At 48.5% G+C, this 70,504-nt stretch overlaps 3 protein-coding genes across 3 annotated transcripts in view; 1 reads left to right on the plus strand and 2 right to left on the minus strand.

The window, feature by feature from the left end:
• LOC119942329 (RING finger protein 112-like) overlaps nt 1–10,053 on the minus strand; it is a 12,026-nt gene extending 1,973 nt beyond the window's left edge. Inside the window, exons 1-13 of the mRNA XM_038763062.1 lie at nt 9,938–10,053; nt 9,636–9,676; nt 7,110–7,429; nt 6,635–6,841; nt 5,651–5,788; nt 5,301–5,405; nt 4,033–4,083; nt 2,388–2,444; nt 2,197–2,283; nt 1,693–1,810; nt 1,357–1,484; nt 942–995; nt 345–398 (exon numbers count right to left, since the gene is read on the minus strand). Of these exons, the coding sequence (XP_038618990.1) occupies nt 345–398; nt 942–995; nt 1,357–1,484; nt 1,693–1,810; nt 2,197–2,283; nt 2,388–2,444; nt 4,033–4,083; nt 5,301–5,405; nt 5,651–5,788; nt 6,635–6,841; nt 7,110–7,379 (1,269 nt within the window). The 5' untranslated portion in view covers nt 7,380–7,429; nt 9,636–9,676; nt 9,938–10,053. The remainder of the gene's footprint in view (nt 1–344; nt 399–941; nt 996–1,356; nt 1,485–1,692; nt 1,811–2,196; nt 2,284–2,387; nt 2,445–4,032; nt 4,084–5,300; nt 5,406–5,650; nt 5,789–6,634; nt 6,842–7,109; nt 7,430–9,635; nt 9,677–9,937) is intronic.
• A 26,036-nt stretch (nt 10,054–36,089) lies between these two features.
• Nucleotides 36,090–47,157, minus strand: LOC119942330 (RING finger protein 112-like). The gene is made up of 14 exons (XM_038763064.1): nt 47,056–47,157; nt 46,754–46,794; nt 44,229–44,549; nt 43,754–43,960; nt 42,763–42,900; nt 42,453–42,557; nt 41,183–41,233; nt 39,537–39,593; nt 39,345–39,431; nt 38,841–38,958; nt 38,505–38,632; nt 38,090–38,143; nt 37,374–37,448; nt 36,090–37,242 (listed from the first exon to the last, which is right to left on the minus strand). Exons 3-14 carry the CDS (start codon nt 44,496–44,498, stop codon nt 36,760–36,762), a joined length of 1,773 nt encoding a protein of 590 aa, XP_038618992.1. The 5' UTR covers nt 44,499–44,549; nt 46,754–46,794; nt 47,056–47,157; the 3' UTR covers nt 36,090–36,759.
• A 22,114-nt stretch (nt 47,158–69,271) lies between these two features.
• LOC119942862 (serine protease 33-like) overlaps nt 69,272–70,504 on the plus strand; it is a 4,014-nt gene continuing 2,781 nt past the window's right edge. The window contains exons 1-3 of the mRNA XM_038763875.1: nt 69,272–69,320; nt 69,877–69,978; nt 70,174–70,336. Of these exons, the coding sequence (XP_038619803.1) occupies nt 69,272–69,320; nt 69,877–69,978; nt 70,174–70,336 (314 nt within the window). The remainder of the gene's footprint in view (nt 69,321–69,876; nt 69,979–70,173; nt 70,337–70,504) is intronic.

Here is a 70,504-nt window from a genome sequence, read left to right on the forward strand (position 1 = left end):
CATATATATATATATATATGTATATATATATATAGGTGTGGTGGGGAGGCGAAGGAGGTAAGGCGGGGGATGGGGAGGGGGAGGAAGGGGAGAGGAAGGAGGGGGCTCAGTCTGGAAAGCCCTCCTGGAGGAGGTGAGCTCTCAGTAGGGCTTTGATGCCGTTTCCCTCAGGCATCTGACCCCAAGCCCTCCAGCTTCTCTTCCACTCCCAATCCCGGTCCTTTTCCCCTCAGAATGGAGGAAGCATCTAACCCCCGATCCCTGGCTCGCTCCCTCCACTCTCCCTCCTCACCTCCCCAGACCCTGTCTCCCTATTCGAGCCCAAGCTTCTTCTCCTCACCTACCTCAACAGGGGAGGAGAACCCAAACTCCTCATGCCTCATTAGGTTGGAGAGATCCTGCAAGAAAAGGGAGATGGGAAGACCAGGAGCCCTGTGGTGCTGAGGCAGGGAGGGTGGTTCTCCGAACCAAGGTCCCCCGAACCAACCCTCTAGACGGCAAACTCTCTGTGGGCAGGCAATGTGCCTACCAACTCTGGTAAAATAAATAGAATAAATATGTACAAGTAAAATAAATAAATAAATAGAGTAATAAATATGTACAGATATATATATATATATACATATGTGTGTGTGGTGGGGAGGGGAAGGAGGTAAGGCGGGGGGGATGGGGAGGGGGAGGAAGGGGAGAGGAAGGAGGGGGCTCAGTCTGGGAAGCCCTCCTGGAGGAGGTGAGCTCTCAGTAGGGCTTTGATGCCTTTTCCCTCAGGCATCTGACCCCAAGCCCTCCAGCTCCTCTTCCACTCCCAATCCCGGTCCTTTTCCCCTCAAAATGGAGGAAGCATCTAACCCCCCATCCCTGGCTCACTCCCTCCTCTCTCCCTCCTCACCTCCCCAGACCCTGTCTCCCTATTCGAGCTCAAGCTTCTTCTCCTCACCTACCTCAACAGAGGAGGAGAACCCAAACTTCTCTCGCCTCATTAGGTTGGACAGTTTCTGCAAGAAAAGGGAGATGGGAAGACCAGGAGTCCTGTGGCGCTGAGGCAGGGAGGGTGGTTCCCCGAACCAAGGTCCCCCGAACCAACCCTCTAGACGGTAAACTCTCTGTGGGCAGGCAATGTGCCTACCAACTCTGGTGTACTGTACTCTCCCAAGTGCTTAGTACAGTGCTCTGTACACAGGGCACTCAATAAATACCATTGAGGATAATGAGAATGATGATGATGAAGGTCTGAAAGTGAGAGAGGAAGAGCAGGGACAAGCAACTGACTTCGAAGAGGGGTGAGCAGCACTGGCAGGGGACACTGCAGAGATCTGGGGTTGGGAGTGTGGGATTCTGGGTGGGGAAATTTCACACCTCAATCGCATCAGCTAACTGGCTTCCAGTGAACAGGCCTTTCTGGTGACTCTTCACCTGACTGGTGACCGATGACAGCACATCTCCGATGTAGGCCTGCAGATGCCTATGGAACTCGTCATCCATATCTGGAGGAGAGAGACGTGTGAGGACCTGGAGAGCTGTGCTGGATCCAGGCAGAGAGAGCAGGTTCTCTCGAGGCAGGATGTGTTGGCTTCTGAGGAGAAACTGGGAGCTGGTGTGGGTGTGGGGTGCGATTGGAGAATGGTGGGGTGGAAGGATGGGTTAGGATTTGGGTCAGGATTCCTTGGCATCTGGGCCCTGGGAGGGTGTTACCAGCAGTGTTTCCCCCAGCTTTGGTCACCATCTTCTTCCCCGGGAAGGGCAGGAGATAGCAATGGGTCCGGCCTCTCTGCATCATCTCCTGGACCTTGGGATAACTGTCAAACTGTTTCTGGGGAGAAGGAATGGACGGACAACATATAATAATAACAATAATTCTGGTATTTGGTAAGTGCGTACTATTTGCCAGGCACCGTACTAAGTGCTGGGGTGGATACCCTGTCCCACCTAGGGCTCACAGTCTCAACCCCCATTTTACAAGCGAGGTACTGAGGCACAGAGAAGTGAAGTGACTTTCCCAAGGTCACACAGCAGACACGTGGCAGTGCCAGAACGAGAACCCATGACCTTCTGACTCCCAAGCCCGTGCTCTATCCATTATGCCATGCTGCTTCATGGCGATGCATCCTCCTCATCATTTGGGGTGACCGTCCCTTTCCCCACAGGCTCCTCTGCTCCAGCCCTACCCAGGTGTCTTATTCCTTGGCACTAACTCACGTGGATGACATCAGTCATGTGTGCCTTCCCTGGCTCCCATCCAAACTCCGTTGCGAAAAAACAGTCACGAACTAAGAGATCTAAGTGCTGGGGGAGAAGAGGGGGCAGTGAGAGGGGCAGAGCACCTGATGGGTGGTGGGGATTCCAAAGTTTATGGAAAATGGCAGAGAGAGGGGTGGGGGGCATCTCACCTGAACTACTTCCATCTCATAGCAGTTTCCCATTGTCTCAGCAGCGCGGAGAGACATCTGGGAAGCAAAGATCTATTTTACAACTGTCTGCATTCCAGGATCCAAGCTTTCATTCGTTCATTCATTCAATCATATTTATTGAGCGCTTACTGTGTGCAGAGCACCGTACTAAGTGCTTGGGAAGTACAAGTTGGCAACATATAGAGACAGTCCCTACCCAAAAGCAGGCTCACAGTCTAGAAGGCGGAGACAGACAACAAAACAAAACACGTTAACAAAATAAAATGAACAGAATAAATATGTACAAGTAAAATAAATAAATAAATAGAGTAATAAAAATGTACAACATATATACATATATACAGGTGCTGTGGGGAGGGGAAGGAGGTAAGACGGGGGAGTGGGGAGGGGGAGAGGAAGGAGGGGGCTCAGTCTGGGAAGGCCTCCTGGAGGAGGTGAGCTCTCAGTAGGGCTTTGAAGGGAGGAAGAGAGCTAGCTTGGTGGATGTGCGGAGGGAGGGCATTCCGGGCCGGGGGAGGACGTGGGCCAGGGGTCGACGGCGGGACAGGTGAGAATGAGGCACAGTGAGGAGAGTGGCAGAGGAGCGGAGGGTGTGGGCTGGGCTGGAGAAGGAGAGAAGGGAGGTGAGGTAGGAGGGGGTGAGGTGATGGACAGCCTTGAAGCCGAGGGTGAGGAGCTTTTGCCTGATGCATAGGTTGATCGGTAGCCACTGGAGATTTTTGAGGAGGGAAGTAACATGTCCAGAGCGTTTCTGCACAAAGACGATCCGGGCAGCGGCGTGAAGTATGGATTGAAGTGGGGAGAGACAGGAGGATGGGAGATCAGAGAGGAGGCTGATGTAGTAATCCAGTTGGGATAGGATGAGAGATTGAACGATCAGGGTAGTGGTTTGGATGGAGAGGAAAGGGCGGATCTTGGCGATGTTGCGGAGGTGAGACCGGCAGGTTTTGGTGACGGATCGGATGTGAGGGGTAAACGAGAGAGCGGAGTCGAGGATGACACCAAGGTTGCGGGCTTGTGAGATGGGAAGGTTGGTAGTGCCATCAACAGTGATGGGAAATTCAGAGAGAGGGCAGGGTTTGGGAGGGAAGATAAGGAGTTCAGTCTTGGACATGTTGAATTTTAGATGGCGGGCAGACATCCAGACGGAGAGGCCCTGAAGGCAGGAGGAGATACGAGCCTGGAGGGAGGGAGAGAGAGCAGGGGCAGAGATGTAGATTTGGGTGTCGTCAGCGTAGAGATGATAGTTGAAGCCATGGGAGCGACTGTGTTCACCAAGGGAGTGGGTGTGGATAGAGAACAGAAGGGGACCAAGAACTGACCCTTGAGAAACCCCGACAGTAAGGGGATGGGAGGGGGAGGAGAAGCCCGCAAAAGAGACTGAGAATGAACGGCCGGACAGATAAAAGGAGAACCAGGAGAGGACAGAGTCTGTGAAGCCAAGGTTGGATAGCGTGTTTCCCAGATCAAAACCAGGCTTCCAGGCCCCCTGGTGTTTAGCTCCTGGCTCTCCCCTGAACCCAGTACTATTCTCTTCTAAGCCCAGGAATCCTGCTCTCCAACACATACAGAACCCATTCATCCTCTAGAGCCCAGGCAGCTTATCCCAGAGGCCTCTGCTCACCTCTAGATATTCCAGGTCTGTCTCTTTCAGCTGTCTGGAGACATTGAGGATCTGGGAAATAGAGAAAGAGCATTAGAGTGGGTCAGATTTGGAAGGAAGGTGAAGGGCTGAAAGTTAGGCCCCCTGGGATCTGAGTAGCTGAAGCAGCACAGCCTAGTTAAAGCAGTATGGCCTGGTGGATAGTGCACAGGCCAGGGAATCAGAAGCACCTGGGTCTTAATCCCGGGTCCGCTATTTGTCTGCTCCCAGACCTTAGACAAGTCACTTAATTTCTCTGTGCCTCAGTTTCCACATGTGTCTTGCTGTGCTGGGCCCCCTCCCATCAGGCAGGACTTTCCTAATTCAGCAGCACAGACAGGTCGGGGGAGGGGGTCCTTCCTTTAAACTGTCCCTTCCCCCACTCCAGGAAAGACAATTCCATAACCTCCAACCTCTCCCTGCAAGTTCGCTGAATGGTCTTCCCTCTCAGGTAGACCTTCCCATGAAGGCTGTCCTCGCCTTCAAACCTCCAGGCTGGCTTCATTCTTCTTCCAGGGCCATGATGAGTGGGAGGAGGGAGTAGCTACCAATCAACCTATGCATCAGGCAAAAACTCCTCACCCTCGGCTTCAAGGCTGTCCATCCCCTCGCCCCCTCCTACCTCACCTCCCTTCTCTCCTTCTCCGGCCCAGCCCACACCCTCCACTCCTCTGCCGCTAATCTCCTCACTGGGCCTCATTCTCGCCTGTCCTGCTGTCGACCCCTGGCCCACATCATCCCCCTGGCCCGGAATGCCCTCCCTCCCCACAGCCGCCAAGCTAGCTCTCTTCCTCCCTTCAAGGCCCTACTGAGAGCTCACCTCCTCCAGGAGGCCTTCCCAGACTGAGCCCCCTCCTTCCTCTCGCCCTCCTCCCCCTCGCCATCCCCCCGCCTTACCTCCTTTCCCTCCCCACAGCACCTGTATATATGGATATATGTTTGTATGACTTTATTTCTCTCTTTATTGTATTTGTGCATATTTATTCTATTTATTTTATTTTGTTGATATGTTTTGTTTTGTTCTCTGTCTCCCCCTTCTAGGCTGTGAGCCCACTGTTGGGTAGGGACCGTCTCTAAATGTTGCCAACTTGTACTTCCCAAACGCTTAGTACAGTGTTCTGCACACAATAAGCGCTCAATAAATACGACTGAATGAATGAAAGAATGAATGAATGGAGACGGGAGGTAGGTGGTGGTGGGAGGACAGGGCTGGGAGATGGACCACTGATCGTCTGTCTCCAGGGACTCACCTGGTAGGAGCTAAACAGCATGCTGAGAGCCGACAGCTTGACACTTGTCTCCTTGTTTTGGCCCGGGGCCATGGTTCCCTCTGTGTCCAGCAGAAACACAGCCACCTGGAGGGTCACCGTGGAGGATGGGGTCTGAACTGCTCTCTCCCACCTTCCTGATCAAATCCCGCCCCCCCCGCCCCTTCTTTCTCCTTCTTACTCTCTCCAGGCCTTCTCTCTTCTTTCCCTGCTCATTTTCCTCTGCCTCCCTTTCTCCCACCTGCCCCGCTTCTTTCCCTGGCCCCTTGCTGCTGCCCACATTTTCTCCCTCTCCCTCTTCCTCTTCCATCCCCTTCCGTCCACGTTCTCACCTTCCCTGCATTCGTGTCCAGCAGAAATGGATGACTCCATATCCACACACCCTTTGTGATGGTGTCGCTTCCTCCGCCCCACTGGAAGCCCTGCCGATATTCCCTTCCTTGTGGCCTCCAGTTGCCCTGGCCAGATTCCTGCAGGGAAGAGTCTCAGTCACCACACCCCTAACCCCAAATCCTAACCCTCCCAAACACATTCATTCATTTCATTCAATCGCATTTATTGAGCACTTACTGTGTGCAGAGCACTGTACTAAGCGCTTGGGAAGTACAAGTTGGCAACATATAGAGATGGTCCCTACCCAACAGAGGGCTCACAGTCTAGAAAGGGGAGACAGAGAACAAAACAAAACATATTAACAAAATAAAATCAATAGAATAAACATGCACAAATAAACTAGAGTAATACATTTGTACAAACATATATACAGGGGAGGGGAAGGAGGCAAGGTGGGGAGGATGGGGAGGGGGAGGTAGCCCCATAACCTCCCTCTTTCCCAGACATCTTGCTCCCGCACAATAATTCTCCCCAGACCGCCCACTCCCCAAACCTCTTTCCCCAAGACAATCTGTCCCCTGCACTGGTTCACCTAAGGCAACCTGCCCTCAGCACTGGTTCACCCAAGACAAACTGCCCCCACCCCCACACTTAAGCCACCAGACATTCTGCCTGTCCCCCGCACACTATTTCTCCTCAGACCACCTGCCGCTCACATTATTCCCTCATACATCCTGCCCCTCACACTAGTTGTGCCCAGACAATCCTGCCCCTAACAGTAAGTTCCCCAGACAAAGAAACCCCTCCATGAATTCTCCCCATGCTACCTGCACTCCATGAATTCTCCTCACATTGCCTGCCCCTCACACTAATTCTCCCAGACACCCTGTGCCCCATACTAATTTTCCCCACTCAGAGGTACTCTCTCACTCCCACTTCTCCCATTCTGTTGCCTCCATTCTCCCATTGCTCCCAGGTCTCACCATTGCCTCGAGCGCCAGGAGTATCTGGTTGAGTAGGAAGGACTTCCCTGTGCGCTGCTCCCCCAGGATGGTGATGAGGCAGACATGGGTATCTACAACCTTGGGGTTCATCAGGCAGTAATTCAGTGAGTAAATGTCCAGTTTGGGGCCCTCTGAGGGGCAACACTTCACCAACTGCAGTGCCCTGGGCTCCTTCTCCAGGTCATCCTGTGAGGGGAAAAGCGAGGACAATTTCCCCCAGTGGCCTGGATTCCTGGCCAGCCTGGCTCAACTCTCGATCCCCACTCTCTTCCCGCTCTCTTGGAACAGCCCCAGGAGTCTTCTCCCTGGAGGTCCCACCCAGGATTTCCCATTCACCTCCCTGACCCTAGTCCGGCATGAGCCATTCCCTTCCTCAGGGATTGGACTCAGACGCCCAGTCCCCCTGCCCATCATGGGGCCCAGTGGGGAGCTCCCCCACGCCCCTGATCTTTACCTTCTGGGAAAGCATCTCCAGGTCCTGGTGGGACGTCAGCTTCCTCAACAGACTCTGGAGCCGAGTGTCCCGGACACATGGGTCCCACTGGCACGGCCTCCAGCACTCGGGACAGTGGAGCTGTGCCGAACGTGGGGTGTCCTGCTTCACCGTGGTCCACTGAGCAGTGATGCAGGTGGAACAGAAGTTGTGACTACACTCAAGGGTGATGGGGTTCTTAAGGAGATCCAGGCAGATGGAACAAGTCAGCTCCTCCTCCAGGTCCATCATGGAGACGATTGAGGGGGAATCGCTCCAAAGCTCCGGGAGATGATTGGACTCTGTGGTGGCATGAGAGGGGGTTGCAGGGAAGATTGCTGGGGCTCAGGGAGTGGAGGAGCTCATTCATTCACTCATTCATTCAATTGTATTAATTGAGCGCTTATTGAGCGCAGAGCACTGAACTAAGTGCTTGGAAGAGTAAAAGATAACAATAAACAGACACAGTCCCACAATGAACTTACAGTCTAAAGGGGAAACAGACATTAATCTAAATAAATAAATTACAGAACTGCACATAAGTGCTATGGGGCTGAGGGAGGGGTGAATAAAGGGAATAAGTTATTCATTCAATCGAAATGATTGAGCATTTACTGTGCGCAGAGCACTGAACTAAGTGCCTGGGAAATTACAATGCAGCAATAAACAGTGACACTCCCTGCCCACAGTGAGCTTACAGTCTAGAAATGGGGGAGACAGGCATCAATACAAACAAATTAAAATGAAAGCCGTGTATGTAAGTGCTGTGGGGCTGGGAAGGGGGAAGAGCAAAGGGAGCCAGTCAGGGTGATGCAGGAGGGAGTGGGAGATGAGGAACAGTGGGACTTAATCTGGGAAGGCCTCTTGGAGGAGGTGTGCCTTCCATAAGGCTTTGAAGCAGGGGAGAGTAGCTGTCTGTCAGATTAAAGGAGAAAGGAGGTTCCAGGCCAGAGGCAGGACGTGTGCTAGGGGTCGGCGGGAAGACAGGTGAGATCGAGGCACAGTGAGAAGGTTAGCACGAGAGGAGTGAAATGTGTGGGCTGGGTTGTAGAAGGAGAGTAGTGCTCTATCCACTACACCATGCTGCTTTCCCGAGAGAGAGGACATGGGCTTATGAGTTAGGAAGGATGGTGGTGCCATCTACAGTGATGGGAAAGTTGGGGGAAGGACAGGGTTTGGGAGGGAAGATAAGAAGTTCAGTTTTAGCCATATTCAGTTTGAAGTGACAAGAGGACATTCGAGTGGAGATGTCTAGGCAAGAGGAAATGCTAGGCTGCAGAGAGGGAGAGAGGTCAGGCTGGTGATGTAGATTTGGGTATTGTTTCCTTAGACGTGGTAATTGAAGCTATGTGAGGGAATGAGTTCTCCAACGGAGTGGTGCAGATGGAGAATTAGGGAGGAACTCAGGACTGAATCTTGAGAGACCTCCAAAGTTAGGGGGTGGGAGGCAGAGGTGGAGCCCGCAAAATAGCCTGAGAATGAGTGGCCAGAGAAGTAGGAGGGAAACCAGGAGAGGACAGTGTCAGTGAAGCCGAGGTTGGGTAATATTTCCAGGAGAAACTGGGGTCGACTGTGTTGAAGGCAGATGAGAGGTCAAAGCAGGATTAGGATGGAGTAGTAGAGGCCATTTGATTTGGCAAGAATGAGATCAATTGTAACCTTTGAAAGTGTGGAGTGAAGCCAGATTGGAGGGCATCCAGGAGACAACTGGAGGCGAGGAACTTGAGGCAGTGGGTGTAGACACCCCTCGCTCAAGGAGTTTGAAGAGGAATGGTAGGAGGGAGATGGGGCTATCATTTGGAGGGAACTGTGGGGTCACAGAAGGGTTTTTTATGATGGGAAGACACGGCCTGTTTGAAAGCAGTGGGTAAGGGTTGGGAGAGTGGGGAGGTAAAGGGCTATAACTATGGTAAGGGACTGGGATCCAGGGTTAAGGTATGAATGAACTTACAGAGTGCTTACTCTACTGCAGATCACTGTACTGAGGGCCTGGGAGAGTACAACAGACTTAGTAGACCCAATCCTTGGCCCCAAGGAGCTTGCAATCCAGTAGGAAAGATGGGCATTAAATTAATTTCCAGGAAGGGGAAGTGACCAAAGTTAAAAGAGGAGGAGGAGGAGGAGGAAGTGTGAGCTGAGAAGGGCTTTGAGAATGGGGCAGTAGCATTCTGCAAGATGTGATGGGGAGGGGGCTCCAGGGGCATGAAGAAGGGGCATGAACAATATGGATGGCGAGACTATAGACATGTCGCAGGGCTCCTAGTCAGTGGACAGAGAGTCTGAGGAAGCAGAAAGGATTTCACTCCTAGTTCCCAATTTGGGTTTCAATTTCCTTACGAGCCAATCTTCTGCCTCGAGTCTACGGTGACTAGGGCAGCTGTTAGTGACCTCCTTAAAAACTGAATTGCATATTGCTCCCCAGTACACTAGGGTGAGGTGGAGGAAATAGGGGGAGGGGTGAGGAAGGTAAGCCGGAGAGGCAGTGGGGCAGCTGCCTTAATTACTTACTGTCGTCGGTGTTTCCAATCAGATCCGGCTCCCGAACCCTTCTGCGAAACAAAATAGGGAGATGACGGTGACTGACGATTGATCTCCCCCTTCCCCCCTTCTCTAAGTTCCTGCTGCTCCTTGGGGCCCCCTTTCCTCCAGACCCAGGCACCCTCCCAGGCCTGAACCACCCGGGGGAAGGAAAGAGGGAGAAGAAGAGGTCCCCCAGGGTTATAAGAGAGGGTGGGCAATGATAAGAGAAGGGGAGGAAGGAGATGAGCTCCTCTGGACCAGTGGGAAAGGCAGGCTCAGGGACAGAGTACCTGCGTCCATCAATTTCCTGCCCTCCGGCCCAGCTGCTGTCTGGAAAACCTGGAAGTCGGGGAGCAGAGGGACTTTCTGAGTTTCTCTGGTTTGGCTGCCTGAGCAGGAATCGAACGTGAAAGTCGGGTTGTTGTTTTACATGCCCAATAGGCCGGAAGAAAGGAGGAGTAGAAAAGAGGAAGTGAAAGCACTCCACCCAGCCAATCACGGACTTCAGTCTTCCCTCCACCTTGCTGCTCAGCTCACCTTCTAGGAATGTACACATCTTCCTCTCTCCCAAAACCTCCAATGGCTGCCCAGCTTCCTCCACATGAAGCAGGGACTTCTGGCCTTTGGCTTCAAAGCTTTCCACCAGCTTTCTCCACCTCTTTCCCTTCCACTCCCCAGTCCATGCCCCACTCTTGATTATCCCACCTCCAAAGCCCTGCTAATGCTCTTCCCCTGGGCAGGAACACCCTCTTCTCCCCCATATCAATCTATTGGTAGTACTTATTGTATGCTTACTCTGTGCAGAGCCTGCAACTAAGAGCTTGGGAGAGGACAGTGGAGTCAGCAGGCACAATCCCTGTCCTAAAGGGGCTTACAGTCTAGCCGGTGGACACCGACACTAAAATAAATTTTAGGTACGGCAAGTAATCGAGTAATAAAGGTTGTACTGCAGTGTTGTGAGGAGAGGGATCAATCCCAAAATGCTTAGTGGGAAAAGGACACAGGTATATAGGTGATTCAGCCGGGAGGGAATAGGGTGGGAAGATGACAGATTAGGTAGGGGAGCCTTCTTTGAGGAGGCATGAGTTTCCGTAGGGCTTTGATGATGCGCAGAATGGTGGTTTGCCGGATGTGAAGAAGGAGGGAGAGAGGGAGGTTCAGACAAGATGGAAGAAGTGAGCAAGGGAGAGATGGCAAGAGAGACATTACCAAGTGTAGTGAATAGTTGGGAATTAGAGGAACAAAGATTGTGGGCTGGGTTGATGTGGGAAATTAGTGTGGTAAGGTCTGGAGGGAGAGCTGGTTGAGTGCCTTAAAGCAGATGGGAATCAGTCAATCATATTTATTGAGTGCTTACTTTGTACAGGGCATTGTAGTAAGTGTTTGGGTGAGTACAAAAAACCCAGACATAGTCCCTGCCCATTTTTGCTTGAGACTGAGAGGGATGGACAACTATTGGAGGTTTTCGAGGTGTGGGGAGGTGTGCAGGGAACAATGTTTTGGAAAATTTGATATGGGCAACAGAGTGAAATGTGGACAAGGGAGGGGAAAGATTCGAGGCAGGGAAGTCAAGGAGGAGCTGATCCAGCAGTCGAGAATGGATGTCATAGTGTTTGGATCAGCATGGTGGCAGTTTGGATGGAGAGAAAAGGACGGATTCTGGAGAAGTGAAGATAGAAGCGACAGGATTTGACGACTCACTGAAAAGGCAGGTTGGCAAAGAGATATGCTTCAAGGAGAATGTCGAGGTTGTGGGCTTGCAGTACATGGGGAGGGGAGTGGTAGTGTCTACAGTGATGGGAAAGCTGGGGGAAGGAGAGTGTTTGGGTGGGAAAATGAGGAGGTCAGTGTTGGACATGTTAAGTTGGAGGTATTGAGCCCCCTGAGCCCCCTCCTCCCAGACTGAGCCCCCTCCTTCTTCTCCCCCACCTCCCCTTCCCCATCCCCCCACCTTACCTCCTTCCCCTCACCACAGCACCTGTATATATGTTTGTACATATTTATTCCTCTCTTTCACTTGTCCATATTTACTATTCTATTTCTTTTATTTTGTTAATATGTATTGTTTTGTTGTCTGTCTCCCCCTTCTAGACTGTGAGCCTGCTGTTGGGTAGGGACCGTCTCTATATGTTGCCAACTTGGACTTCCCAAGCGCTTAGTACAGTGCTCTGCACACAGTAAGTGCTTAGTAAATACGATTGAATGAATGAATGAATGAAAGGTATTGGTAAGACATGCCAGTAAGAGTTGTCCTAGAGACGGGAGCTTGTTGCGGGCAAGGAATGTGACTGTTTATTGTTATATTGTAATTTCCCAAGCGCTTAGTACAGTGCTTTGCACACAGTAGGTGTTCAATAAATGCAATTGAATGAATGAATGAAGGAATGAAGGAATGAGCAAATTCAAGCTAGTCTAGAAGCTGAGAGAGGTCAGGGTTAGAAAGGGACATTTGGGAGTCATCTGCCTAAAGGCCTTCCCCTCCTATGCCTTTCTTCACTCTTCTCCCACTCCCTTCTGCATCACCCTGACTTGCTCCTTCTTAGGCATCCCCTCTCCCAGCTCTACAGCACTTAAGTACATATTTGTAATTTCTTTATATTCGCTTCTGTCTCGCTCTCTAGACTGTCAGCTCATTGTGGGTTCTAATTGTGTTTTAGCCACTTGTCCGCTGTGTGATCTTGGGCAAGTCACTTCACTTCTCTGGGACACAGTCATCTCATCTACTAAAATTGGGATTAAGACTGTGAACTCCTTGTTGGATATGGGCTGTGTCCAACCTGTTTAGCTAGTACATACCCCACGGACTAAAAGGCTGCTTGGCACATAGCAAGCACTTAAGATCAACCATTCCTGGCCCGGCCTGCCAAAAAAACCCAAAACAAAAACATGCAAATAAACCTGCTCTCCTTACTGCCCCTTTTTCCCTTCCTCCTTCCCTCCCTCTCTTGCTTTTTCTACCCCATTTGCATTCTACCTCACCTGTGAAATGGAGATTAAGACTGCGAGCCTCATGTGGGACAGGGTCTGTGTCCAACCTAATTAGCTTGTATCTACCCCAGTGCTTAGTACAGCATCAGGCACATAGTAAGTGCTTAACAAATAAGTGTAAAATAAAAAGGCAGAGGGACTCCGTCATCAACTCAATCATCATCCTGGAACTCCCTCCCTTACCAAATCTTTCCAACCTCAGCTCTTTCCTGAGCTTTCTTAAAATTCCACCTCCTCCAGGAAGTCTTCTCCGATTCATCAACAACACCCTCATTGCCTCGACCCTAACAGTCACTCTTAGGCTGATACCTGTAGTTGAGGAGCTAACCATGGGAGCTCCTGGACATTTTTTCAAACCTAAACAAGAGTTTTGTCTGGGTTTGTCTATTCTGTTAAAGCATGGGGGGGCCGGGGGAGAGAGAAATTCTTTGCTGTGATAGTAACTGGTAAGAGATAAGTAGCTGTAAAAGGTTCTGTAGTAGTAGCTGCAGCTGGTTGAAGACTGAGTTTGGGAAATGGTTTTTAGTTTGAATTTAATGGAAAAATTTTAGGGGCATTATAAAACCCACCCAGACAGGAGCATTTATAAAACTCACCGAAAATACAAACATCAGCAAATGAATTACTGTAATGAGAAGAGAATAAATGAAAAATAAATCAGGAAAAAGTTTTAAAAAGCTCTGGCATATGAAAAATTCACCCAATTAAGAATTCCAAGTAAAAATATCAGGTTCCTGTGTCAGCAATTTCTCAGCTGTTAAAGAAAAAGTCCGTCTTCAGTATCCTTATGGTTTCAGGACATGGTTATAGATGTGGTTTATTATCCATAGCCATTCAGACCAGCAGCATGGTGTAGTGGATAGAGCAGCCTGGGAGTCAGAAGGTCATGGGTTCTGATCCTGCCTCTGCCACTTAATAGTAATAATAAGGGCATTTATTAAGCGCTTGGTATGTGCAAAGCACCGTTCTCAGCACTGGGGAGGTTCCAAGGTGATCAGGTTGTCCCACGGGGGGCTCACAGTCTTAGTCCCCATTTTACAGATGAGGGAACTGAGGCCCAGAGAAGGGAAGTGACTTGCCCAGCGACACACAGCTGACGATTGGCGGAGCCGGGATTTGAACCCATGAACTCTGACTCCAAAGCCCGTGCCCTTTCCACTGAGCCACGCTGCTTCCCCACTTGTCTGCCACTTGAGCCACAGAGCCACTTGGCTCTGTGACCTTGGGCAAGTCACTTAACTTATCTGGGCCTCAGTTACCTCACCTGTAAAATGGGGATTGTGTCTCTGAGTCCCACGTGGGACAGGGACTGCGTCCAACCCGATTTGCTTATAGCCACCCCAAGCGCTTAGTACAGTGCCTGGCACATAGTAAGCGCTTAACAAATGCCACAGTTATTATCATTATTATGTGTATGTTGTTATTTAAAGGTGTCAGAGGCATAGAATAATGGCATTCTATTATCGCAGTGCATTGTACCATAATGAAATTAAAATATTAAAATTTAGAGAAGCAGCAAGTGTTGTGGCTAGCGCATGGGCCTGGGAGGTTCCAATCCTGCCACATGTCTGCTGTGTGACCTTGGGCAAGTCACTTCACTTCTCTGTGCCTCCCTTACCTCATCTGTAAAATGGGAATTGAGACTGGGAGTCCCATGTGGGTGTCGAGTCCCCAAAAATTTGAGTCGCAGCAACATGGCATACGGGTTTTTTTAATTGCAGTATTTAATACAGATCTGTAGGGATAAGGACACACAAGGTCCGTTGCCCTAAAAGCGAGCTCAACCTCATCGTGGAAAGGTGGGAGAGAAGGTATTTCTAGAGAAGCAGCATGGCTAGAGAAGCAGCGTAGCTCACTGGAAAGAGCACCCTCTAGAATCAGAGGTAGTGAATTCAAATCCTGGCTTGGCCACTTGGCAGCTCTGTGACTTTGGGCAAGTCACTTCCCTTCTCTGGACCTCAGTTACCTCATCTGTAAAATGGGGATTAAGACTGTGAGCCCCCCATGGGACAATCTGATCATTTTATAACCTCCCCAGTGCTTAGAACAGTGCTTTGCACATAGTAAGAGCTTAATAAATGCCATTATTATTATTATTATTATTATTATAGTTCGTGGGGGGACGTGATGTTCTTTCACAACAACAACAGAATGCAATTAAGTACGGTTTTAGTTTTCTTAACGGACAACAGGGTGTGGCTCAAATTGATGACAGGAAGGCTGTGGTTGAAGCATGATTTACGGGAACAAGGTCGATTACTGCAAAATGGAAACTCAAAACAAAATGGAGTAAGGCTGATTAACAGTTGGTTTCCACACTGGACAGGAACTATATGAAAAACGATTTGTTTGTATCCACCCCAGTGCTTAGTAAAGTGCCTGGCACAAAGTGCTTCACAAATACCATAATTATTGTTATTATTCTTATTCAAAGAGGGCACAACATGTATTCCTCTATTGAAAATTCATCTAAAATCTACTAGCAAAGTGACTGTTCTCCTTAAACAGCTCATCCAAAACTTATCTGGAAGCAGTGTGGCCTAGTGGAAAGCACATGGGCCTGACTGTCAGAGGACCTGTGTTCTAATCCCAGTTCCACCACTTTTCTGCTCTGGGTCCTTGGGTAAATCACTTCACTTCTCTGTGCTTTAGTCCTTCACCCATCCTCCCTCCTACTTAGCCTGTGACCCCCGTTTGGGAGAGGAATGTTGTCTGACCTGATTATCTCCTCCAATGCTAAGCACATAATTAGTGCTTAACAAATACCGTTATTTGCTTTTCTGAGGCAATGCTTAACACCCTGCAAGTGCTTAGTAAGTACTATCATGTTCATCATCATCAACATAATTATCATCTTCATTACTGTTGTAGTTGACTGCAAGCTCATTGTGGCCAGAAAATGTGTCTGTTATATTAGAGAAGCAGCGTGGCTCAGCGGAAAGAGCACGGGCTTGGGAGTCAGAGGCCATGGGTTCAAATTCCGGCTCCGCCACTTGTCAGCTGGGTGACTTTGGGCAAGTCACCTAAGTTCTCTGTGCCTCAGTTACCTCAACTGTAAAATGGGGATGAAGACTGTGAGCCCCCTGTGGGACAAACTGTTCACCTTGTAACCTCTCCAGCGCTTAGAACAGTGCTTGGCACATAGTAAGCGCTTAATAAATGCCATAATTATTATTATTATTAATCATTCATTCAATCGTATTTATTGAGCAATTACGGTGAGCAGAGCACTGTACTAAGCACTTGGAAAGTACAACTCAGCAATAGAGATGATCCTTGCGCACACAGGGCTTACAGTCTAGAAGGGGGGAAACAGACATCAAAACAAGTAAACGGGCATCAATATAAATAAATAGAATTATAGATATATACCCATCAAAACAAGTAAACAGGCATCAATTCACACAGGAAGCACTCAATTAATGCGATGGACTGATAGATTTCTTGTTATTATTACCATCAGGAAGTGGAGGGCAGAAAAAAAGACAATTCAGCCAGTTGCAAATCGAATTTGGGATTTAATTACCACAAGTTTCATCTGGAATGCAAACAGCAGTCGGCTACGTGTTGAGGTTTCCAAGCAGCATGGCCTAGTGGACAGAGCGTGGGCCTGGCAGGGACCTGAGTTCTAATCCTAGCTCTGCCACTTGTCTGCTCTGTGACCTGGGGCAAGTCTCTTATCTTTTCTGTGCCTCATCTGTAAAATGGGGGTTAAAACTGTGAATCCCATTTGGGATAGGGACTGTGTCCAACCTGAGTAGTTTGTATCTACCCCAGTGCTTAGAACAGTGCCTGACACATAGTAGACACTTTAACAAATACCATCATCATCGTCATCATCATCAAGCTGTAGTTGTCCGCTCACCCTGGAGGGTTCAGATCATCGGCCTCCCAACTTCTCCCGGAGAAGCAGTGTGGCTCAGTGGAAAGAGCACGGGCTTTGGAGTGAATCAAAGCTCACTGGCACAGTGCATTTATTCATTCGATCAATCGTATTTATTGAGTGCTTACTTTGTGCAGAGCACTGTACTAAGCGCTTGGGAAGTACAAGTCGGCAACATATAGAGACGGTCCCTACCCAATAAGGGGCTCTTTGTTCTCTTCCCTCTCCTGTTCCTCCTTCCCATTGCGCTGGCCCACTCCAAACCCCACCCTGGCCCCCAGCCCAGCCCCTAGGACCCCTGCCATTGGAGCACGGCAGCCCCCACCTCCCCCTCTACCAGGGCCAAAACCCAGCCCCTGAAATCCCACCCCCGGCAGCCACAGAAACGTTTGCGATAGGCCTTCAAGAACTTTCCTCCTTGGCCTTGAAGGCCTCCTTTGAGGTCTCTGTGGCCCCGTGCTTGTCCTGGCCTTTATAGGTCTCAGAGAAGGAGTCCAAGATGCTGTCTCTCACTTTGGCTACGCAGGCCTGCATGGTCTTTACTTTGACATGGTGGGCAGAGATCAGTGGCTTTGTAGCCTCATTCTGAGGTGGGGACAAAGGAAGGGAGACTTATTGTCGGAGAGCTTGGGAAACCTGTCCCCCCAGTCCATGGTTTTCACCACTCAGACCTGAGTCCTTCCCTGACCCCAGATGTCCTGCCTTCCAGCCCCCATCCCAGACTGCAAGTCCTCTCCCTGCTTCTTCAGAAACTCCTCCAATCCCTCGTTATTCTCCTTCTTCAGTTTCCACTTGTGGAAATAAGGGGCCATCTGTTTGAGCCGAAGGAGTAAAACTTGGGATGGAAGCCCTGCCCTCCACCTTCCTCCTCCATCTTCCTTCTCTTTCTCCCTCAGGCATCCAGCCCCAAGACTTCCAGCTCCTCTTTGACTCCAAAATCAGCTCTTCTCCCCTCAGAATGGAGGAAGCATTTTGCCCCTGTCCCTGGTTCATCCCCTCCCTCTCTCCCTACCCCACTTCCCCAGACCCTGCCTCCCTATTCGCACCCAAGCTTCTTCTCCTCACCTACCCCAACAGGAGAGGAGAACCCAAACTTCTCACGCTTCATAGGTTGGAGGGTTCCTGCAAGGAAAGGGAGATGGGAAGACCAGGTGTCCAGAGGAGCTGGGACAGGGAGGATGGTGCCCTGAGCCAAGGTGTCTCTCCCCGTAAGCTCACTGTGGGCAGGGAATATATCTACCAACTCGCTCTGATGTATTCTACTCTCCCAAGCACTTAGATCAGTGTTTGGAAGCACTCAATAGATACAATTGATGATGATGATGGTGACAAAAGTGATGAGGGTATGGGGGTGAAAGGGGGAGAGCAGGACAGCAGGACTTTTTGCCTGACTAAAGAGGGGTGAGCAGCACTGGCAGAGGGGTACCACAAGATGCTGGGGCCTGGAGAGTGGGATTTGGGGTGGGGAAGTTTCTCACCTCCATCATAATAGCAAACTGGCTTCTGGTGAGCAGGGTTTTTTGGGTTCTCTTCCATACCTGATGGGCCAATCGTCTGCCTGGAGTCTATAGTGGCTAGGGCACTAGATGGTGACCTCTTTCAGACTGATATGCATAATTACTCCCCAATTACTCCCCAGTAGAATGGTGGGGGGGAGATGTAACTAGAGGAATAGGCAGTTGAGGAAGGGGAGCAGTGAGGCAGCCGCATTACTTCCTGTTATTGGTGTTCCCGATCAGATCCTGCTTCTGAACCTTGCTGTGAAACTCAATAGGGATATGAAGGTGACTGAGAACTGATCTCCCTCCTTCCCCCTTGAAGCCCCCTACCCCTCAGGCCCAGGCACCCCCTCTCCCCCCCTGCCCAGGCCTGAACGAACTGGGGGAAGGGTCCGGGTACTGGTGGCAGGAGTGAACGAAGGATGGAAGGAGAGGGAAAGAAAGGTCCCCAGGGTCACAAGTGCAGGTGGGCGATGCTAAGAGAAGGGGAGGAAGGAAACAAGCTCCTCTGGAGGGGTGGGAAAGGCAGGTTCAGGGACAGAGTACTTAGGTCCATCAATTTCCTACCCTTTGGTCCCGTTGCCTTCTGGAAAACCCAGAGGTCAGGGAGCAAGAGGGTCTCTTTCAGTTTTTCTGTCTTGACTGTGTGAGCAGGAACTGAAAGTCATGTTGTTGTTGTAAATGTCCAGTGGGCTGGAAAGGACAAGAAGCATTACAGGAAAGGGAAGCACTCCACCCAGCCGGTCAGGGGCTCCATTCCTCCTACCACACTGCTGCTCAGCTCACCCTCCAGAAATACACACATCTTCCTCTCTCCCAGAATTTCCAATGGCTGCCCATCTCCCTCCACATAAACCAGGAATTTCTGACCTTTGGCTTCAAGGCTTTCCACCAGCTTTTTCTACCCCTTTCCCTTCCACTCCCCAGTGCACACTCTTTACTCCCCCCAGGAAGAAGTGCAGTCTAGTGAAAAGGGCCCGGGCATGGGAGACAGAGGATTTAGGTTCTGATCCTGACTCTGCCATTTACCTAACAATAATAATAATAATAATAATCATGGTATTTGTAAAGGGCTTACTATGTCCCAGGCACTGTACTAAGCACTAAAGTGGATACAAGCCAGTTGGGTTGGACACAGTCCCTGTCCCACTTAGGGCTCAAAATCTTAATCCCCATTTTACAGATGAGGTGACTGGGGCACAGAGAAGTGAAGTGACTTGCCTAAGACCACACAGCAGACAAGTGGCAGAGCCAGGATTAAAACCCATGACTTTCTGATTCCCAGGCCCATGCTCTATCCACTACGCCATGCAGCATCCCTGTTACCTGACCTCGGGCAAGTCAGTGAACTTCTCTGTGCCTCAGTTCCCTCACCTGCAAAATGGGGATTAAGATTGTGAGCCCCACGTGGGACAACCTGATCAACCTTCTATCCCCTCAGTGCTTAGAACAGTGCTTTGCACAGAGTAAGTGCTTAAAAAATACTATTATTATTGTTATTATTATTATTATCTTTCTAACTGTACCCCACACTTGATTATCCCACCTCCAGCCCTCTGCTAACTCTCTTCCCCTGGGCAGGAACACCCTCTTCCCTGAAATCAATCCTTCAGTAGTATTTATTGCATGCTTACTCTGTGCAGAGCCTGGAGCTAAGGGCTTGGGAGAGGACAATAAAGTTGGTAGACATAATCCCTGTCCTCAAGGGGCTTACAATTCAGTGGGGGAGACCGACACTAAAATTAATTTTAGGTAAGGGAAGCAATGGAGTAGAAAGGGTTGTACTGCAGTGTGGTGGGGAGCGGGTTGAGTACCTAAAGTGCTTAGTAGGAAAGGGACTCAGATGATACAGTAAGGAGGGACTAGGGTGGGATGATGAGAAATTAGGTAGGGAAGGCTTCTTTGAGGAGGCATGCTTTTAGTAGGGCTTTGAAGACATGGGGAGCAGTAGTTTGTCAGTTGTGAAGGAGGAGGGAGATCCAGACAAGATGAAAATGTGAGCAAGGGGATGACAGCAAGAGATACCTAAACTTGTATGCACCCCAGACCTCAGGACAGTGCCTGGCTCATGGTACGAGACTAACAGATATGGTAAAAATAATAATAATAATCATAAATCCCACAGAGGGTTGCTGGAAAAGATGGCTAATGCAGACCGCAGACCTAACGTATTGGCCAACGGAGTCACAGACTCTGTTTCTCTCCCAGGCCCCATGTCCCCTGACCCCATGTCTTCTGCCTCAGGCCAGGGCCTCTTCTCTTGCCTTCTCCTCCTCCCTCAGGGCTGACCTAGGCTCCCAAAGCTACCATTTAATCAGGGAATGAGTAGACTTCAAGGTTCTGATCTCTGGAGCCTCAGGGTTGGGGGAGTGAAGGCATGAGATGAGACAGTAGCTCTGATCCAGGGAGATGACAGAACGGACCACTAGACCCCAACTGGGTGCCGTACTGGGAACTGTACATAGCCCTGGTCTCTTTTAGTGCCTGTCTCCCCCACTAGACTCTTTGCGTGCAGAGAATATATCTAAGCTCTAAGCTTTGGGTGGGTAGAGAAGATGTCTACCAATTCTGTGGTACTGTTCTCTCCCAAGCGCACTTACTGCAGTGCTCTGCACGCAGTAAGTGCTCAGTAATTACCATTGATTGAGTGATTGATTGTAGGGGATGATCTGCCTCTGCTCTGTGGATGCTTCCTTTCCTAGGTTAGGAGGAGGCCCTGCTGGGACAGGGATTATCTGGTGTGATCCTACTGTCTCTAACACTGCTGAACCCTGTGCTCAGCACGTGGTAAACCCTTGATAAGTCACTAGCCAATAAGGGTCATAGGGGCAAAGTTGCCAGAGATTCTGGAGGTCAGTCGTGAAGGGGCCTCTTGGATAATAATAATAATAATAATAATAATAATGGCATTTGTTAAGCGCTTACTAGGTGCCAAGCACTGTTCTAAGTGCTGGGGAGGATTCAAGGTGATCAGGTTGTCCCACGTGGGGCTGACAGTCTTAATTGCCATTTTACAGATGAGGGAACTGAGGCCCAGAGAAGTTAAGTGACTTGCCCAGCGTCACACAGCTGACAATTGATGGAGCTGGGATTTGAACCCATGACCTCTGACTCCCAAGCCCATGCTCTTTCCATTGAGCCACGCTGCTTCTCTATGATGTCATTGTTGGAGATCCAGGGGAGATAGGGGATGTGGAGCCTGGGCTGTGTTTGGCTATTTTGTTTCTCCTGAAGAGTTTCCTTCCAACCAAGAGAAAAATTGTTGCCTAGTGGATAGACCCAAGTACAGAGCCTTCCTGAACTCCCTTTCAGCCTCAGCCCCTTGATATCTAGGGGACCTACGGCCTCCGCCCCCCGGAAACAGAAGTCCTGGCCCCCCTCTCCCCGGTGACCCCTTCCTTCCCCTCCCTCCCCCTGCTCTTACTCCATGGCTTTTCCCCTCACCTGCCACTTCTGTTCCCTGTCAATAAAGACACACACTGTTACTAACAGCCTGTTTCTGCTTGATCAATCAATCAAATTTATTGAGCAATTGTAGGCAGAGCACTGTACTAAGTGCTTGGGAGAGAACAATATAACAGAGTTGCTAGACATTTTCCCTACCCACTGTTTCTTCTCTCCCAGGACTCTCAGGGCTGTAATCAATCAATCAGTGATATTTATTGAGAACTTACTATGTGCAGAGCACTGTACTAAGCATTTAAGTGCTTACTATCAATCAATCAATCAGTCATATTTATTGAGCGCTTACTGTGTGCAGAGCACTGTACTAAGCGCTTGGGAAGTACAAGTTGGCAACATATAGAGACAGTCCCTACCCAACAGTGGGCTCCCAGTCTCCCAGTCAAGCACTGTTCTAAGCGCTTAGGTAAATAAAAGGTAATCATTTTAATTACATAATTAATTAACTATAATTTAATAATTATATAAATAATATATGTGTATATATGCATGTATATATAGATAGATATAAATGCAAATTATTAATTGAAAGGACACAGTACCTGTCCCACGTGGGACTCACAGTCTTTATCCCCAGTTTTACAGATAATAATAATAACGATGGTATTTGTGCCAAGCACCGTTCTAAGCGCCGGGGAGGAATACAAGGTAGTCATGGTTGTCCCATGTGGGGCTCACAGTCTTAATCCCCATTTTACAGCTGAGGTAGCTGAGGCACAGAGAAGTTAAGTGGCTCACCCGAGGTCACACAGCTGACAAGTGGCAGAGCCAGGATTCGAACCTATGACCTCTGACTCCCAAGATCCAGCTCTTTCCACTGAGTCACGCTGACTCCCAGACTTGTGTTCTGTCCACCAGGCCTCGCTGCTTCTCAACGTGGAGTTGTAGCCCCAGGTACCCCACGGCGACACACAGAGAGTGGAGGTTGTGATGGGGAGGTGGGCTCGGGGGAAAGGTGGTCCCCTGGGAGGCTGAATGGAGCATTGGTCATGGATCCCATTCCCTGACTTTGGAACCGGAAGTCACCATCTCCACGTTCTTCCTGAAGGGACCCAGGAGTTCTACCCCAGCACTCCCCAGGCAGAGTCAAAAAAATATTCCCCAAACCTCTATTTCTTCTAAGCTGATCCTTGGTTCCAGTCCCTCAGTGCGCCATGAAGAGCCATCTTCCTTGTTAGAAACAAATCCACAAGAGAACCCAGCAACACCAATCTCTGCCCGATTTCCAGCTGGCATATTTTCTTCCAAAGCTCAGTATAGTGCTCTGTACACAGTAAGCACTTAATAAATACTGCTACTACAACTCTGCCAGGTCTAAAGAAATAACAAGGGGAGATGGATGAAAGGAGTGGAAAAAGAGGGAGGGTATAAAAGAGACGGGGGGAAAAAAAGAGGAAAGAGACCCGTGGAGAAGGGAGAGAAATGGAGGGAGACAGGGAGGAAAGCAACGTGGCCTAGTGGATAGAGAACAGGCCTGGAACTCTGCTGTGTGACCTTGGGCAAGTCATTTAACTTCTCTGTGCCTCAGTTACCTCATCTGTAAAATGGAGATTGAGACTGTGAGCCCTATGTGGGGCCTGGACTGTGTCCAACCTGATTAGGTTGTAATAATAATGTCGGTATTTGTTAAGCGCTTACTATGTGCCAAGCACTTTTCTAAGCACTGGGGGAGATACAAGGTGAACAGGTTGTGCCACGTGGGGCTCACAGCCTTCATCCCCATTCTACCGATGAGGGAACTGAGGCCCAGAGAAGTGAAGTGACTTGCCCAAAGTCACACAGTTGACAAGTGGGAGAGGCGGGATTAGAACCCATGACCTCTGACTCCCAAGCCCGGGCTCTCTCCACTGAGCCACGCTGCTTCTCTACCCCAGTGCTTAGTACAGTGCCTGGCAAATAGTAAGCGATACAATAGTGAGGTGCAGTGAGCCCCGCAAGAAGCTGTCACATGTGCCACTTGGCACTGGGAGCAGAAGTTTTTCCCACATGGAAGTTGAGCTCCCTCTCCTGGGTTTTCCCGGAATGATTTAGCAGTGAGAATTCATTTCCACTGACCCTCATTGCTGCCCAGCCCAGGCTCAAATGAATCAATCAATCAATCAATCAATCAGTCAATCAATCAATCGCATTTATTGAGCGCTTACTGTGTGCCGAGCACTGTACTAAGCGCTTGGGAAGTACAAGTTGGCAACATATAGAGACAGTCCCTACCCAACAGTGGGCGCACAGTCTAAAAGGGGGAGACAGAGAACAAAACCAAACATACTAACAAAATAAAATAAATAGAATAGATATGTACAGGTAAAATCAATCAATCAATCAATAAATAGAGTAATAAATATGTACAAACATATATACAGGTGCTGTGGGGAAGGGAAGGAGGTAAGATGGGGGGATGGAGAGGGGGACGAGGGGGAGAGGAAGGAAGGGGCTCAGCCTGGGAAGGCCTCCTGGAGGAGGTGAGCTCTCAGTAGGGCCTTGAAGGGAGGAAGAGAGCTAGCTTGGCGGATGTTGGGAGGGAGGGCATTCCAGGCCCGGGGGATGACGTGGGCCGGGGGTCGATGGCGGGACAGGCGAGAACGAGGTACGGGGAGGAGATTAGCGGCAGAGGAGCAGAGGGTGCGGGCTGGGCTGGAGAAGGAGAGAAGGGAGGTGAGGTAGGAGGGGGCCAGGTGACGGACAGCCTTAGAAGCCCAGGGTGAGGAGTTTCTACCTGATACACGGATTGATTGGTAGCCACTGGAGATTTTTGAGGAGGGGGGAACATGCCCAGAGCGTTTCTGGACAAAGACAATCTGGGCAGCAGCATGAAGTATGGATTGAAGTGGGGAGAGACACGAGGATGGGAGATCAGAGAGAAGGTTGATGCAGTTGCCAACTGGACAGAGGTGCCACCTTGTTTTGAAAAATTGCATTTGTGAAGTGCACACTGTGTGCCAGACACTGTACCAAGCGCTGAGGTAGATTCCAGATAATCAGGTTGGACACAGTCCCTGTCCCACAGGGAACTCACAGTCTTAATCCCCATTTTACAGATCAATCAATCAATCAATCAATCAATCGTATTTATTGAGCGCTTACTGTGTGCAGAGCACTGTACTAAGCTCTTGGGAAGTACAAGTTGGCAACATCTAGAGATGGTCCCTACCCAACAGTGAGCTCGCAGTCTAGAAGGGGGAGACAGAGAACAAAACCAAACATATTAACAAAATATAATAAATAGAATAGATATGTACAAGTAAAATAAATAAATAGAGTAATAAATACGTACAAACATATACATATATACAGATGAGGTGACTGAGGCACAGAGAAGATAATAATAATAATAATAATAATGATAATTATGATAATAATAATAATAATAATGGCATTTATTAAGCGCTTACTATGAGCAAAGCACTGTTCTAAGCACTGGGGAGGTTACAAGGTGATCAGGTTGTCCCACCGGGGGCTCACAGTCTTAATCTCCATTTTACAGATGAGGTAACATAGGCCCAGAGAAATGAAGTGACTAGCCCAAAGTCACACAGCTGACAATTGGCAGATCTGGGATTTGAACCCATGACCTCTGACTCCAAAGCCAGTGCTTTTTCCACTGAGCCACGATAAGTGATTGTCCAAAGTTATACAACAGACCAGTGGCAGAGCCAGGATTAGAACCCATGTCCTCCGGACAAGACTGAACTCCTTGTCTTTCCTCCCAAACCCTGCCCTCTCCCTGACTTTCCCATCTCTGTTAACGGCACTACTATCCTTCCCGTCTCACAAGCCCACAACCTTGGTGTCATACTCGACTCCACTCTCTTGTTCACCCCTCACATCCGAGCCGTCACCAAAACCTGCCGGTCTCAGCTCCGCAACATTGCCAAGATCCGCCCTTTCCTCTCCATCCAAACCGCTACCCTGCTCGTTCAAGCTCTCATCCTATCCCTTCTGGACTACTGCATCAGCCTTCTCTCTGATCTCCCATCCCTCATGTCTCTCCTCACGTCAATCCATACTTCATGCTGCTGCCCGGATTGTCTTTGTCCAGAAACGCTCTGGGCATGTTACTCCCCTCCTCAAAAATCTCCAGTGGCTACCAATCAATCTGCGCATCAGGCAGAAACTCCTCACTCTGGGCTTCTACGGCTCTCCATCACCTCACCCCCTCCTACCTCACCTCACTTTTTTCCTTCTCCAGCCCAGCCCGCACCCTCCGCTCCTCCGCCGTTAATCTCCTCACCGTACCTCGTTCTCGCCTGTCCCGCCATCGACTCCCGGCCCACGTCATCCCCCGGGCCTGGAATGCCCTCCCTCCCCACATCTGCCAAGCTAGCTCTCTTCCTCCCTTCAAGGCCCTACTGCGAGCTCACCTCCTCCGGTAGGCCTTCCCAGACTGAGCCCCTTCCTTCCTCTCCCTCTCGTCCCCCTCTCCATCCCCCCATCTTACCTCCTTCCCTTCCCCACAGCACCTGTATATATGTATATATGTTTGTACAGATTTCTTACCCTATGTATTTATTTATTTATTTTACTTGTACATATCTATTCTATTTATTTTATTTTGTTAGTATGTTTCGTTTTGTTCTCTGTCTCCCCCTTTTAGACTGTGAGCCCACTGTTGGGTAGGGACTGTCTCTATGTGTTGCCAACTTGTACTTCCCAAGCGCCTAGTACAGTGCTCTGCACACAGTAAGAGCTCAATAAATACGATTGATTGATTGCTCAACAAATACCATTATTATTATTATTATAATTATGCTGTGTAGGTGGTCGTAACATTGCCTCCCCCAAAACTGGTTACCCAGTGCTCTGCTTTGCAAAAGGCTATACCCACGGGTTAACATTTATACCTTATGGTGTGTCTAACAGAAAATCAACAAGATAGAGAGTAACACATTTGACTGCAGCAAGAATAGAAGGACAGCGAGATGCAGGATTCACCTTAATCTTGCCCATTGCCACCAGTTGTCCTTGGCTCTCCTATCTAGCTGAAAACCAACAGGAGGGCCAAGGGAAGGAGAGTCAAAAAGATGACTATACTGCCGAGGAGAGCTGCCATATCCCCCCAAAATACAACAACAGGTGGAGTTCTATCAGATCTTCAGTGTGGCTCAGAGGAAGGAGCACGGGCTTGGGAGTCAGAGGTCTTGGGTTCGAATCCCAGCTCTGCCACATGTCTGCTGTGTGACCTTGGGCAAATCACTTAACTTCTCTGAGCCTCATTTACCTCATCTGTAAAATGAGGGTTAAGACTGTGAGCCCCATGTGGGACAACCTGATCACCTTGTATCCCCCCAGCGCTTAGAACAGTGATTTGCACATAGGAAGCGCTTAAATGCCATAATAATAATCTTCATAGTGTTTCTATAACCTGCTACATATCCCGTTGCTCTCTGTTTATAATTATCAACAACCACCACCCCAACAATTCCATAAAACAATCCACCAAACAAAGAAAAATGTTCTTATGGTCTTGAGGTCCCCATCTTTGTTCAGATGATGCTGGTGCCCAAAGTCTCTGGACCAAGTGGTCTGGTGGGAGCCTGTTCCTTTCCTGATTGTCTTCACAGCAAAGCTCAGATTGAAGGCAGGCTCTCTGGGAGGCAGTTCATTCATTCATTCATTCATTCAATCATATTTATTGAGCGCTTACTGCTTGCAGAGCACTGTACTAAGCGCTTGGGAAGTACAAGTTGGCAACATTTAGAGACGGTCCCTACCCAACAGCGGGCTCACAGTTGAGCGATGATCCCTTCGCTAGACCTGTCTGGAAGCCAATGTGTCCTATTAGACTAAAACCTAGGAAGATACAATCTTAACCATAGAATTGTTAGGCAGACTTACCCAGGAGCAGAAGATGGCCAGTTACAATTGATAAAGTTTGAAGTAACAACTCTTTCCCAATAATATTTAATGATAGCCTGTATTCCCAAGTATTATCTTCCCATAACTTTCAATCATATTTATTGAGCGCTTACTGCTTGCAGAGCACTGTACTAAGCGCTTGGGAAGTACAAGTTGGCAACATTTAGAGACGGTCCCTACCCAACAGCGGGCTCACAGTTGAGCGATGATCCCTTCGCTAGACCTGTCTGGAAGCCAATGTGTCCTATTAGACTAAAACCTAGGAAGATACAATCTTAACCATAGAATTGTTAGGCAGACTTACCCAGGAGCAGAAGATGGCCAGTTACAATTGATAAAGTTTGAAGTAACAACTCTTTCCCAATAATATTTAATGATAGCCTGTATTCCCAAGTATTATCTTCCCATAACTTTCAATCATATTTATTGAGCGCTTACTGCTTGCAGAGCACTGTACTAAGCGCTTGGGAAGTACAAGTTGGCAACATTTAGAGACGGTCCCTACCCAACAGCGGGCTCACAGTTGAGCGATGATCCCTTCGCTAGACCTGTCTGGAAGCCAATGTGTCCTATTAGACTAAAACCTAGGAAGATACAATCTTAACCATAGAATTGTTAGGCAGACTTACCCAGGAGCAGAAGATGGCCAGTTACAATTGATAAAGTTTGAAGTAACAACTCTTTCCCAATAATATTTAATGATAGCCTGTATTCCCAAGTATTATCTTCCCATAACTTTCCAAATCTCTAGGATATGAGGCCTAAAACTTTCCCCATCACCTTAAAAGGAAACACAACTGTGAAGACAAAGATACACAAACATTTAGACCTTTTCCTTTACATATGATCACATACCACCCTAACTGACAAACTTTATCTGCTCCTAGCCCCATTCACCAGGCTATGGTAGGGACATTGCTTTAACTCTTAACATAGTAAATATTTCATATTAAAGGCCAGCTGAACCAAAGAGTAGTGTAAGAAGCAAAGTAGAAGAGATAAACCCCGTTTTTAGAAAATACTCTTAATTTATAATCTCCAGCAACTAAATCTCTCCCTGTGTGCAGCTGGTTTCCTTATCACAGACTTCTTTAAGATTAATGACTGACAAAGTTTATCCACTTAACCCTATTCCAGTTAGCACTTAATAGTTGTTTTGAGAGCTGGAGTTTTGTGTGAACTTAAAATCCTTTGTCAAAGAAGAAGATGCCCCATTTCTGGGTCCTTTCCCCAAGAAATTTGTGCGATCTGGTAGGCCTCCCTATGTCTATCGCAGATTTCCTTAGGATCTCTTTTAATTTCTGTTAGTGAAAAATCCAGATTCAATTATCATTCCAAATTCTGCTTTTCCAATCTTAGTATCACTCCTTTTTTCAAAACATCATTTTCTTTTCACCCAATTTCCACATTTCAATTTTACCAAAAAGTATAAAAGAAAGGAATGCATTTATTTTTACAATCCCCCTTTTTTACATTGTTAGTTCCAAAATAAACATACCAAGGTAAGTTTCTTTGTTCATACCATCACTTCATACTGGCCAGATATAAAGATGACAGTCTGTATTTGATGAGCTTATATACCTCCTTTTACCAAATTAGCAAAATCCACAGTTAGTAGAGCAGAATTTCTGATATAGTAATTGCATCCCTACAGGCATTCTTAGCCTGAAAAAGCAACTTCAAATTCTCCTCGCCCAAGTACCTCATTTGCATTTTCACCCTCAATCAATTGAGAACTAACTTTTCCAACCATAAGATCCATACTTCACAATAAAGCAAGCTAATCATTTGCTTGAGGGACTCGCCTTCCCTCAAACAAATTTTCCCTTTCCATCTTCTAAAGTGGTAGGTCCAGCCCCTCGGGGTTTTTTTTTTTTCCTAGTTGCTCTCAGCCTATGGAGATACCCAATTCCATTAGGAATTTCTCCCCACCATTCACAATACTCATTTTCACAACACTGGGCAGTTGATGTTAACACAACCCATTCCACACACACTCTTACACAGACACAAGGGGCACGCAATCCAAACACATTCACACATTCTTTTTGGCACTTTGAAAGTACAAAGATGTTCATTCATCCATCCATCCATCCATCCATCCATCCATTCATCCACCCATCCATCCATCCATCCATCCAACCATCCCTCCATCCATCCATCCATCCATTCGTTCAATTGTATTTCTTGAGCACTTACTGTGTGCTAAGCGCTTAGGAGAGTACAACAATGAAGACACATTCCCTGCCCAAAATAAGCCCACAGTCTAGAGGGGGAGACAGACATTAATAAACATAAATGAATAATAAATAAATTAAAGATATATACCTAAGTGCTGTTGGGCTGGGAGAGGTGATGAATGAAGGGAGCAAGTCAGGGCCCCGCAGAAGGGAGTGGGAGAAGAGGAGAGGAGGGCTTATTGAGGGAAGGTTTCTTGGGGGATAAGGCTTTGAAGGCAGGGAGATCAACTGTCTACCTGATAGGAGAAGGCAGGGTGTTTCAGGCCAGAGGCAGGATGCGGGTGAGAGGTAAACAGGTCGGTGGTGAGATAGGTGAGATCAAGATATATTGAGGTTAGGACCAGAGGAACAAAGTGTGAGGGCTGGGTTGAACTAGAAGAGTAGTGAGGTGATTGAGTGCTTTGAAGCCAATGGTGAGGAGTTTGTGTTCGATGTGGAGGTGGGTGGGCAATCACTGGAGTTTCTTGAGGAATGGGGAAATATGGTCTTCATGTTTTTGTAGGAAAATGATCTGGGCCATAGAGTAGGTATGGACCGGAGTGGGGAGAGAGAGGAGGCAGGAAGGTCAGCAGAGAGGCTGATACAATAATCAAGGCGAGATAGAATAAGTGCTTGTATTAATGTGGTAGCAGTTTGGATAGAGAAGAAGGGGCAGATTTTAGCCGTGTTGTGAAGGTGGAACTGATAGGATTTAGTGATGGCTTGAATATGTTCTCAGTTCATCGTTAGGAAACTTTCTTCATTTAGCTGAGGCTAAGGAGCCTCTAACACTCTTCTTCTGGAGACTGAAGTATCAAGTTACAGCAAGGACACTGATTTCTCATGAGACTCTGATTTGGTGCCTGCAACTTAAACTTGGTTAGTACTGATGTGAACATATGCTTCACCAATTGACCTTCCTTCTTGGGAGGAATGCACTTAGTCCCATGATGATCTCACCATTCTTCTTGAGAGCCTTTGTCTCTTGCCTTTGATGGAAAGAGCACGGGTTTTAGAGTCAAAGGTCATGGGTTCGAATCCCGACTCATCCACATGCCTGCTGTGTGACCTTTGGCAATTCACTTCACTTCTCTGAACCTCAGTTCCCTCATCTGCAAAATGGGGATTAAGATTGTGAGCCCCACATGGGGCAACTTGATCCCCTTGTATCCCCCCCAGCGCTTAGAACAATGCTCTGCACAAACTAAGCGTTTAACAAATGCCATTATTATTATTATTATTATTATTATTATTATTATCATTACCCCACAGCCACTTGAGGTGTAGCTGCAAGGACTCCATTAAGGACAGTGTTTTCCCTTCCCCTTTTCCTTCTTTAAGGGTTGCTGGCATTGGTTTGCTATCTGGGCCACCATCCCTTCAACTACCTCTTGTGTCAATTGCTTAGCTTCTTTAAAGGCCTCTAGTTCATTCATTCATTCATTCATTCAATCGTATTTATTGAGCACTTATTGTGTTCTGAGCACTGTACTAAGTGCTTGGGAAGTACAAGTTGGCAACATATAGAGATGGTCCCTACTCAACAATGGGCTCACAGTCTAGAAGGGGGAGACGGACAACAAAACGAAACATGTGGAAAGGTTTCAAGTCATCAGAATAAATAAAAATAAAGCGAGATGCACATCACTAACAAAATAAATAGAATAATAAATGTGTACAAGTAAAATAGAGTAATAAATCTGTACAAACATATCTACATGTGCTGTGGGGAGGGGAAGGAGGTAGGGCAAGGGGGATGTGGAGGAGGAGAGGAAAAAGGGGGCTCAGTCTGGAAAGGCATCCTGGAGGAGGTGAGCTCTCAGGGGGGCTTTGAAGGGAGAAAGAGAGCTCGTTTGGTGGATGGGTGGGGGGAGGGCATTCCAGGCCAGGAGGAGGACATGGGTTGGGGGTCGACGGCGGGACAGGTGAGAATGAGGTCCAGTGAGGAGGTTAGTGACAGAGAAATGGAGGGTGCGGGCTGGGCTATAGAAGGAAAGAAGGGAGGTGAGGAAGGAGGGGGCGAGGTAATGAAGAACCTTGAAGCCGAGAGAGAGGAGTTTTTGCTTGATGCGTAGGTTGACTGGCAGCCACAAGAGATTTTTGAGGAGGGGAGTAACATGCCCAGAGCATTTCTGCACAGAGATCATCATCATCATCATCAATCATATTTATTGAGCGCTTACTGTGTGCAGAGCACTGTACTAAGTGCTTGGGAAGTACAAATTGGCAACATCTAGAGACAGTCCCTACCCAACAGTGGGCTCACAGTCTAAAAGGGGGAGATAGAGAACAAAACCAAACATACTAACAAAATAAAATAAATAGAATAGATATGTACAAGTAAAATAAATTAATAAATAAATAGAGTAATAAATCTGTACAAACATATATACATATATACAGGTGCTGTGGAGAAGGGAAGGAGGTAAGATGGGGGGATGGAGAGGGAGCGAGGGGGAGAGGAAGGGAGGGGCTCAGTCTGGGAAGGCCTCCTGGAGTAGGTGAGCTCTCAGAAAGGCCTTGAAGGGAGGAAGAGAGCTAGCTTGGCGGATGGGCAGAGGGAGGGCATTCCAGGCCCGGAGGATGACGTGGGCCAGGGGTCAATGGCGGGACAGACGAGAACGAGGTACGGTGAGGAGATTAGCGGCGGAGGAGCGGAGGGTGCGGGCTGGGCTGGAGAAGGAGAGAAGGGAGGTGAGGTAGGAGGGGGCGAGGTGATGGACAGCCTTGAAGCCCAGGGTGAGGAGTTTCTGCCTGATGCGCAGATTGATTGGTAGCCACTGGAGATTTTTGAGGAGGGGAGTAATATGCCCAGAGCGTTTCTGGACAAAGATAATCCGGGCAGCAGCATGAAGTATGGATTGAAGTGGGGAGAGACACGAGGATGGGAGACCGGGCAGCAGCGTGAAGCATAGACTGAAGTGGGGAGAGACAGGAGAGACAGCAGCAGAGACAGTAGTTCCCCTTCTGCTAGCCGAGGCCTCCCCTGGGTCTCAAGGAGGCATCATCTAGGGTGTATAGGACAGTCAGCAGCAACCATCCCAGCTCTCCCCCGCTTCCCGCTCCACCATCCCTCTAGTTTCTAGCCGGGGTAAATCTATCAAAGCCACTCTGCTCTGGGAGGTTGGTGCCATAGCCAACTCTAAGTCCAGCCAGGCAACGGAAGAAACCGAGTGCCCACTTTCATGCATATGACCAATCTAGCACCCCACCTGTCTTCCCCCAGACCATTTTTCTTCCCAAATAACAGCATTGCAGTATTGGTATCCTGCTGACTACAGTAGATGTAAGTGCATGAAACACGGTTTGTAAAGATACCAACAATAGAAGGCCCAAAAGCTGCGTTTTGTATGCTGATTTAATAGGGAAGCATACTCACACACCACGGTCAGTGCAGGGAGATGCTGACACAGCAGCACGGAAGGAAAGCAGGGAGCATAACAGACCCAAGTCGGTATCAGTCATGGTGGCATCTCAATAGCAAGGTGGAAGCAGCACATTTTTTCCAAGCTGTGTTGGTTTCATGCACAACAGTAGTGAGAAGGGAGCTTTGTGCATGTTATTGCCTTGGGAAAGATCCTTTCGAAGAAGTTCGGCATTTCCCCGCAGTCTAGACTGTTGGATTTGTCCTGGCTTTTTGAGAAAAGGATGACATTCCTGGAGTTGGGCCATTCTGCCCCTGGTCCGGGGAGGCAGGGGCCTCCCTCCCTCCTTCTCGGGAATATGTATCAAGGGGCCCCATTTCTCAGGTTGACACCGGGTGATATGTGGTGCATTCTTTCGGGGCTTCTGGGCTAGCCTGGTTAAGTGACACCTAAGAGCCCTCCTCGTTATTTGTCCGCACTATTCCCCTTACACCAGGTGCGCAGGGGCTTCTCAGAAGCCATTGGTGGGGACCCAGGGGAGATGGAGGACGCAGAGCCGGGGCTGCGATTGACTCTTTTAGTTCCCCTGAAGCAGTTTCCTTCCAGCTGAGGAAGAGAAACAGTGTTAGTGTTGCCTAGTGGGTAGAACTCGGGCCTGGGAGTTAGGAGGACCTGGGATCTTATCCTGGCTTCTCCACTTGTCTCCTGGGTGATCTTGGGCAAGTCATTTCACTTCTCTGGACCCTCAGTCACCTCATCTGTAAAATGGGGATGAAGACTGTGAGGCCCATGTGGGACATGGACCGGGTCCTATCTGATTAGCTGGTATCTTAGAAGCAGCATGGCTCAGTGGAAAAGAGCACGGACTTTGGAGTCAGAGGTCAGGGGTTCAAATCCTGGCTCTGCCTCTCGTCAGCTGTGTGACTTTGGGCAAGTCACTTAACTTCTCTGGGTCTCAGTTACCTTATCTGTCAAATGGGGATTAAGACTGTGAGCCCCCCATGGGACAACCTGATCACCTTGTAACCCCCCCAGTGCTTAGAACAGTGCTTTGCACATAGTAAGTGCTTAATAAATGCTATTATTATTATTATTATTATTATTGTTATTATCTTTCCCAGGGTTTAGAACAGTGCCTGACACATAGCAAGAGCTTAACATATACCATACCCTCAAAACCCACGCAAATAAAGTTGTTGACTTGGCTGTTCCAGAAAGTCAGGTGGGGTTTGCCAACAGTCTTGTTTTACCTCCCATTTCCCACTTCATCTCTGACTTGCTCCCACCCACTGCAGCCAGGGTCCTGTGATAGTGGTCCAGTCTGGGGGTGGGGGTGAATGGAGCCTTTGGCTTGCAACAAGCTTTGGCCAGGCCCCGGACAAAAGTTTGGGGAGATTGAAAACAGAACTCCTCTTCTTTCCAGGAAACCCATTCCTTTCCCCAACTATCCCATCCCTGAAGACCCCACCACCAGCTTCCCTATATCCCAAACCCATAACTTTGACATAATCCTTGATTCACCTCTCTCATTCAATTCACAATATTCAGTCCATAACTCAACCCTGTTGGCTCTACCTTCATAATGTTCCTAGAATCCACCTTTCCCTCTCCATCCAAACTGCTCCCATGCTCACCCACTACCCTCTCATCATCAATCAATCCATTCTCCATACAATATGTACATTTGGGATCAATTCCATTCTAGAATCCGGGTAAGCCACATGAAGGATGAAGAACCACAGAACTGGTTTAAGGAGGTAAGCTCCTCTTCTAAATTAGAAGCCCCTTGTGGGTAGAGAAAGTATCTATCCACTCACCCTACTGTAGTAGACTCTCCCAAGGGCTTAGTATAGTGCTCTGCACACTGTAATCATTCAATGAATACCATTGATTGATTGACTGATTTCAGTTGAGGGTGCCCAGCTCTTAAAAAAACAAGCAAAAAACTCTTTTGTCCTCTCAACCCAAAGTCTTCACTGGGTCTTTTCAAACTCTTGTTGACTTCAGGGGCCACAGGACAGCCAGTGAGACAGGTGCTGCCATCTTCATCAATCAATCCGATGGGGATTAAGACTGGGAGCCCCATGTGGAACAGAGTTTCTGTCCAACCTAATCAACTTGTATCTACCCCAGAGCTTAGTACAGCCTCTGGCACCAAGTAAGTTATTAATAAATAAACTCAAAAAAAGACAGAAAGTCTCTGTCATTAACTTCATCATCGTCTTGGAACCCCCTCCCCCCCCAAATCTGTCCAACCTCTGCCCTTTCCCGAGCTTCCTTTAAATTCCACTTCCTCTGGGAAGCATTCTCTGATTCGTCAACAACACCCTCATTGCCTCAACTCCAACAGTTCCTCTTAGGATGGTACCCATAGTCGAGGAGCTAACCACCGACACCCCTGGCCACTTTGTCAACCCTGAACAAGGGCTTTGTCTGGTTTTGTCCACTACGTTAAAACATGGGGCTGAAAAATGCTGACATTGTAAACGGAACTGCAGCTGGTGGAAGACTGAGTTTCTGAAACCATTTTAAAGTTTGAATCTGATGGAACATCTTTAGGCTAATTGTCCAGACAGGGACCTTTGTAAAAACCACTGAAAATAGCTATATAAGGAAGTGAACTACTGTGACGAAAAGAGGATAAATGAAACATAATAAGGAAACAAAAAAGACTTCTGATATTTTCTTAAAAAGCTGGCATACGTAAAGCTCACCCAATAATAAAAATTCAGTTTCCTGTGTCATTCATTTCTCAGCTGTTCAAGAAAAAGTCTGCCTTCAATATCCTTACAGTATCAGGTCACGGTGATAGATGTGGTTTCTTTTGTATACCCGTTCAGATCATGGGTGTGTACTGTTATTTAAATGTGACAGAGGCTTAGAATCACGACATTTTATTATTGAAGCATGCTATACCATAATCAAATTTAGCACATGAAAATTTTCAAAGAGGGCATATGTATTCTTACATTGAAAATGCATCTGAAATCTACTGCTCCAAGCGACCTGTCCTACTTGTAACAGCTCAGCTAAACCCAATCTGGAAGCAGCATGGTCTAGTGGAAAGCGCAAGGGCCTGACCATCAGATGACTTGCGTTAGAATCACAGCTCCATCAGTTGTCTGCCACGGGTTCTCGGTCAAGTTACTCAACTTCTCTGTGCCTCAGTTTCCTCACCTGTCTTTCCTCCTACTTAGTCTGTGACCCCCATTTGGGAGAGGGACATTGTCTGACCTGATTATCTCATGTCTCCCCCCGTGCTAAGCACATAGTTGTTATTAGTTGTTAGCATCCTGTAACTGCGTAATAAGGGCTATCATCATCATCATCATCATCATCATTATGAACTTTGTCAATGTTGGTGTTAACTGCAAGCTCGTTGTGGCCAGGGAATGTGTCCATTACATTGCTACAGTGCCCTGCACACAGTGAACGCTCAATACATATGATTGAATGGTAGATTGTGATTATTACCATCAGGAAAGGGAGGGCGGGGCTGATGAAAAAAGCAAAGCTCCTCCCCCCAAAAAACAATTTACCGGATGCAAATTGTATTTAGGTTGCAGCCAGCACAAGTTTCATCTGAAATGCAGGGAGCGGTCGGCCACGTGTAGAGGTTTCTATGTATGTAGGTGTTGGCTACCTCTGGAGGAATCATTCATTCATAGTTATTGAGCGCTTACTGTACCAAAAGCACTTTACTAAGAGATTGAGAGAGTACAACACAGCCAAAAAAAGACACAATCCTGGCCCACAACCAGGTTATATGCATGTGGGAGTCAGCTACCTCTGGAGGATTCCGCATTGGCCTGCGGAAGTCCTCAGGTGGCTGATTTCCAGAGTTCACCTCTCATCTCGGAAAAGAGGCTCCTCGTCCTCCTCACTTTCCCACTCCGCCTTCTCACTTCTGCGGCCCATCGTAGCCCCCACCCCCGCCCCCACTCCAGCCCCCAGCCCAGCCCCCACTCCGATTCCCGCCCCAGCCCCTGCAGCCCCGGCGATCGCCAATTCAGCAGCCCCTGCCGCCGCTACGACTGATGCCACGCCAACCCCCACCACCCCTCCTACCACGGTCAACAGCCCGGCCCCTGAAATCCCACCCACGGCAGCCGCGTGGCCACAGAAACGTTTGAAATAGGCCTTCAAGAACGTCTCTTCCTTGGCCTGGAGCTCCTTCCTTAAGGTCTCTGTGGCCTTGCTCTGGTCATGGCCCTCGTAGGCGTCAGAGAAGGCGTGCAAGATGTCGTCCCTCTTTTTGGCTATGCGGGCCCGCATGGCACTTGGTCTGACGTGGAGGGCAGAGAACAGTCGCTTGGTGGCCTGATTCTGTGGTGGGGGACAAAAGAAGGGGAAGTTATTGTCCGGGAGCTTGGGTAGCCTGTCCTCCCAATCCATGTTTTTCACCACTCAGACCTGAGCCCCTCCCAGAACCCTGTCCCAGCCTTCAAATCCTCTACCTGCTTCACCAAAAACTCCTCAAATTCCTTTTTCTTGTCTTTCTTCAGTTTCCAGGCTTGGAAACGAATGGCAATCTGTTTGAGAAGAGGGAGAAAATGATGGGATGTAGGCCCTGCTCTCAATCTTCCTCCTCCATCTTCCTTCACCTTTTCATTTATTCATTCATTCATTCAATCATATTTATTGAGCACTTACTGTGTGCAGAGCACTGTACTAAGCACTTGGGAAGTACAAGTTGGCAACATATAGAGACGGTCCCTACCCAACAGTGGGCTCACAGTCTAGAAGGGGGAGACAGATGACAAAATAAAATATATTAATAAAATAAAATAAATAGAATAAATATGTACAAGTAAAATAAATAAATAAATAGAGTAATAAATATGTACAGACCTATATATATAGGTGTGGTGGGGAGGGGAAGGAGGTAAGGCGGGGGGATGGGGAGGGGGAGGAAGGGGAGAGGAAGGAGGGGGTTCAGTCTGGGAAGCCCTCCTGGAGCTGGTGAGCTCTCAGTAGGGCTTTGATGCCTTTTCCCTCAGGCATCTGACCCCAAGCCCTCCAGCTCCTCTTCCACTCCCAATCCCGGTCCTTTTCCCCTCAGAATGGAGGAAGCACCTAACTCCCGATCCCTGGCTCGCTCCCTCCACTCTCCCTCCTCACCTCCCCAGACCCTGTCTCCTTATTCGAGTCCAAGCTTCTTCTCCTCACCTACCTCAAAAGGGGAGGAGAACCCAAACTTCTCATGCCTCATTAGGTTGGAGAGTTCCTGCAAGAAAAGGGAGATGGGAAGACCAGGAGCCCTGTGGCACTGAGGCAGGGAGGGTGGTTCCCCAAACCAAGGTCCCCCGAACCAACCCTCTAGACGGTAAACTCGCTGTGGGCAGGCAATGTGTCTACCAACTCTGGTGTACTGTACTCTCCCAAGTGCTTAGTACAGTGCTCTGTACACAGGGCACTCAATAAATACCATTGAGGATAATGAGAATGATGATGATGAAGGTCTGAAAGTGAGAGGGGAAGAGCAGGGACAAGCACCTGACTTCGAAGAGGGGTGAGCAGCACTGGCAGGGGAAACTGCAGAGATCTGGGGTTGGGAGTGTGCGATTCTGGGTGGGGAAATTTCACACCTCAAACGCATCAGCTAACTCGCTTCCAGTGAACAGGCCTTTCTGGTGACTCTTCGCCTGACTGGTGACCGATGACAGCACATCTCCGATGTAGGCCTGCAGATGCCTACGGAACTCGTCATCCATATCTGGGGGAGAGAGACGTGTGAGGACCTGGAGAGCTGTGCTGGATCCAGGCAGAGAGAGCAGGTTCTCTCGAGGCAGGATGTGCTGGCTTCTGAGGAGAAACCGGGAGCTGGTGTGGGTGTGGGGTGTGATTGGAGAATGGTGGGGTGGAAGGATGGGTTAGGATTTGGGTCAGGATGCCATGGCATCTGGGCCCTGGGAGGGTGTTACCAGCAGTGTTTCCCCCAGCTTTGGTCATCATCTTCTTCCCCGGGAAGGGCAGGAGATAGCAATGGGTCCGGCCTCTCTGCATCATCTCCTGGACCTTGGGATGACTGTCAAACTGTTTCTGGGGAGAAGGAATGGACGGACAACATATAATAATAACAATAATTCTGGTATTTGGTAAGTGCGTACTATTTGCCAGGCACCGTACTAAGTGCTGGGGTGGATACCTTGTCCCACTTAGGGCTCACAGTCTCAACCCCCATTTTACAAGCGAGGTACTGAGGCACAGAGAAGTGAAGTGACTTTCCCAAGGTCACACAGCAGACACGTGGCAGTGCCAGAACGAGAACCCATGACCTGCTGACTCCCAAGCCCGTGCTCTATCCATTACGCCATGCTGCTTCATGGCGATGCATCCTCCACATCATTTGGGGTGACCGTCCCTTTCCCCACAGGCTCCTGTGCCCCAGCCCTACCCAGGTGTCTTATTCCTTGACACTAACTCACGTGGATGACATCATTCATGTGTGCCTTCCCTGGCTCCCATCCAAACTCCGTTGCGAAAAAACAGTCACGAACTAAGAGATCTAAGTGCTGGGGGAGAAGAGGGGGCAGTGAGAGGGGCAGAGCACCTGATGGGTGGTGGGGATTCCAAAGTTTATGGAAAATGGCAGAGAGAGGGGTGGGGGGGCATCTCACCTGAACTACTTCCATCTCATAGCAGTTTCCCATTGTCTCAGCAGCACGGAGAAACATCTGGGAAGCAAAGATCTATTTTACATCTGTCTGCATTCCAGGATCCAAGCTTTCATTCGTTCATTCATTCAATCATATTTATTGAGCGCTTACTGTGTGCAGAACACTGTACTAAGTGCTTGGGAAGTACAAGTTGGCAACATATAGAGACAGTCCCTACCCAAAAGCAGGCTCACGGTCTAGAAGGGGGAGACAGACAACAAAACAAAACACGTTAACAAAATAAAATGAACAGAATAAATATGTACAAGTAAAATAAATAAATAAATAGAGTAATAAAAATGTACAAACATATATACATATATACAGGTGCTGTGGGGAGGGGAAGGAGGTAAGACGGGGGAGTGGGGAGGGGGAGAGGAAGGAGGGGGCTCAGTCTGGGAAGGCCTCCTGGAGGAGGTGAGCTCTCAGTAGGGCTTTGAAGGGAGGAAGAGAGCTAGCTTGGCGGATGTGCGGAGGGAGGGCATTCCGGGACGGGGGAGGACGTGGGCCAGGGGTCGACGGCGGGACAGGTGAGAATGAGGCACAGTGAGGAGAGTGGCAGAGGAGTGGAGGGTGCAGGCTGGGCTGGAGAAGGAGAGAAGGGAGGTGAGGTAGGAGGGGGTGAGGCGATGGACAGCCTTGAAGCCAAGGGTGAGGAGCTTTTGCCTGATGCGTAGGTTGATCGGTAGCCACTGGAGATTTTTGAGGAGGGAAGTAACATGCCCAGAGCGTTTCTGCACGGAGACGATCCGGGCAGCAGCGTGAAGTATGGATTGAAGTGGGGAGAGACAGGAGGATGGTAGATCAGAGAGGAGGCTGATGTAGTAATCCAGTTGGGATAGGATGAGAGATTGAACGATCAGGGTAGTGGTTTGGATGGAGAGGAAAGGGCGGATCTTGGCGATGTTGCGGAGCTGAGACCGGCAGGTTTTGGTGACGGATCGGATGTGAGGGGTAAACGAGAGAGCGGAGTCGAGGATGACGCCAAGGTTGCGGGCTTGTGAGATGGGAAGGATGGTAGTGCCATCAACAGTGATGGGAAAGTCAGGGAGAGGGCAGGGTTTGGGAGGGAAGATAAGGGGTTCAGTCTTGGACATGTTGAGTTTTAGATGGCGGGCAGACATCCAGACGGAGAGGCCCTGAAGGCAGGAGGAGATACGGGCCTGGAGGGAGGGAGAGAGAGCAGGGGCAGAGATGTAGATTTGGGTGTCATCAGCGTAGAGATGATAGTTGAAGCCGTGGGAGCGACTGTGTTCACCAAGAGAGTGGGTGTGGATAGAGAACAGAAGGGGACCAAGAACTGACCCTTGAGGAACCCCGACAGTAAGGGGATGGGAGGGGGAGGAGAAGCCCGCAAAAGAGACTGAGAATGAACGGCCGGACAGATAAGAGGAGAACCAGGAGAGGACAGGGTCTGTGAAGCCAAGGTTGGATAGCGTGCTTCCCAGATCAAAACCAGGCTTTCAGGCCCCCTGGTGTTTAGCTCCTGGCTCTCCCCTGAACCCAGTACCATTCTCTTCTAAGCCCAGGAATCCTGCTCTCCAACACATACAAAACCCATGGATCCTCTAGAGCCCAGGCAGCTTATCCCAGAGGCCTCTGCTCACCTCTAGATAGTCCAGGTCTGTCTCTTTCAGCTGTCTGGAGACATTGAGGATCTGGGAAATAGAGAAAGAGCATTAGAGTGGGTCAGATTTGGAAGGAAGGTGAAGGGCTGAAAGTTAGGCCCCCTGGGATCTGAGTAGCTGAAGCAGCACAGCCTAGTCAAAGCAGTATGGCCTGGTGGATAGCGCACAGGCCAGGGAATCAGAAGCACCTGGGTCTTAATCCCGGGTCCGCTATTTGTCTGCTCCCAGGCCTTAGACAAGTCACTTAATTTCTCTGTGCCTCAGTTTCCACATATGTCTTGCTGTGCTGGGCCCCCTACCATCAGGGAGCACTTTCCTAATTCAACAGCACAGACAGGTCGGGGGAGGGGGTCCTTCCTTTAAATTGTCCCTTCCCCCACTCCAGGAAAGACAATTCCATAACCTCCAACCTCTCCCTGCAAGTTTGCTGAATGGTCTTCCCTCTCAGGTAGACCTTCTCATGAAGGCCATCCTTGCCTTCAAACCTCCAGGCTGGCTTCATTCTTCTTCCAAGGGCCATGATGAGTGGGAGGAGGGAGTAGCTACCAATCGACCTATGCATCAGGCAAAAACTCCTCACCCTCGGCTTCAAGGCTGTCCGTCACCTCGCCCCCTCCTACCTCACCTCCTTTCTCTCCTTTTCTGGCCCAGTCCACACCCTCCACTCCTCTGACGCTAATCTCCTCACTGGGCCTCATTCTCGCCTGTCCTGCTGTCGACCCCTGGCCCACATTATCCCCCTGGCCTGGAATGCCCTCCCTCCCCACAGCCGCCAAGCTAGCTCTCTTCCTCCCTTCAAGGCCCTACTGAGAGCTCACCTCCTCCAGGAGGCCTTCCCAGACTGAGCTCCCTCTTTCCTCTCGCCCTCCTCCCCCTCCCCATCCCCCCGCCTTACCTCCTTCCCCTCCCCACAGCACCTGTATATATGGATATATGTTTGTACGACTTTATTTCTCTCTTTATTTTATTTGTGCAGATTTATTCTATTTATTTTATTTTGTTGATATGTTTTGTTTTGTTCTCTGTCTCCCCCTTCTAGGCTGTGAGCCCACTGTTGGGTAGGGACCGTCCCTAAATGTTGCCAACTTGTACTTCCCAAACGCTTAGTACAGTGTTCTGCACACAGTAAGCGCTCAATAAATTCGATTGAATGAATGAAAGAATGAATGAATGGAGACGGGAGGTAGGTGGTGGTGGGAGGACAGGGCCGGGAGATGGACCACCTGATCGTCTGTCTCCAGGGACTCACCTGGTAGGAGCTCAACAGCATGCTGAGAGCCGACAGCTTGACACTTGTCTCCTTGTTTTGGCCCGGGGCCATGGTTCCCTCTGTGTCCAGCAGGAACACAGCCACCTGGAGGGTCACCGTGGAGGATGGGGTCTGAACTGCTCTCTCCCACGTTCCTGATCATATCCTCCCCCCACCATTTTTCTCCTTCTTACTCTCTCTAGGCCTTCTCTCTTCTTTCCCTGCTCTTTTTCCTCTGCCTCCCTTTCTGCTGCCCACATTTTCTCCCTCTCCCTCTTCCTCTTCCATCCCCTTCCGTCCACGTTCTCACCTTCTCTGCATTCGTGTCCAGCAGAAATGGATGACTCCATATCCACACACCCTTTGTGATGGTGTCGCTTCCTCCGCCCCACTGGAAGCCCTGCCGATATTCCCTTCCTTGTGGCCTCCAGTTGCCCTGGCCGGATTCCTGCAGGGAAGAGTCTCAGTCACCACACCCCTAACCCCAAATCCTAACCCTCCCAAACACATTCATTCATTTCATTCAATCGTATTTATTGAGCGCTTACTGTGTGCAGAGCACTGTACTAAGCGCTTGGGAAGTACAAGTTGGCAACATATAGAGATGGTCCCTACCCAGCAGAGGGCTCACAGTCTAGAAAGGGGAGACAGAGAACAAAACAAAACATATTAACAAAATAAAATCAATAGAATAAACATGCACAAATAAAATAGAGTAATACATTTGTACAAACATATATACATATATACAGGTGCTGTGGGGAGGGGAAGGAGGTAAGGTGGGGAGGATGGGGAGGGGGAGGTAGCCCCATAACCACTCTCTTTCCCAGACATCTTGCTCCCGCACAATAATTCTCCCCAGACCGCCCACTCCCCAAACCTCTTTCCTCAAGACAATCTGTCCCCTGCACTGGTTCACCTAAGGCAACCTGCCCTCAACACTGGTTCACCCAAGACAAACTGCCCCCACCCCCACACTTAAGCCACCAGACATTCTGCCTGTCCCCCGCACACTATTTCTCCTCAGACCACCTGCCGCTCACACTTATTCCCTCATACATCCTGCCCCTCACACTAGACAATCCTGCCCCTAACAGTAATTTCCCCAGACAAAGAAACCCCTCCATGAATTCTCCCCATGCTACCTGCACTCCATGAATTCTCCTCACATTGCCTGCCCCTCACACTAATTCTCCCAGACACCCTGTGCCCCATACTAATTTTCCCCACTCAGACGTACTCTCTCGCTCCCACTTCTCCCATTCTGTTGCCTCCGTTCTCCCATTGCTCCCAGGTCTCACCATCGCCTCGAGCGCCAGGAGCATCTGGTTGAGTAGGAAGGACTTCCCTGTGCGCTGCTCCCCCAGGATGGTGATGAGGCAGACATGGGTATTTACAACCTTGGGGTTCCTCAGGCAGTAATTCAGTGAGGAAATGTCCAGGTCGGGGCCCACTGAGGGGTAACACTTCACCAACTGCAGTGCCCTGGGCTCCTTCTCCAGGTCATCCTGTGAGGGGAAAAGCGAGGACAATTTCCCCCAGTGGCCTGGATTCCTGGCCAGACTGGCTCAACTCTCGATCCCCACTCTCTTCCCGCTCTCTTGGAACAGCCCCAGGAGTCTTCTCCCTGGAGGTCCCACCCAGGATTTCCCGTTCACCTCCCTGACCCTAGTCCGGCATGAGCCATTCCCTTCCTCAGGGATTGGACTCAGACGCCCAGTCCCCCTGCCCATCATGGGGCCCAGTGGGGAGCTCCCCAACGCCCCTGATCTTTACCTTCTGGGAAAGCATCATCAGGTCCTGGTGGGACTTCAGCTTCCTCAACAGACTCTGGAGCCGAGTGTCCGGGACACATCGGTCCCACCGGCACGGCCTCTGGCACTCGGGACAGCGGAGCTGTGCCGAACGTGGGGTGTCCCGCTTCACCGTGGTCCATTGAGCAGTGATGCAGGTGGAACAGAAGTTGTGACTACACTCAAGGGTGATGGGGTTCTTAAGGAGATCCAGGCAGATGGAACAAGTCAGTTCCTCCTTCAGGTCTAACATGGAGACGATTGAGGGGGGAATCGCTCCAAAGCTCCGGGAGATGATTGGACTCTGTGGTGGCAGGAGAGGGGGTTGCAGGGAAGATTGCTGGGGCTCAGGGAGTGGAGGAACTCATTCATTCACTCATTCATTCAATTGTATTAATTGAGCGCTTATTGAGCGCAGAGCACTGAACTAAGTGCTTGGAAGAGTAAAATATAACAATAAACAGACACAGTCCCACAATGAACTTACAGTCTAAAGGGGAAACAGACATTAATCTAAATAAATAAATTACAGAACTGCACATAAGTGCTATGGGGCTGAGGGAGGGGGTGAATAAAGGGAATAAGTTATTCATTCAATCGAAATTATTGAGCATTTACTGTGCGCAGAGCACTGAACTAAGTGCCTGGGAAATTACAATACAACAATAAACAGTGACACTCCCTGCCCACAGTGAGCTTACAGTCTAGAAAAGGGGGAGACAGGCATCAATACAAACAAATTAAAATTATAGTCGTGTATGTAAGTGCTGTGGGGCTGGGAAGGGGGAAGAGCAAAGGGAGCAAGTCAGGGTGATGCAGGAGGGAGTGGGAGATGAGGAACAGTGGGACTTAATCTGGGAAGGCCTCTTGGAGGAGGTGTGCCTTCCATAAGGCTTTGAAGCAGGGGAGAGTAGCTGTCTGTCAGATTAAAGGAGAAAGGAGGTTCCAGGCCAGAGGCAGGACGTGTGCTAGGGGTCGGCGGGGAGACAGGTGAGATCGAGGCACAGTGAGAAGGTTAGCACGAGAGGAGTGAAATGTGTGGGCTGGGTTGTAGAAGGAGAGTAGTGCTCTATCCACTACACCATGCTGCTTTCCTGAGAGAGAGGACATGGGCTTACGAGTTAGGAAGGATGGTGGTGCCATCTACAGTGATGGGAAAGTTGGGGGAAGGACAGGGTTTGGGAGGGAAGATAAGAAGTTCAGTTTTAGCCATATTCAGTTTGAAGTGACAAGAGGACATTCAAGTGGAGATGTCTAGGCAAGAGGAAATGCTAGGCTGCAGAGAGGGAGAGAGGTCAGGCTGGTGATGTAGATTTGGGTATTGTTTCCTTAGACGTGGTAATTGAAGCTATGTGAGGGAATGAGTTCTCCAACGGAGTGGTGCAGATGGAGAATTAGGGAGGAACTCAGGACTGAATCTTGAGAGACCTCCAAAGTTAGGGGGTGGGAGGCAGAGGTGGAGCCCGCAAAATAGCCTGAGAATGAGTGGCCAGAGAAGTAGGAGGGAAACCAGGAGAGGACAATGTCAGTGAAGCCGAGGTTGGGTAATATTTCCAGGAGAAACTGGGGTCGACTGTGTCGAAGGCAGATGAGAGGTCAAAGCAGGATTAGGATGGAGTAGTAGAGGCCATTTGATTTGGCAAGAATGAGATCAATTGTAACCTTTGAAAGTGTGGAGTGAAGCCAGATTGGAGGGCATCCAGGAGACAACTGGAGGCGAGGAACTTGAGACAGTGGGTGTAGACACCCCTCGCTCAAGGAGTTTGAAGAGGAATGGTAGGAGGGAGATGGGGCTACCATTTGGAGGGAACTGTGGGGTCACAGAAGGGTTTTTTATGATGGGAAGACACGGCCTGTTTGAAAGCAGTGGGTAAGGGTTGGGAGAGTGGGGAGGTAAAGGGCTATAACTATGGTAAAGGACTGGGATCCAGGGTTAAGGTATGAATGAACTTACAGAGTGCTTACTCTACTGCAGATCACTGTACTGAGGGCCTGGGAGAGTACAACAGACTTAGTAGACCCAATCCTTGGCCCCAAGGAGCTTGCAGTCCAGTAGGAAAGATGGGCATTAAATTAATTTCCAGGAAGGGGAAGTGACCAAAGTTCAAAGAGGAGGAGGAGGAGGAAGTGTTAGCTGAGAAGGGCTTTGAGAATGGGGCAGTAGCATTCTGCAAGATGTGATGGGGAGGGGGCTCCAGGGGCATGAAGAAGGGGCATGAACAATATGGATGGCGAGACTATAGACATGTCGCAGGGCTCCTAGTCAGCGGACAGAGAGTCTGAGGAAGCAGAAAGGATTCCACTCCTAGTTCCCAATTTGGGTTTCAATTTCCTTACGAGCCAATCTTCTGCCTCGAGTCTGCGGTGATTAGGGCAGCTGTTAGTGACCTCCTTAAAAACTGAATTGCATATTGCTCCCCAGTACACTAGGGTGAGGTGGAGGAAATAGGGGGAGGGGTGAGGAAGGTAAGCCGGAGAGGCAGTGGGGCAGCTGCCTGAATTACTTACTGTCGTCGGTGTTTCCAATCAGATCCGGCTCCCGAACCCTTCTGCGAAACAAAATAGGGAGATGACGGTGACTGACGACTGATCTCCCCCTTCCCCCCTTCTCTAAGCTCCTGCTGCCCCTTGGGGCCCCCTTTCCTCCAGACCCAGGCACCCTCCCAGGCCTGAACCACCCGGGGGAAGGAGAGAGGGAGAAGAAGAGGTCCCCCAGGGTTATAAGAGAGGGTGGGCAATGATAAGAGAAGGGGAGGAAGGAGATGAGCTCCTCTGGACCAGTGGGAAAGGCAGGCTCAGGGACAGAGTACCTGCGTCCATCAATTTCCTGCCCTCCGGCCCAGCTGCTGCCTGGAAAACCTGGAAGTCGGGGAGCAGGGGGACTTTCTGAGTTTCTCTGGTTTGGCTGCCTGAGCAGGAATCGAACGTAAAAGTCGGGTTGTTGTTTTACATGCCCAATAGGCCGGAAGAAAGGAGGAGTAGAAAAGAGGAAGTGAAAGCACTCCACCCAGCCAATCATAGGCTTCAGCCTTCCCTCCACCCTGCTGCTCAGCTCACCTTCTAGGAAGGCACACATCTTCCTCTCTCCCAAAACCTCCAATGGCTGCCCAGCTTCCTCCACATGAAGCAGGGACTTCTGGCCTTTGGCTTCAAAGCTTTCCACCAGCTTTCTCCACCTCTTTCCCTTCCACTCCCCAGTCCATGCCCCACTCTTGATTATCCCACCTCCAAACCCCTGCTAACGCTCTTCCCCTGGGCAGGAACACCCTCTTCTCCCCCATATCAATCTATTGGTAGTACTTATTGTATGCTTACTCTGTGCAGAGCCTGCAACTAAGAGCTTGGGAGAGGACAGTGGAGTCGGCAGGCACAATCCCTGTCCTAAAGGGGCTTACAGTCTAGCCGGTGGACACCGACACTAAAATAAATTTTAGGTACGGCAAGTAATCGAGTAATAAAGGTTGTACTGCAGTGTTGTGAGGAGAGGGATCAATCCCAAAATGCTTAGTGGGAAAAGGACACAGGTATATAGGTGATCCAGCCGGGAGGGAATAGGGTGGGAAGATGACAGATTAGGTAGGGGAGCCTTCTTTGAGGAGGCATGAGTTTCCGTAGGGCTTTGATGATGCGCAGAATGGTGGTTTGCCGGATGTGAAGAAGGAGGGAGAGAGGGAGGTTCAGACAAGATGGAAGAAGTGAGCAAGGGAGAGATGGCAAGAGAGACATGACCAAGTGTAGTGAGTAGTTGGGAATTGGAGGAACAAAGATTGTGGGCTGGGTTGATGTGGGAAATTAGTGTGGTAAGGTCTGGAGGGAGAGCTGGTTGAGTGCCTTAAAGCAGATGGGAATCAGTCAATCATATTTATTGAGTGCTTACTTTGTACAGGGCATTGTAGTAAGTGTTTGGGTGAGTACAACAAAAACCAGACATAGTCCCTGCCCATTTTTGCTTGAGACTGAGAGGGATGGACAACTATTGGAGGTTTTCGAGGTGTGGGGAGATGTGCAGGGAACAATGTTTTGGAAAATTTGATATGGGCAACAGAGTGAAATATGGACAAGGGAGGGGAAAGATTCGAGGCAGGGAAGTCAAGGAGGAGCTGATCCAGCAGTCGAGAATGGATGTCATAGTGTATGGATCAGCATGGTGGCAGTTTGGATGGAGAGAAAAGGACGGATTCTGGAGAAGTGAAGACAGAAGCGACAGGATTTGACGACTCACTGAAAAGGCAGGTTGGCAAAGAGAGACGCTTCAAGGAGAATGTCGAGGTTGTGGGCTTGCACTACATGGGGAGGGGAGTGGTAGTGTCTACAGTGATGGGAAAGCTGGGGGAAGGAGAGTGTTTGGGTGGGAAAATGAGGAGGTCAGTGTTGGACATGTTAAGTTGGAGGTATTGAGCCCCCTGAGCCCCCTCCTCCCAGACTGAGCCCCCTCCTTCTTCTCCCCCACCTCCCCTTCCCCATCCCCCCACCTTACCTCCTTCCCCTCCCCACAGCACCTGTATATATGTTTGTACATATTTATTCCTCTCTTTTACTTGTCCATATTTACTATTCTATTTCTTTTATTTTGTTAATATGTTTTGTTTTGTTGTCTGTCTCCCCCTTCTAGACTGTGAGCCCGCTGTTGGGTAGGGACCGTCTCTATATGTTGCCAACTTGTACTTCGCAAGCGCTTAGTACAGTGCTCTGCACACAGTAAGTGCTCAGTAAATACGAATGAATGAATGAATGAATGAAAGGTATTGGTGAGACATGCCAGTAAGAGTTGTCCTAGAGATGGGAGCTTGTTGCGGGCAAGGAATGTGACTGTTTATTGTTATATTGTAATTTCCCAAGCGCTTAGTACAGTGCTTTGCACACAGTAGGTGCTCAATAAATGCAATTGAATGAATGAATGAAGGAATGAGCAAATTCAAGCTAGTCTAGAAGCTGAGAGAGGTCAGGGTTAGAAAGGGACATTTGGGAGTCATCTGCCTAAAGGCCTTCCCCTCCTATGCCTTTCTTCACTCTTCTCCCACGCCCTTCTCCATCACCCTGACTTGCTCCTTCTTAGGCATCCCCTCTCCCAGCTCTACAGCACTTATGTACATATTTGTAATTTCTTTATATTCGCTTCTGTCTCGCTCTCTAGACTGTCAGCTCATTGTGGGTTCTAATTGTGTTTTAGCCACTTGTCCGCTGTGTGACCTTGGGCAAGTCACTTCACTTCTCTGGGACACAGTCATCTTATCTACTAAAATTGGGATTAAGACTGTGAACCCCTTGTTGGATATGGGCTGTGTCCAACCTGTTTAGCTTCTACATACCCCACGGACTAAAAGGCTGCTTGGCACATAGCAAGCACTTAAGATCAACCATTCCTGGCCCGGCCTGCCAAAAAAACCCAAAACAAAAACATGCAAATAAACCTGCTCTCCTTACTGCCCCTTTTTCCCTTCCTCCTTCCCTCCCTCTCTTGCTTTTTCTACCCCATTTGCATTCTACCTCACCTGTGAAATGGAGATTAAGACTGCGAGCCTCATGTGGGACAGGGTCTGTGTCCAACCTAATTAGCTTGTATCTACCCCAGTGCTTAGTACAGCATCAGGCACATAGTAAGTGCTTAACAAATAAGTGTAAAAAAAAAAGGCAGAGGGACTCCGTCATCAACTCAATCATCATCCTGGATCTCCCTCCCTTACCAAATCTTTCCAACCTCAGCTCTTTCCTGAGCTTTCTTAAAATTCCACCTCCTCCAGGAAGTCTTCTCCGATTCATCAACAACACCCTCATTGCCTCGACCCTAACAGTCACTCCTAGGCTGATACCTATCGTTGAGGAGCTAACCATGGGAGCTCCTGGACATTTTTTCAAACCTAAACAAGAGTTTTGTCTGAGTTTGTCTATTCTGTTAAAGCATGGGGGGGCCGGGGGAGAGAGAAATTCTTTGCTGTGATAGTAACTGGTAAGAGATAAGTAGCTGTAAAAGGTTCTGTAGTAGTAGCTGCAGCTGGTTGAAGACTGAGTTTGGGAAATGGTTTTTAGTTTGAATTTAATGGAAAAATTTTAGGGGCATTATAAAACCCACCCAGACAGGAGCATTTATAAAACTCACCGAAAATACAAACATCAGCAAATGAATTACTGTAATGAGAAGAGAATAAATGAAAAATAAATCAGGAAAAAGTTTTAAAAAGCTCTGGCATATGAAAAATTCACCCAATTAAGAATTCCAAGTAAAAATATCAGGTTCCTGTGTCAGCAATTTCTCAGCTGTTAAAGAAAAAGTCCATCTTCAGTATCCTTATGGTTTCAGGACATGGTTATAGATGTGGTTTATTATCCATAGCCATTCAGACCAGCAGCATGGTGTAGTGGATAGAGCAGCCTGGGAGTCAGAAGGTCATGGGTTCTGATCCTGCCTCTGCCACTTAATAATAATAATAAGGGCATTTATTAAGCGCTTGGTATGTGCAAAGCACCGTTCTCAGCACTGGGGAGGTTCCAAGGTGATCAGGTTGTCCCACGGGGGGCTCACAGTCTTAGTCCCCATTTTACAGATGAGGGAACTGAGGCCCAGAGAAGGGAAGTGACTTGCCCAGCGACACACAGCTGACGATTGGCGGAGCCGGGATTTGAACCCATGAACTCTGACTCCAAAGCCCGTGCCCTTTGCACTGAGCCACGCTGCTTCCCCACTTGTCTGCCACTTGAGCCACAGAGCCACTTGGCTCTGTGACCTTGGGCAAGTCACTTAACTTATCTGGGCCTCAGTTACCTCACCTGTAAAATGGGGATTGTGTCTCTGAGTCCCACGTGGGACAGGGACTGCGTCCAACCCGATTTGCTTATAGCCACCCCAAGCGCTTAGTACAGTGCCTGGCACATAGTAAGCGCTTAACAAATGCCACAGTTATTATCATTATTATGTGTATGTTGTTATTTAAAGGTGTCAGAGGCATAGAATAATGGCATTCTATTATCGCAGTGCATTGTACCATAATGAAATTAAAATATTAAAATTTAGAGAAGCAGCAAGTGTTGTGGCTAGCGCATGGGCCTGGGAGGTTCCAATCCTGCCACATGTCTGCTGTGTGACCTTGGGCAAGTCACTTCACTTCTCTGTGCCTCCCTTACCTCATCTGTAAAATGGGAATTGAGACTGGGAGTCCCATGTGGGTGTCGAGTCCCCAAAAATTTGAGTCGCAGCAACATGGCATAAGGGTTTTTTTAATTGCAGTATTTAATACAGATCTGTAGGGATAAGGACACACAAGGTCCGTTGCCCTAAAAGCGAGCTCAACCTCATCGTGGAAAGGTGGGAGAGAAGGTATTTCTAGAGAAGCAGCATGGCTAGAGAAGCAGCGTAGCTCACTGGAAAGAGCACCCTCTGGAATCAGAGGTAGTGAATTCAAATCCTGGCTTGGCCACTTGGCAGCTCTGTGACTTTGGGCAAGTCACTTCCCTTCTCTGGACCTCAGTTACCTCATCTGTAAAATGGGGATTAAGACTGTGAGCCCCCCATGGGACAATCTGATCATTTTATAACCTCCCCAGCGCTTAGAACAGTGCTTTGCACATAGTAAGAGCTTAATAAATGCCATTATTATTATTATTATTATTATTATAGTTCGTGGGGGGACGTGATGTTCTTTCACAACAACAACAGAATGCAATTAAGTACGGTTTTAGTTTTCTTAACGGGCAACAGGGTGTGGCTCAAATTGATGACAGGAAGGCTGTGGTTGAAGCATGATTTACGGGAACAAGGTCGATTACTGCAAAATGGAAACTCAAAACAAAATGGAGTAAGGCTGATTAACAGTTGGTTTCCACACTGGACAGGAACTATATGAAAAACGATTTGTTTGTATCCACCCCAGTGCTTAGTAAAGTGCCTGGCACAAAGTGCTTCACAAATACCATAATTATTGTTATTATTCTTATTCAAAGAGGGCACAACATGTATTCCTCTATTGAAAATTCATCTAAACTCTACTAGCAAAGTGACTGTTCTCCTTAAACAGCTCATCCAAAACTTATCTGGAAGCAGTGTGGCCTAGTGGAAAGCACATGGGCCTGACTGTCAGAGGACCTGTGTTCTAATCCCAGTTCCACCACTTTTCTGCTCTGGGTCCTTGGGTAAATCACTTCACTTCTCTGTGCTTTAGTCCTTCACCCATCCTCCCTCCTACTTAGCCTGTGACCCCCGTTTGGGAGAGGAATGTTGTCTGACCTGATTATCTCCTCCAATGCTAAGCACATAATTAGTGCTTAACAAATACCGTTATTTGCTTTTCTGAGGCAATGCTTAACACCCTGCAAGTGCTTAATAAGTACTATCATGTTCATCATCATCAACATAATTATCATCTTCATTACTGTTGTAGTTGACTGCAAGCTCATTGTGGCCAGAAAATGTGTCTGTTATATTAGAGAAGCAGCGTGGCTCAGCGGAAAGAGCACGGGCTTGGGAGTCAGAGGCCATGGGTTCAAATTCCGGCTCCGCCACTTGTCAGCTGGGTGACTTTGGGCAAGTCACCTAAGTTCTCTGTGCCTCAGTTACCTCAACTGTAAAATGGGGATGAAGACTGTGAGCCCCCTGTGGGACAAACTGTTCACCTTGTAACCTCTCCAGCGCTTAGAACAGTGCTTGGCACATAGTAAGCGCTTAATAAATGCCATAATTATTATTATTATTAATCATTCATTCAATCGTATTTATTGAGCAATTACGGTGAGCAGAGCACTGTACTAAGCACTTGGAAAGTACAACTCAGCAATGGAGATGATCCTTGCGCACACAGGGCTTACAGTCTGGAAGGGGGGGAAACAGACATCAAAACAAGTAAACGGGCATCAATATAAATAAATAGAATTATAAATATATACCCATCAAAACAAGTAAACAGGCATCAATTCACACAGGAAGCACTCAATTAATGCGATGGACTGATAGATTTCTTGTTATTATTACCATCAGGAAGTGGAGGGCAGAAAAAAAGACAATTCAGCCAGTTGCAAATCGAATTTGGGATTTAATTACCACAAGTTTCATCTGGAATGCAAACAGCAGTCGGCTACGTGTTGAGGTTTCCAAGCAGCATGGCCTAGTGGACAGAGCGTGGGCCTGGCAGGGACCTGAGTTCTAATCCTAGCTCTGCCACTTGTCTGCTCTGTGACCTGGGGCAAGTCTCTTATCTTTTCTGTGCCTCATCTGTAAAATGGGGGTTAAAACTGTGAATCCCATTTGGGATAGGGACTGTGTCCAACCTGAGTAGTTTGTATCTACCCCAGTGCTTAGAACAGTGCCTGACACATAGTAGACACTTTAACAAATACCATCATCATCGTCATCATCATCAAGCTGTAGTTGTCCGCTCACCCTGGAGGGTTCAGATCATCGGCCTCCCAACTTCTCCCGGAGAAGCAGTGTGGCTCAGTGGAAAGAGCACGGGCTTTGGAGTGAATCAAAGCTCACTGGTACAGTGCATTTATTCATTCGATCAATCGTATTTATTGAGTGCTTACTTTGTGCAGAGCACTGTACTAAGCGCTTGGGAAGTACAAGTCGGCAACATATAGAGACGGTCCCTACCCAATAAGGGGCTCTTTGTCCTCTTCCCTCTCCTGTTCCTCCTTCCCATTGCGCTGGCCCACTCCAAACCCCACCCTGGCCCCCAGCCCAGCCCCTAGGACCCCTGCCATTGGAGCATGGCAGCCCCCACCTCCCCCTCTACCAGGGCCAAAACCCAGCCCCTGAAATCCCACCCCCGGCAGCCACAGAAACGTTTGCGATAGGCCTTCAAGAACTTTCCTCCTTGGCCTTGAAGGCCTCCTTTGAGGTCTCTGTGGCCCCGTGCTTGTCCTGGCCTTTATAGGTCTCAGAGAAGGAGTCCAAGATGCTGTCTCTCACTTTGGCTACGCAGGCCTGCATGGTCTTTACTTTGACATGGTGGGCAGAGATCAGTGGCTTTGTAGCCTCATTCTGAGGTGGGGACAAAGGAAGGGAGACTTATTGTCGGAGAGCTTGGGAAACCTGTCCCCCCAGTCCATGGTTTTCACCACTCAGACCTGAGTCCTTCCCTGACCCCAGATGTCCTGCCTTCCAGCCCCCATCCCAGACTGCAAGTCCTCTCCCTGCTTCTTCAGAAACTCCTCCAATCCCTCGTTATTCTCCTTCTTCAGTTTCCACTTGTGGAAATAAGGGGCCATCTGTTTGAGCCGAAGGAGTAAAACTTGGGATGGAAGCCCTGCCCTCCACCTTCCTCCTCCATCTTCCTTCTCTTTCTCCCTCAGGCATCCAGCCCCAAGACTTCCAGCTCCTCTTTGACTCCAAAGTCAGCTCTTCTCCCCTCAGAATGGAGGAAGCATTTTGCCCCTGTCCCTGGTTCATCCCCTCCCTCTCTCCCTACCCCACTTCCCCAGACCCTGCCTCCCTATTCGCACCCAAGCTTCTTCTCCTCACCTACCCCAACAGGAGAGGAGAACCCAAACTTCTCACGCTTCATAGGTTGGAGGGTTCCTGCAAGGAAAGGGAGATGGGAAGACCAGGTGTCCAGAGGAGCTGGGACAGGGAGGATGGTGCCCTGAGCCAAGGTGTCTCTCCCCGTAAGCTCACTGTGGGCAGGGAATATATCTACCAACTCGCTCTGATGTATTCTACTCTCCCAAGCACTTAGATCAGTGTTTGGAAGCACTCAATAGATACAATTGATGATGATGATGGTGACAAAAGTGATGAGGGTATGGGGGTGAAAGGGGGAGAGCAGGACAGCAGGACTTTTTGCCTGACTAAAGAGGGGTGAGCAGCACTGGCAGAGGGGTACCACAAGATGCTGGGGCCTGGAGAGTGGGATTTGGGGTGGGGAAGTTTCTCACCTCCATCATAATAGCAAACTGGCTTCTGGTGAGCAGGGTTTTTTGGGTTCTCTTCCATACCTGATGGGCCAATCGTCTGCCTGGAGTCTATAGTGGCTAGGGCACTAGATGGTGACCTCTTTCAGACTGATATGCATAATTACTCCCCAATTACTCCCCAGTAGAATGGTGGGGGGGAGACGTAACTAGGGGAATAGGCAGTTGAGGAAGGGGAGCAGTGAGGCAGCCGCATTACTTCCTGTTATTGGTGTTCCCGATCAGATCCTGCTTCTGAACCTTGCTGTGAAACTCAATAGGGATATGAAGGTGACTGAGAACTGATCTCCCTCCTTCCCCCTTGAAGCCCCCTGCCCCTCAGGCCCAGGCACCCCCTCTCCCCCCCTGCCCAGGCCTGAACGAACTGGGGGAAGGGTCCGGGTACTGGTGGCAGGAGTGAACGAAGGATGGAAGGAGAGGGAAAGAAAGGTCCCCAGGGTCACAAGTGCAGGTGGGCGATGCTAAGAGAAGGGAAGGAAGGAGACAAGCTCCTCTGGAGGGGTGGGAAAGGCAGGTTCAGGGACAGAGTACTTAGGTCCATCAATTTCCTACCCTTTGGTCCCGTTGCCTTCTGGAAAACCCAGAGGTCAGGGAGCAAGAGGGTCTCTTTCAGTTTTTCTGTCTTGGCTGTATGAGCAGGAATTGAAAGTCAGGTTGTTGTTTTAAATGTCCAGTGGGCCGGAAAGGACAAGAAGAATTACAGGAAAGGGAAGCACTCCACCCAGCCGGTCACGGGCTCCATTCCTCCTACCACACTGCTGCTCAGCTCACCTTCCAGAAATGCACACATCTTCCTCTCTCCCAGAATTTCCAATGGCTGCCCATCTCCCTCCACATAAACCAGGAATTTCTGACCTTTGGCTTCAAGGCTTTCCACCAGCTTTTTCTACCCCTTTCCCTTCCACTCCCCAGTGCACACTCTTTACTCCCCCCAGGAAGAAGTGCAGTCTAGTGAAAAGGGCCCGGGCATGGGAGACAGAGGATTTAGGTTCTGATCCTGACTCTGCCGTTTACCTAACAATAATAATAATAATAATAATTACGGTATTTGTTAAGGGCTTTCTATATCCCAGGAACTGTACTAAGCACTAAGGTGGATACAAGCAAATTGGGTTGGACACAGTCCCTGTCCCACTTAGGGCTCAAAATCTTAATCCCCATTTTACAGATGAGGTGACTGGGGCACAGAGAAGTGAAGTGACTTGCCTAAGACCACACAGCAGAGAAGTGGCAGAGCCAGGATTAAAACCCATGACCTTCTGATTCCCAGGCCCATGCTCTATCCACTATGCCATGCAGCATCCCTGTTGCCTGACCTCGGGCAAGTCAGTGAACTTCTCTGTGCCTCAGTTCCCTCACCTGCAAAATGGGGATTAAGATTGTGAGTCCCACGTGGGACAACCTGATCAACCTTCTATCCCCTCAGTGCTTAGAACAGTGCTTTGCACAGAGTAAGTGTTTAACAAATACTATTATTATTATTATCATTATTATTATTATTATTATTATCTTTCTAACTGTACCCCACACTTGATTATCCCACCTCCAGCCCTCTGCTAACTCTCTTCCCCTGGGCAGGAACACCCTCTTCCCTGAAATCAATCCTTCAGTAATATTTATTGCATGCTTACTCTGTGCAGAGCCTGGAACTAAGGGCTTGGGAGAGGACAATAAAGTTGGTAGACACAATCCCTGTCCTCAAGGAGCTTACAATTCAGTGGGGGAGACCGACACTAAAATTAATTTTAGGTAAGGGAAGCAATGGAGTAGAAAGGGTTGTACTGCAGTGTGGTTGGGAGCGGGTTGAGTACCTAAAGTGCTTAGTAGGAAAGGGACTCAGATGATACAGTAAGGAGGGACTAGGGTGGGAAGATGAGAAATTAGGTAAGGAAGGCTTCTTTGAGGAGGCATGCTTTTAGTAGGGCTTTGAAGATATGAGGAGCAGCAGTTTGTCAGTTGTGAAGGAGGAGGGAGATCCAGACAAGATGAAAATGTGAGCAAGGAGATGACAGCAAGAGATACATAAACTTGTATGCACCCCAGACCTTAGGACAGTGCCTGGCTCATGGTACAAGACTAACAGATATGGTAAAAATAATAATAATAATCATAAATCCCACAGTGGGTTGCTGGAAAAGATGGCTAATGCAGACCGCAGACCTAACATATTGGCCAATAGAGTTACAGACTCTGTTTCTCTCCCAGGCCCCATATCCCCTGACCCCATGTCTTCTGCCTCAGGCCAGGGCCTCTTCTCTTGCCCTCTCCTCCTCCCTCAGGGCTGACCTAGGCTCCCAAAGCTACCATTTAATCAGGGAATTGGTAGACTTCAAGGTTCTGATCTCTGGAGCCTCAGGGTTGGGGGAGTGAAGGCATGAGAGGAGACAGCAGCTCTGATCCAGGGGGATGACGAAACGGACCAGTAGACCCCACCTGGGTGCTGTACTGAGAACTGTACATAGCCCTGGTTTCTTTTAGTGCCTGTCTCCCCCACTAGACTCTTTGCATGCAGAGAATATGTCTAAGCTCTGAGCTGTGGGTGGGTAGAGAATATGTCTACCAATTCTGTGGTACGGTTCTCTCCCAAGCACTTACTGTAGTGCTCTGCATGCAGTAAGTGCTCAGTAATTACCATTGATTGAGTGATTGATTGTAGGGAATGATCTGCCTGTGCTCTGCAGATGCTTCCTTTCCTAGGTTATGAGGAGGAGAATCTGGTGTGATCCTACTGTCTCTAACACTGCTGAACCCTGTGCTCAGCACATGGTAAACCCTTGATAAGTCACTAGCCAATAAGGACCATAGGTGCAAAGTTGCCAGAGATTCTGGAGGTCAGTCGTGAAGGGGCCTCTTGGATAATAATAATAATAATAACAATGGCATTTGTTAAGTGCTTACTATGTGCCAAGTACTGTTCTAAGTGCTGGGGAGGATTCAAGGTGATCAGGTTGTCCCACGTGGGGCTCACAGTCTTAATTGCCATTTTATAGATGAGGGAACTGAGGCACAGAGAAGTTAAGTGACTTGCCCAACATCACACAGCTGACAATTGATGGAGCCAGGATCTGAACCCATGACCTCTGACTCCCAAGCCCATGCTCTTTCCATTGAGCCACGCTGCTTCTCTATGATGCTATTGTTGGAGATCCAGGGGAGATATGGGATACGGAGCCTGGGCTGTGTTTGGCTATTTTGTTTCTCCAGAAGAGTTTCCTTCCAACCAAGAGAAAAATTGTTGCCTAGTGGATAGACCCTGGGCCTGGCAGTCAGAAGGACCTGAGTACTAATTGCTACTCTGCCACTTGTCTGCTGTGTGACCTTGGACAAGTCACTTCACCTCTCTGGGCCTCAGTTACTTCATCTTTAAAATGGGGATTAAGATTGTGAGCCGCATATGGGACGTGGGCTTTGTCCAAATTGTTTTGCTTGTACATACCCCAAAGCTAAGTATGGCACCTGGCTCATAGTAAGTGCTTAACAAATGCCATAAAAATATAGAAAAACCCCACAAAAAAAGCTGCCTCAGAAAGTCAGGTGGGGTTTGCTAACAGCCCTCCTTTACCTCAGATTTTCTCCCTTCATCTCTTCACTCCTTTCACCCCAACAGCCAGGGGAGTGGTCCCTTGACAGTGGTCCCCACCAGGGGTGGGGGTGGGTGGAAACTTTGACCAGTGATAAGCCCTGGCCAGGCCCTGGACAGAGACACTAACTTCAGAGATTTTGAAGAGATTGAAAACAGAACACCTTGTCTTTCCACGCAAACCCTCTCCTTTCCCCTGCTATCCTGTCGCTGGAGACACCACCACGATTGTCCCTCTCCCCCAAGTCCTTAGCTTCGGCATTATACTTGATTCATCTCCCTCATTCAACCCACAGTATTCAGTCTGTAACCAAGTCCTGTTGGCTGTACCTTCACAGCATTCCTAGAATCCATCCAAAAAGCTCCCATGCTGACCTAGTACACTCTCATCATTATGCAATCCATTCTCCACACAGTGTGTAAGTTCGGGATTAATTCCATTCTGGACTCTGAAATCGACATGAAGGATGAAGAACAACAAAACCGGTTTAAGGGAATAAGCTCCTCTTAATAATAATAATAATAATGATGGCATTTATTAAGCACTTACTATGTGCAAGACACTGTTCTAAGCGCTGGGGAGGTTACAAAGTGATGAGGTTGTCCCGGGGGGGGCTCACAGTCTTCATCCCCATTTCACAGATGAGCAAACTGAGGCCCAGAGAAGTGAAGTGACTTGCCCAAAGTCACACAGCTGACAAGTGGCGGAGCCAGGATTTGAACCCACGACCTCTGACTCCAAAGCCCGGGCTCTTTCCACTGAGCCACGCTGCTTCTCACTGAGCCACGCTTCTCTTCTAAACCGGAAGCTCCCTGTGGGCAGGGAACATGTCTACCACCTCTACTTTATTGTACTATATCAAGGGCTTAGTACATTGCTCTGCACACAGTAAGTATTCAATAAATACCAGTGATTGATTGAATACCAGTGATTGGTTGATTGATTTCAATTGAGAATGCCCCACAAAAAAAAAAAAACCCACCAAAAAACCCCAAGTCTTCACTGGGTCTTTTCAAACTCCTGTTGACTTCAGTGGCCACAGGACAGAAGTGAGACAGGTGCTGACATCTCAATCAATCAATTAATCAATCAATCAATCAAAGTACTGTATTAAGCATTTGGGAAAGTACAAGTCAATGAAGTTGGTAGATGTGATACCTACCCACAAGGAGCTCATGGTCTACAGGGGGAGACAGACGTCAAAATAGATCAGGGAGAGGGGATAATAATGATGGCATTTATTAAGCGCTTACTATGTGCAAAGCAGTGTTCTAAGCGCTGGGGAGGTTACAAGGTGATCAGGTTGTCCCACAGGGGGCTCACAGTCTTAATCCCCATTTTACAGATGAGGTAACTGAGGCACAGAGAAGTTAAGTGACTTGCCCATAGTCACACAGCTGACAATTGGTGGAGCTTAGTACAGTGCTCTGCACACAGTAAGGGCTCAATAAATACGATTGATTGATTGATTGAGCTGGGATTTGAACCTCTGACCTCTGACTCCAAAGCCCGTGCTCTTTCCACTGAGCCCCGCTACTCAGTCAAGTACAGGAACATTTATATCCAGTGCTTAGAACAGTGCTCGGCACAGTAAGCACTTAACAAATGCCATTATTATTATTATTATTGTTTTTAGTATTATTATTATTGTTGTTGTTGTTATTATAAGTACTATAAAGCTGGGATGAGTATCAAAGTTCTTAAGAAGTACACAGCCAAGTGCAGAATTAGTGCAGTGGAGTCCATGGAAAGGGGAAATAAAGGACTTGAGTCTCAGAACGCATCCAGTGCTTAGAACAGTGCTTTGCCCATAGTAAATGCTTAACAAATGCCATTATCATTATTATTATTACCTTGGAGGAGATGTTATTTCAGGAGGGTTTGAAGGTGATGAGAGTGGGAGAACCAAGCCTGAGGAAAAACATGGAAGCTGTGAGCCCCACGTGGAACAGGGACTGTGTCCATCCCGATTTGCTTGTATTCACCCCTACACTTAGTACAGTGTCTGGCACTTAGTAAGTGCTTAACAAATACCACAATTATCATTATTACTAATCAAGGGTCTGTGACAGGAGAGATGAGATGGAGGTACAGAGCCACCTTGATTAGTGCATCCACCTCCTTGTTGAGCTCCCTGCTTCCTGTCTCTCCAGTCTATCCCTCTCTGGATCCCTCTCTGGATCTCCAGAGATCCAGTCTCTGCTGCACGGGTCATTTTTCTCCCCACTCCTCAAAAACCCCAATCCTTGCCCATCCAACAGTGCTTCAAACAGAAACTCCTTTCCACTGGCTTAAAGACACTCAATCAGCTCTCCCCTACTACAATCCAGCTCTCACACTGTGCTCCTCTAACTCCAACCTTCTCCCTATGCCTCGCTCTCCTCTCTCTCCTCTCTCTCTCTGTCAATCCTTTGTCCATGTTCTCCCCTCAATCTGGAACTCCCAGCCCCTTCGTAGCAGACAGATCACCTATATTGTAAGCTTGTTGTGGGAAGGAAATGTGTCTGTTCACTGTTGTATTGTACTCTCCCAAGCTCCTAGTACGGTGCTCTGCACATAGTAAGCGCTCAATAAATACCATCGATTGACTGATCTTTCTGAGATTTTTTTTTTTTTTCTGTTCAGTTGCATATTCACACATTTGGCCGCAGGCATTAGGGTGGGAATTCCCTCTGGGCAACGAAGCCTCTGACCTGACCCCAGAAGGTTTCTCTGCTGTTAAATTCAAATATTTGCAGCGCTGGTCAGAAAATCCTCATTAACGTGGGGGCAGGCTGCCTGGACTCTGGGAAGAGAGGGAGCAGGGGCTGGAAGAGAAAGACAAAAGAGTAGGGAACATTCTGAGAAGAGAAGAAGCAACTAGAAAAGAGATGCAGAATGGTCAATGGATAGAGCACAGGGCTGGAAGTCAGAAGGGTTCTAATCCCAGCTCCACCACTTTCATTCATTCATTTATTGAGTCGTATTTATTTAGCACTTACCGTGTGCAGAGCACTGTACTAAGCCCTTGGAAAGTACAATTGGGCAACAGATAGAGACGGTCCCTGCCCAACAACGGGCTCATAGTCTAGAACAGGGAGACAGTTAACAAAACAAAACAAGTAGACAGGCATCATTAGCATCAAAATAGATCAATAGAATTATAGATGCATATACTTGTCTGCCGTGTGACCTTGGGGATGTCACTTCACTTCTCTGTGCCTCAGTTCATTCATTCATTCAATCGTATTTATTGAGCGCTTACTGTGTGCAGAGCACTGTACTAAGCACTTGGGAAGTACAAGTTGGCAACATATAGAGACAGTCCCTACCCAACAGCGGGCTCACAGTCTAGAAGGACTCAGTTACTTCATCTGTTAAATGAGGGTGAAGATTGGGAGCCGTATGTGGGACATGGACTGTGTCCAAATTGATTTGCTTGTAATAATAATAATAATAATAATGGCACTTGTTAAGTGCTTACTATGTGCAAAGCACTGTTCTAAGTGCTGGGGAGGATACAAGGTGATCACGTTGTCCCACGTGGGGCTCACAGTCTTAATCCCCATTTTACAGATAAGGTAACTGAGGCTCAGAGAAGTTAAGTGACTTGCCCGAAGTCACACAGCTGACAAGTGGTGGAGCTGGGATTTGAACCCATGACCTATGACTCCAAAGCCCGTGCTCTTTCCACTGAGCCACACTGCTTCTCATGCTTCTCATACCTACCCCAGTACTTAATAGAGTGCCTGGCACAAAGTAAGCGATTAACAAATACCATTAAAAAAATGGGGGCGCTGAAATGGGGGGATACTTGAATTTTGAACCCAGAGAGCAGTACTGAGGTCAGGCTAGCTGCATCCCCAGATACAAAGCTTCTGTTTTATTTTGCTTTCTGTTGTATTTGTTAAGCACTTACTATGTGCCAGGCACTGTATTAAGCACAGGGGTAGATAATCAGGTAGGACACAGTCGATGTCCCACATGGGGCTCACAAGTCTTAATCCCAATTTTACAAATGAGGTAACTGAGGCCCAGAGAAGTAAAGTGACTTCCCCAAGGTTACACAGCAGACAAGTGGCAAAGCCAGGGTTAGAACATAAGTCTTTCTGACTCCTACGTCCTATTCATTCATTCAATCATATTTATTGAGTGCTTACTGTGTGCAGAGCACTGTACTAAGCGCTTGGGAAGTACAAGTTGGCAACATCTAGAGACGGTCCCTACCCAAAAGCGGGCTCACAGTCTAGGAGGGGGAGACAGACAACAAAACAAAACATTAACAAAATAAAATAAATAGAATAGTAAATATGTACAAATAAAATAAATACCATTCATTCATTCAATCATATTTATTGAGCGCTTACTGTGTGCAGAGCACTGGACTAAGTGCTTGGGAAGTCCAAGTTGGCAACATATAGAGATGGTCTACCTGGCCATGCTCCTTTTTACATTTTTCTTATTTTTTATGGTATTTAATGAAAAAAAATAATGATAATTGTGGTATTTGTTGAGCGCTTACTATGTGCCAAGCACTGTATTAGCACTTATTATGTTCCAGGCACGGAACTAATCACTGGGGCCGTTACAAGTTTGTCAGTTTGGGCATAGTCCCTGTCCAGCAAGGGACTCACAGTCTTAATCCCCATTTTACAGATGGGCGGTCACTGAGGCACAGAGAAGCGTAGCGACTTGCCCAAAGTCACACAGCAGACAAGTGGTGGAATAGGATTAGAACCCAAGTCATTCTGATGCCCAGGCCTGAGCTCTATCCACAAGATCATGCAGCTTCTTGTGTGGCTTGGAACCCACATGTCCCTTCAATAGGGACAAAATAACTTCACCCTGTTCCGGGCTGGGATCTGGAAGTGAGACTCACCTGGATTCTTGGGGTCCATGCACCAGGATTCTCGAACCAGAATGGAGTCACCTACAACCTCAAGATTGAGGTCAGGAGTTGTGGTGGACCTCAGGTCAACTGCGGGGGCATTCCTCTCAAGTCCATCTTGGGATGCAATCTACCTCTGTGACTGACCAAGATTGCCTGAAACCCTGATGTCAGGACAGTAGACGTGCTGAAAGGTGGTTGGATGGAGACCTGGGTTATGGGTTGATGACGAACCGTCAGCAGGGGAGTTGGCGGCAGTAGATAATAATAATTATAATAATAATAATGGTATTTGTCAAGCGCTTACTACGTGCCAGGCACTATACTAAGTGCTGGGGTGGATACAAGCAAACTGGGTTGGACATATTCCCTGTCCCCTGTGGTGCTCACAGTCTCAATCCCCATTTTACAGATTTGACATTCATTCTTTCATTCATTCCATCGTATTTATGAGCGCTTACTGTGTGCAGAGCACTGTACTAAGCTCTTGGGAAGTCCAACTGGGCAACATATAGAGATGGTCCCTACCCAACACTGGGCTCACAGTCTAGAAGGAGGAGACAGACAACAAAACAGATAACTGAGACACAGAGAAGTAAAGTAATAATAATAATAATAGTAATAATAATAATAATGGCATTTATTAAGCGCTTACTATGTGCAAAGCACTGTTCTAAGTGCTGGGGAGGTTACAAGGTGATCAGGTTGTCCCACAGGGGGCTCACAGTCTTCATCCCCATTTTACAGATGAGGGAACTGAGGTGGAGAGAAGTCAAGTGACTTGCCCAAAGTCACACAGCTGACATTTGGAAGAGCCGGGATTTGAACCCATGACCTCTGACCCCAAAGCCCGGATTCTTTTCCACTGAGCCACGCTGCTTCTCAGCACGTAACTTACCCCAAGGTCACACAGCAGACAAGTAGCGGAGCTGGAGTTAGAATCCATGACCTTCTGACTCCGGGGCCCGTGCTCCATCCACTAAGTCATGCTGCTTCTCACATTTGGGACAGGGACTATGTCCAACCTTGACTAGCTCGTATCTACCCCAGCGCTTAGTAGAGTACCTGCACATAGCAAGCACTTAATAAATACCCTAAAACAAACAAAAAAGCAAAAAACCACTAAGCCCTCATTTCCTCTTCTCCCACTCCTTTCTGTGTCACCCTTGTACTGACACAGAGAAGCAGCATGGCTCAATGGAAAGAGTGTGGGTTTGGGAGTCAGAGGTCATGGGTTCTAATCCCGACTCCGCCACATCAGCTATGTGACTTTGGGCAAGTCACTTAACTTCTCTGTGCCTCAGTTACCTCTTCTGTAAAATGGGGATTAAGACTGTGAGCTCCATGTGGGACAACCTGATTACCTTGTTATCTCCCCCAGTGCTTGGCACATAGTAAGCACTTAACAAATACCAAAATTATTATTATTATTGGGATTTGCTCCCTTTATTCACCCCTCCCTCAGCCCCACAGCACTGATGTACATGTCCATAATTTATTTACATTAATTAATGTCTCCCCCTTTAGACTTTAAGCTTGTTGTGGGCAGTAAACATGTCTTCCAACTCTTTTACAAGCTCTTAGTACAATACTCTGCCCACAATAAGCACTCAATAAATACAACTGATAGATTGATCCTTACTTATTCTTTTGCTCTGGAGTTCCTTAAAAAGGTCAATGAACTTGTGAATGAGGGTAACTAATGGACCAAGCTGACTTGAGATTTTCAAAAGGGCTTTGACGTAGACCAAACCTGGATAATCAAGGGATTGGACGGACTGTTCTGTCATGGATAGTAAACAGATTAGTAGATAGAAAATAAGGGGGAAGGACAAATACTGCTTATTGAGTGCTAACTACATATACTGTACTAAGCGCTTGAGGGAGCACAGTAGAATTCATGGCATAGTGGATAGAGCACGGGCCTGGAAATCAGAAGGATCTGGGTTCTAATCCCAGCTCCACCACTTGTCTGCCGTATGACCTCGGACATGTCATTTTGCTTCTCTGTGCCTCAGTTGCCTCATCTGTAAAATGGGGTTTAAGATTGTAAGCCTCACGTGGGAAAGGGACTGTGTCCAACATGATTTGCTTGTATCCACACCAGCGTGGCAATGCGTGGCACATAGCACTCAACAAATATTATTATTCTTAATAATAATAATTAGTAGGCAATATCACCGCTCTCAAGGAACTTCCAATCCAGTGGGGGAGACAGGCTCTAAAATAAATTACAGGTGGGGAGAAGCATTATATAAAAAGCATAAAAATATATATATCTAAGTTCTACAGGAGGCATGAGGGAAGGGGCCCAAGTGCTTTATTCACATGGAAGTGGTGAAGTGGCGATCGTGGGAGGTCTAGGGTAAGGAGATGAAAAATTAACCAGGGATGGCACAGTGGATAGAGCAAGGGTCTGGGAATCAGAAGGTCATGGATTCTAATCCTGGATCCACCACTTGTCCTCTGTGTGACCTTGGACAAGTCACTTCACTTCTCTGGGCCTCAGTTACCATATCAGTAAAATGGGGATTGAGACTGGGAGCCCCACATGGGACAGGGACTGGGTCCAACTTAGAGAAGCAGCGTGGCTCAGTGGAAAGAGCACAGGCTTTGGAGTCAGAGGTCATGGGTTCAAATGCCGGCTCCACCAATTGTCAGCTGTGAGACTTCGGACAAGTTCTCTGTGTCTCAGTTACCTCCTCTGTAAAAAATGGGGATTAAGACTGTGAGCCCCCCGTGGAACAACCTGATCACCTTGTAACCTCCCCAGGGCTTAGAACAGTGCTTTGCACATAGTAAGTGCTCAATAAATGCCATAAAAAAACTTGATTTGCTTGTATTCACCCCAATGCTTAGTATGGTGCCTGGAACGTAGTAAGTGCTTAACAAATACTATTACTATTATTATTATTATATTAAAAGGGCCTTGAACAGGGGGAGAGCATAGTCTGTCAGTTGTGAAAGCGGAGGGAATTCCACGCAGAAGGTGGGGTGTGAGCAGGAGGTCAGTGGGAGAAGAGATGAACAGGAGCTTCAGTGGGTAATTTGTCCAGAGAGAGGAAGAGAAACCAAGAATGTGAACTGGCTGCAGTGCGGGAAGAGAGCTGACTGAGTGAGCGCCTTACAGGCTCTGGTCAGGAATTTCTATTCCATGCCGAGAGGAATGGGTAATAGTGGAGATTTTGGAGGATTTGGGAGATGTGCAGAACAGTATTTTAGGTAACTGATCTGGGCAGCAAGGTGAAGTGTGGACTGGAGTGGGGAGAAGTTGGAGGAGGAGGCAGATGCAGTAGTGAATCAATCAATCAGTGGTGTTTATTGAATGTTTACTGTGTGAAGAGCACTGTTCTATGTACTTAGGAAAGTAAAATACAACAAGAACAGTGTTCCAGCGCTTAGAACAGTGCTTTGCACATAGTAAGCACTTAACAAATGCCTTTATTATTATTACTATTATTATTAAGATCCCTGCTCACAAGGAGTTAACAGTCTACAGGGGGAGACAGATGTAAAAATAGAGTGCTAATAGATTAATAGATGAGGCAGGATGTGATATGTGCCTCCATCCAGACGTGGTTGTTTGGGTGGATTTGGGACATAATATGGAAGTTAAAATGCCAGGATTTAATGAATGACCGTAAGAGACGGAGAAATGGAAGATAATGCTGAGGTTGTGGGTTTGAGAGAAAGGGAAGATGACAACTGGTTAAGTTGTGAAAAGACTGGGGTCCCTCTAGGATCACTATTAAGGCCAGCTACTCAACAATTTTTTAGGCTGAAAGCTTAATGTGGGCAGGAAACATGTCTACCGACTCTGTTATAATGTACTCTCCCAAGCATTTAGTGAAGTGATCTACACGCAGTAAGCACTCAATAAATATGATTGATTGATTTTCATAGTCTGCAAAGCTTGTTGTGTGCAGGGAATGTGTCTACCAACTCGGGTACATTGTATTCTCCCAAGCATTTAGTACAGTGCTCTGCACACAGTAAGCACTTAATGAACACCATTGATTGATCGATTGACTGATAAATGTACTGGAAGTGGGAGTCCCCAGTGCAATCACCGACTCGTTCTAGTTGGCGAAATACTGTGAGCTGGGCAAGTGGAATCAGCTGGCAGAAAAATGTTAGAAGAGCTTCAAAGGGAGAAGACATGGGTCATTCACTTTGCGGAAAAAAATACCAACTAAATGACATTGAGCCCCACGTTAGCAGTCTTGACTCAGGAAAGAGCTCTTGGAGCCTCGTCCATTGCTCTTTTAAACTGCTAGCCTCATGGGCAGGGGCAGCCAAAAAAGTCAGCAAAACTCTGGGTGGCATCAGGAAGGGCCCCCAAAATAGAGGAAACAGCGCGTTTTGCCAGGATATAGAGCAGGGCACAGTTGTCCTCGGAGAACCCAGGCCATTCAGATCACTGGATCTTGGGAAGTGCGATGCCAGGATAGCAACAGGACCACTGGATTTCCAGGAGCCCCATTGTCCCCAGTCTTCAACCCTGGGCCAGAGGATTATGGAGTTCCTGGAAACCCAGTGTTCCTTAAGTCAATGCAGGAGTGCCCTGATGTTGGTGGGGAGGGGAACACACCTCATTTCTTTGTCCAGTTGCTCATTGGCCACACCCCAAAATTTCCTTCCCACTGAGGGACTAAGTGAGTGAAGACCTCCAGAGGAGACCTGCAGACCCCAGGACATTGACCAATTAGAGAAGGGAATGACTGGGCTACTGGACTGGAGAAAGTCATGTTGGGTTGTCTTGTACTCTCCCAAGCATTTAGTACAGTGCTTTGTACACAGTAAGTACTCAATAAATATGATTGAATGAAATGGCCTGCCACCCATTCTCAAAGTCTGAGACAGGCATGGTATTTGTTTAGTAAGCTCTGTATTAAGCCTGGGGTAGATACAAGACAAGCAGTTCAGATGCAGTCCCTGTCTCAAACAGGGCTCCCAGTCTAAGGAGGACTGCTGATGTGGAATTGCACCTCCAGTGTCACCCCAAACTGAACCCTCTTCCTTCCCAGAAACAAGGCCCATCAGTCCCCAACTCACTTTCTCCACTTTCCAGAACCCAAGAGTCCTGGCTCTCCTCTGCCAGCCATACTCTTCTCCTGGATGCTTCCACCCTTCCCCCTCCCTTCATGGGATCTCCCTGTTCCTGACCGCCTGACCCGGTTTGGCTGAGGTCCACCTTCGAATAATTGTGTTCAGATGACAAAAATACTTTCTCACGGAGTTGAGTGCCTGGAGGCTAATGGATTGAAGGGGTAGTTTTGGGTTAGCCAGAACCAGCATCTTCCCAACACAGATATTCAGATTCCCATAGACACTGCACCCTCTAGTCCCCCAGCCCCAGGGGTCTGCCTGCCTCATCACCAGACTGGTCCCTAACATTCTTCCCTCCACTCCCAGAGCTCAGAGGACCGACTTTCTAGGCCCCAGGAAGAGAGAGGATGGTAGGTTGGGCTGACTGGGATGAGAAGGGGACAGGCCAGAGAGGGCCCTGGAGTACAGCCCCTGGGAGGGGGACGTTAGGGGAGGAGAGGTCAAGAGCAGGGAGAAAGAGGGGCAGAAGGACAAGAAGGTGGAGTTTGGCTGGGGTGTACGAGTGGGAGGGTCCTGGGCTTTATATTGGGCCCTGTGGAACACAGACAACAGTCAGGGTGACCAGAAGCCATGGAGATGATCTGCAAAGTTAGGGCTCTGGGGTTGGTGTCTGTGCTCGGTGAGTATCAAGAGACCCCTTCCACAATTCCTTCCTTCCCTTCCAGGACAAGTGCACCTCCAGCACCTTCAGAACGAATTCTGAAGTCCCTGGCTCTCCTCTGGGAACAGAAGACCCCACTTGCCCCCGGATCCTCTAGTTAGGCCCAGAAGTCTCCACTCCCCCCTGAGCTCCACTAGTTGGTCCCAGGAGTTCCCATCACCCCCTTACCTTGTTGTCCCCTCCCATTATCCTCAGGCATTCCCTGAGCTCTCAGCTCTCCCCCTTGCCCCTCAAATCCAAATAGCTTGGTGCCTATAGGCCCTCTTGCCATTTCAGTGGAAACTTTGTACTTCACCCTTACCTCCAGTTAGACCCAGGAGTTCTCAGAATCTGAGCTGACCACTGAATCACTTGGCTAGGAAGGGGCTCTAGAGGCCCAGTCTCCCGGCTACTCATCTGCCCCTTCCCAGATCTGAGAGTGTGTCACAGGGATCCTTGAAAGTCGCTGCTCCCCAATCTCCTTTCAGAGGCAAGATAGGTTGGTGAACTCCTCCTTGGGTTCTTCTCTCCACAGGGATGGTTCTTCTCATCCCACCGGGCTCCACCCTTCCATTTACTGGGGCTTACGGTTTGGACAACGGTGAAGACGGAGGAAATCAGACCAACTTTAATATAGGTGAAGAGCTGGGGCAGGATTGGTCCTGGGATCTCAAGAGGAAGTGACGTTTGAGAGGAGAGCTGGAGGAAAATGGGAGGGGGGATATGCTGAGGCCTGGGGCAGGAGGAGGGGTCCGAGGGGTGGAGAGCAAAAACGCTTGGGTCCTGGGGGCTCAGGGCTGATGTGCTCTTGATTCTTTCTCTCTCTCTACAGTCTGTGGCCAACCTTCCAACTCTAACCGGATAGTTGGGGGTGAGGATGCAAAGGATGGAGAGTGGCCCTGGCAGATCAGCCTCTTTTATAGCAACTCTCACCACTGTGGCGGCAGCCTGCTCACCAGTACCTGGATCCTCACTGCTGCCCACTGCGTATTCGAGTAATGAAAACCAGGGCATCGGGCCTCCCATCCTCGGCCAGCATCCCATCCCTTGCCTCTCCACCTGAGTGAACAGGAGAAGTGGGGGATGTGGGGAGACCAGAAGTGCGGGGTTAGAGTCTCCCAGTATTTCGGGTTGCATCACAATTCCCAGAGTTATGAGAGACG

The sequence above is a fragment of the Tachyglossus aculeatus genome, chromosome 21, assembly GCF_015852505.1.
Source record: "Tachyglossus aculeatus isolate mTacAcu1 chromosome 21, mTacAcu1.pri, whole genome shotgun sequence".
Lineage (NCBI taxonomy): Eukaryota > Metazoa > Chordata > Mammalia > Monotremata > Tachyglossidae > Tachyglossus > Tachyglossus aculeatus.

Excerpts from the sequence above, each read along its gene's own strand:
- LOC119942330 (XM_038763064.1), bottom strand. The coding sequence starts at position 44,498 with ATGTTAGACCTGAAGGAGGAACTGACTTGTTCCATCTGCCTGGATCTC. Across the intron at positions 38,959-39,344 it reads ACATGAATGATGTCATCCAC|AAACAGTTTGACAGTCATCC; the intron begins GTGAGTTAGTGT and ends CCTTCTCCCCAG. Across the intron at positions 38,633-38,840 it reads AGCTGGGGGAAACACTGCTG|ATATGGATGACGAGTTCCGT; the intron begins GTAACACCCTCC and ends TCTCTCCCCCAG.